The sequence below is a fragment of the Perissodus microlepis genome, chromosome 14 (assembly GCF_051167445.1).
Source record: "Perissodus microlepis isolate ML-2025 ecotype Zambia chromosome 14, ASM5116744v1, whole genome shotgun sequence".
NCBI classification, from domain to species: domain Eukaryota; kingdom Metazoa; phylum Chordata; class Actinopteri; order Cichliformes; family Cichlidae; genus Perissodus; species Perissodus microlepis.
In genome coordinates, this window is record NC_140474.1 from 38,770,959 (window position 1) to 38,843,047 (window position 72,089).

At 40.7% G+C, this 72,089-nt stretch overlaps 1 protein-coding gene across 2 annotated transcripts; it reads right to left on the reverse strand.

Annotated features, from left to right (window-relative positions):
* Positions 1 to 6,985: 6,985 nt before the first annotated feature.
* LOC146374426 (chloride channel protein 2-like) lies at positions 6,986 to 53,596 on the reverse strand. Of its 2 annotated transcripts, XM_084950746.1 has the most exons (24): positions 53,524 to 53,596; positions 53,367 to 53,421; positions 48,295 to 48,424; positions 44,276 to 44,407; positions 41,036 to 41,164; positions 39,920 to 40,053; positions 37,263 to 37,337; positions 35,649 to 35,727; positions 35,055 to 35,180; positions 33,251 to 33,335; positions 28,741 to 28,842; positions 24,768 to 24,852; positions 23,404 to 23,559; positions 21,417 to 21,486; positions 19,430 to 19,540; positions 17,175 to 17,388; positions 16,509 to 16,642; positions 14,350 to 14,546; positions 13,551 to 13,611; positions 13,139 to 13,203; positions 12,719 to 12,757; positions 11,980 to 12,084; positions 10,545 to 10,631; positions 6,986 to 8,121 (listed from the first exon to the last, which is right to left on the reverse strand). In XM_084950746.1, the coding sequence occupies exons 2-24, from the start codon at positions 53,415 to 53,417 to the stop codon at positions 7,951 to 7,953; spliced, it is 2,538 nt and encodes an 845-aa protein (XP_084806872.1). In that variant the 5' UTR covers positions 53,418 to 53,421; positions 53,524 to 53,596; the 3' UTR covers positions 6,986 to 7,950. The 2 variants fall into 2 exon arrangements, with proteins under 2 accessions (XP_084806872.1, XP_084806871.1); XM_084950745.1 differs by having other exon boundaries at positions 6,987 to 8,121; positions 53,367 to 53,561.
* Positions 53,597 to 72,089: the final 18,493 nt, after the last annotated feature.

The following is a 72,089-nucleotide window of genomic DNA, read 5'->3' on the forward strand; positions in this document are numbered from 1 at the left end:
GGTATCTAACCAGATTCTTCCTCTGGATGGCATTACCTTGGCCTCCAGTAACACTGTGAGGAACCTTGGAGTCATTTTTGACCAGGACATGTCCTTCAACACACATATTAAACAAATATGTAAGACTGCTTTCTTCCATTTGTGCAACATCTCTAAAGTTAGAAATATCCTGTCTCAGAGTGACGCTGAAAAACTAGTTCATGCATTTATTACTTCCAGGCTGGACGACTGTAATTCATTATTATCAGGAAGTCCTAAAAACTCCCTGAAAAGCCTTCAGCTAATCCAAAATGCTGCAGCAAGAGTCCTGACAGGGACTATGTGTTAACAGACCTCTCTGCATTGAATCATATCTGTTATTAACCTCTGTCTCTCTTCCACAGCATGTCTTTATCCTGTCTTCCTTCTCTCACCCCAACCGGTCGCAGCAGATGGCCCCGCCCCTCCCTGAGACTGGTTCTGCCGGAGGTTTCTTCCTGTTAAAAGGGAGTTTTTCCTTCCCACTGTCGCCAAAGTGCTTGATCATAGGAGGTCATATGATTGTTGGGTTTTTCTCTGAATGTATTATTGTAGTGGTTACTTTACAATATAACGTGCCTTGAGGACGCTGTTGTTGTGATTTGGCGCTGTATAAATTAAGTAAATTAAGTTTGTTTTTTTGTTTTCTTTCCATCCTAATGTTTCCCCAATGCCAGCATTTCAATGTGTGGTCTTGTTCAGATGGGGTTTCCGCGTCACTGGCTTCCTCATTGTGACAGGGTTTGGGATACTGCCAGAACTTTCAAAGGCTTTTTTTCTTCTCAGAGTCTTGGGGTGCCTATACATATACACAGTATAGAGCCCTTAGCATCAGCCATATGACGTATCACGGTAGTTGTCCGAGTAGGCCAAGAATAGAAAGTCTCACTTTACGCAGACGAACTATTGCTTTTATAACTGACCCCACCCTAAACACTACTAAGCACTCTGCAAAGATTTGGTTCAATGCCTGCCTACAAAATAAATCCTCAGAAAAGTGAATTCATCCCAATCAATGCAGCTGCAAAAAATATCCCATCTAATCTAATACCACTCAAAATCAATAATAAGAAGTTTAAATATCAGGAATCTGGATCTCCAGCTATTATAAAGATCTTTATAAAGTAAAGTACCTGCCAATGTTGGAGAGTCTGAATAAGGACACCCATTGCTGGAACTTATTATCCCTTTGTCTCTGTGGGACGATTAACATAATTAAAGTGAACCTGTTGTTAAGGCTCCTTTATCTATTCCAAATCCTCCTTATATATCTGACCAAACATTTCTTCAGCTCTTTAGATAAGTTAATATCATCCTTCATCTGGTACAAGAAGAAACCACATATAAGAAAGAACATCCTGCAAAGGCCACGCCCACAGGGTGGACTGGCTCTGCCTGACTTTATGTTTCGTTACTGGTCAGCCTGTCACGGTTCTGGGTAGTTTTTTGACCCAGCTTTTTCTGTTTCTGTGTTTTTCTAAACTATGATTTGTTTGGGATTTTGAGTTGTGCTGGTTTGATTTTGTATTAAGGGTTATTCTTGGTTTTGTTTTCCTTACATTATTTGATGTTCTGGCCTTTAGCTTAAGTCACTGCCCTCTCTGTTTTATGTGTTATATTCTTTCTGTCTACCTCTCAGTGTCAAGTTTGCATTTTTGTTTTTTCTGGTTTCCTGTTTTACTTTGAAAGTTCATGTCAGTAGCTCACACTTAGGACCATATAATAATAAATATGTGATGAAAGTTGGGCAGCACGCTAACGTCCTTACTCCACTCTGTATGCTCCTATGGGTCTGACCCTTTCACTCCTTTGATTTTTTTCTCGTCCTTTTTTTGCCTTTTCGTCACGTCTGTCTTCGTACGGACCTGCCGTGTTCTCCGTCGTTTTGTACATAACTGTTTTTGGGGCAAATAAAATGCAAGTAGGGATTAAAACTGCAGAATTAATGATTACCGGTGCTGGAAATGCTAGCGCTTGATGCAGTGTTTTGATTTTGTTGCCACGGGTACCCACAAAGCAATGCGCGAAAGTCACGTGGTCTGTCGATCTCAAATGCGTCTTTCATTTCCCCGAATTTGAAGGATGGGTTGAGTGTGTCCTTCGTGGCCCACCATTAACATATTTTCAGGCGAGAAAGTAGCTGTGTAAACTTCAAATATCTGCTTGGATTATCAAGACATCGCATATTTGCAAGTGTGCCGACGTTTTCGGAGACGTCTGTTACCCACCCATTGATAGCTAGCCGGGGGGTTCAATGGTCACTCGAGCCGGCGAGAGCAGCGGACTCCCGGCTTCATCGTTTTCAGACCCCCGCTCTTTTGCTACTCAGGTTAAACATGATATATAAGTCACTCGGATAACTTAAAAATGTAATTGTTTGGATTTTTTCTGTGTTTTATTTGTTCCGGAGTAAATTGGTTTGGCTGAGATCAAAGTTATTAGATCAATAGATTAAATAAAACTTTATCAATCCATCGGGTAGGCTCCTCCGGGGTTTTCACACAGCTGAATAAACGTCAAACAGAAAACTGATTAAACAAAGTGTGAGACGGTCGAGAATTTATGGCAGTGTCCTGTTATATTTTAGATAGCAAGGAGCAGCGAGTTTATTAAACTCCACCGAGACAGCGGTGATGCAAATCTGAAGGCTAGACCACCCAATTTCACAGCCCCGCACTTCCGGCCTCCTCGGTCTTCGAAGGACCTGGCCCACGTAGACCGCGAAGGCCAGGTCCTCCGAAGGATGCAGCCGATGTTTTGGGACACAGCTAGTGTGTTGAGTTTTACTTCTCCCCTGTCTCGTTAGCCTAATTTCTCCCAGCTGTGTCGCCCTCCTGTTGCCCATTCCCTGATTACGCTACTGTGTATTTAAGCCCTGTGTTTTCCTGTGCTCTCTGTTCCATTGTACTTGCGACATGCTGTGTGTTTGTTATGTCCAGGTTTCCTGCACCTTGGTTCTAAGTCTTGTCTTGGCTTGTCTGAGGTTTTTTTTTTAAAGTTTTGCCAGCAATTAAACTGTGTTTTGAGGTCCAGTTCTGTTTAAAAAGTTCTGCATTTTGAGTCCTTTTTCCTGCCTGCCTGCCACACAGCCAACCATGACACAGCCAATATCAGGCTCCACTGGATGTGGGACACTGATCATTTAGTGGTTCCAAGCTGGCTCCTCCTCAACAAGACAGGTGTCTCTGCCAGCACTGCTGTGCGCCGAGATCCCTCAGTCAGGTCAGTCTCTCACTAAACTTCTACTCCAGCTGTGATAAACTCAATTTGTATTTGGAATCAGTTTAGGAAAACTTTAAGGCTACATAGTCTTTCTCTTTTTGCACCACTTACTAGAAACCATATGTTCCCTCCCTCCTTGTCAGGTGGAGGCTTTCATTTCTGGTGTGTTTTTTAAAAAAGAAAAAGGAAAAAAACAGGTATTCTGCTCTTTTAAAAGGGGCACACCAAAGTGCTTCACAGTAAGGAATAATGGTAAATGATTACACTGAATAATAAGTAATTACAACAAATCGCAACAATAGTCTCCCCAAGCTGCTTTATATCGTAAGGTAGACTCTACAGTAATACATACAGAGAATAACCCAACAATCATTTTTGTTTGTTAAAACTCTCTTTTAACAGGAAGAAAGATCCAGCAGAACCAGGCTCTAGAGGGGCGGCCCCTTCATGTTCACAACGGATTACAGAAGTTGTGCATGTTAAACTGCAAAAGATGAGATGCTCCCTCAAAGGACCAACGTCTGGCTTCTACACCATTTCTGACATTTATTGAGAAATGGAAAGATGAACAATAGCTGCCTCTGCACAACTGGCTGCATGTGCATGTCTATAAATGTCAATTTTTTTTGTCAACCTGCCTTGTTCAAACCCCCGCCCCCTCTTCTGTTTTAATCTGGCAGATGGGAGGGTGGGGTATCAGTTTATAAGTAGTATGCTCTTTTGCTTGTATGTTTGATTTGTTGTTGTGATTGTATAAAAATCAATAAAAAGACCTTGACTGCCACTGGCAGCATGCATGCCCGAGCCATCTCTCTGCCTCTGCCGTGTTTTACAGATGATGTTGTATGCTTTGGATCATGAGCCGTTCCACACGTTCTCCATACGTTTTTCCAAAACTGTGTTGGCCTTTTTAGATGTTTTCCAAGTCTAGTCTAACCTTTCTATTCTTGAGGTTCATGAGTGGCTTGCATCTTGCAGTGAAACCTTTGTATTTACTTTCATACGTCGACCTCCTGGAGTGTTGCTCGATGTTTGGCTGTTGTGAAAGGTTTTTTTTTTGTTTTTTTTTTTATATCCATGGACATTCTTAACAGTACCTTCAGGGAAAGCTCTCCCCTTTGACCACATGTTGTCTGTTCTTGGCTAACTGTTTTTCATGCATGCACCACCAAGGAATAGCCCGCACCTGCTAATAAAATAGGCCTTAAGTCAATTGTCCTATTATTATTATTATTGTCCATTTAAAAAGAGTGGCACATGTTAAGGAGCTGGAACTCCTAAACCCTTTAGCCAATTAAATTTGGATACCCTCAAAAGCTGAAAGTCGACTTGTGTCAGTGTCCAAATATATATGGACCTAACTGTACCTTGGCTTCATTTGAAGCTGGTGATTTCTAAGGACTCAGGCCTGCTGGACATCATTGAAAACCTTGAAACTGTGGTCAGCCTGAATTCTCAGTCTGGCCTCCCTTACCGTTAGTCCAAAGATTTATCACATAAGGCACAAATTTCCTTTGAGAAATAAAGTTCTCTTCCTATTAGTACATATCCTTCCCCTCTACCGTTACCTATCTTCCTCCTTGATCTGCACATCCATGTACTCTCCCTCTTCCTCCGATGCCTTCCATTATTGTTGACAACACTTTCCTAATATTAGATTAAATGTGAGCATGTCTACAAAAAAGTCACTACCTTTCTGTACAGCTGGTGTTTGAGTTTAGCCAGTTCACAGATGTAGTTAACCGAAAGACAAGTTAGTGTGTGTGTGTGTGTGTGCGCGCTCCTGGGGTTGTATGATTGACTGGACAGCAGGCTCTTAATTGAATAAGCAGGTGAGCGCAGTAGTCCAGTCCTGTTTCTTTCAGTTAAGAAGGTAAAGCTATACCTCCTGGCTAACATCTTTGAACGTGTCATTCACCTTTTCCTTACTTGTAGATTGGACTACTGCAATTCATTGTATTTTGGTCTCGACCAGGCCTTCATCCATCGTCTTCAGATGGTCCAAAATGCAGCTGCTCGCCTGCTAACTGGTACCAAACGGAGAGAGCATATAACCCCAGTTTTAGCTTCTCTACACTGGCTTCCTGTCTCCTACAGGATCCAATTTAAACTTTTACTTTCTGTTTTTAAGGCGCATAATGCCCGAGCCCCTTCTTACCTGTCTGAGCTCCTTTTTGTTTATGCTCCAGGAAAAACTACGAGGTCTAGCTCAAAATTAATGCTGTCCATCCCACGGACTAGTCTCACATCTCGTGGCGATAGAGCCGTCTCTGTGGCAGGTCCCAGACTCTGGAATGGTCTCCCCCTAAATATTAGATCGTCTTAGTTATTGTTTTAATTCTTTTATTGTCCTATCATTGTTTGATATTGTTATTATTGTTCTACACCTTTTCCTTTTAATGGCATTTTTATATTGTTAAACACTTTGTGCAGCATCGTCTGTGTGGAAATGTGCTATATAAATAAATTTGACCTTGACCTTTGACCTTAAACTCCAGCTGACAGCCACCTCGCCCCTCTCCTCGACTCCGCTACCAACAACAAAGTGCCAGCTGGTTCTCTGTAGTTGAGCTTTTGTGTGGAAAACCTGAGCTGCAGTGTTTTTGGAAGGTGTGAGCTGTCAGTAATTGAGACATCTTGTGTGAAGAGCACCTTTTGAAAATAGTTGTATAACCATTGCTTGTAATTTAGTTTTCATTGTATATACTGAGCACTGCAGCAGATTCAGTAGGAGTGAGAAGACCTTTTTTGTTGAACCCTTTCCCCCACGTTTTTATAGGAGAGTAGGTTAGAAATGGTCTTGTTTGCTTTTGTTTTAATAGGGAAGCTTTTTGTTGTCTGTTGTGTTGTTGGTGGGTTTTGTTTTGTTTTTTTTCACAGCTCACGTCTGAAGTAAATAATTTGCTGCTAGCTCCTTCAATTACCTTATTGCTGGCATTTCTTAGGAGTGGTTGGAGTGGGAAGTTGCAGCTTCATGTTCAGTCCCTGTTACCCCTGTGCCGGGTCGTAACAGAAAGAGCAAGAATGTAGTCCAGCGTCTGCACATGTATCTTTGGTGTATAAAAAGTGTGAGCTGACAGCCTGATTATAGTTGTGCACGTCTGGGAACAACTATAATCAGGTGTTGTGTTACTCCTGTGCGTTACAGGTCAAAGTTACACTAACTGAGGAGTACTTTTGCTGTCATGTTGACAATGACAAGGCTGCCTCCCAGTGGCCCCTAGAAGTACTGCGTTACAAGGAGAGAATGCTGCAGGAAACTTGGAGCAGCCACAGATGTGCACCAGTGCACATGCTGCAGAGTAAGAACTAGTTCCTGATGCAGTTTTTGGTTTTTCTGTGATATTTACTCATAAAAAATGGCTGTGATCATAAGAGACAATTTAAGGACTGCTTAGTGTTATACAAAGTGGTTTTCGCCACAGTGTTGTGGTGTAAGCATTCAGTTAGCAAGTGAAAGGTTGCTGCTTGAGTGTAGCCAAACAGACTGTGACAGAAATAGCATGTAGTGTCTAAAAATCCAAGTCAAGCCTGCTGAACTCTCTGTAGTCACCGCCTGCAGCAAGGCAGCTGTTACTTATTACAATCATAATCCTTTAATATTGCAAAAAGTAATGAACAAGACATTACTGACAAAGTAGTCCTGCTTTGAATTACTTTCAACTTTTGATTTACTAATGTACAATTTTTTTCTTTCAAAATTTTGCAAAAGTGTGAATGACTGCTGAAAACATGTATCAGCAAATGTTTTAGACGTAACACATTTAAACTCATCTGGAAAGACAAATTTCACTCCAGCTGTTACTACAGGGTAGAAAGAGGGCAGACGGCAAAGACGAGCAGCTGCAGAAATCCTGATGAAAATGTAGAGACAGAAAGAACTCTTAAACAAAACAGAGGTTTGTTAAAATGTCATGCATTTATTCACTGTTGATTGACAACACAATGTCTGATTTTGGTGTAAAGGTGAGATAGGTCAGGATAGTGTTCGACTCGGTCTGGTTGGGTGAGGGTTAAACTCCACACAAAAAGAAGCAATTTTTACCCTCAGTAAATATGAAGCAACTATTTTGAGTCATGAAACTGAAAAATATCACATCAAATTTTTTCTAGTTCAAATCCTTCATCTTTAATGAAATTGTAACAGTTTAGCCTTAATCTGAACATACTACATAGTACGTGGAAAATTCACATGTGGTTAAAGTTTTAGTACGAGTGGAATGTGGTCAAACTGACTCCCCGCGCCCCTGCTCTCTACTGGGAAAACCTCACTTATCACACTCACACTCTCTGCTTATTCCTGGTGATAACGAAGAGGAGGCACTTGTGAAATGAGCATTTGGACTACAATCAAGGTGTGTTTCTATGCCTGTGAGAGCTGTGGTGACAGGATGAGATTAGCTACAGGTGCCTCCATCACTGGCAGGGAGCACGTCTGCTTGCACGGGTTCAGCTCTCAGCCTGACTATTAAGACATAACCAATAATATATGACAATTAACACCTGACTATTAGGTATGTCAGTGAAGAAGAAAGGAATGAGAGTGGAAACAGGAAAACACAAAAGCTGAGGCATCTGCCCCCCTAATGTACAGACCTATACACATTGCACTGTCTGTATTTGATTTTTGCACGTGTAGCTTTGGGAGATTAAAGACTTGAGCACTTTGACACTTCCTCCTTCTCCTCCCGAGACTTGCCGTTGGTCACGTCAGCAGACGTGCTTTGGTGCATCGGTGACGTGCTCTTCTGGTGGCCTCACAGCTTGGAGATAGGTGGTCTCATTCTGGCTGCTGCTCAAGCTGCTGTTCCTGAAGGTGGCCATAGGGGGGGCTACCTTCACACCTTTCAGAGTCGTTGAGCCATCTATGGCTTTACGGAGCTAGATGAAGAAAGAAGGCAGGAATTGTTCAATTCCAGATGAGTAACATCCCAATAAAGTTGTTTGAGCCATGCAAACACAAACATAACTCAAGGCTTTAAGCTCATAACAAATTTCCCACGTGTGGGACTAATAAAGGTTATCTTATCTTATTATTTTGGATTGCAGTTTAATTTATATGGTGCCAGATCACCACCATAGTCATATAGCATTAAAGGGAGAAAGAGGTAGTGACAGTAGGGAGAAAGAAACAACGTAGTAGTAGTGCCAGTTGCACGACCTGCTTTTTAAGGCTCCGAGTTTCTCATGCCTGAAGACTTTATATGTACAGCACATAAAAATTCATATCTAATAAAAGCAATGATGTATACATTTTATGTGCAAATTAATCTATTATCCCCGCATTAAAGGAACATATGTAATGTGTTGTTCTGTCAGTACATAATAAGAATGCTTTTTTTCAGCTGTATAATTTCTTTATTAAAAAGGGTGTACCTCAATTTTTTGGTCTTTCAGAGCTTTTCCTTTAATTGGCTTCTTTTAAATATGGGATGTTTTGGCTGTTGTGAGTAAAAGTGCTGCAGATCCTGTCGATGTGCTCTGAGAGTTTAGCTGTCCGTCGACCAGAGATGTGACAGTGTCTGTGTGAGAGACGGGCAGACTGGGAGAGGATGCGTTTATCTGCCCTGACTGGGTTTGTGTTTTTTCTTGCTGTTGGACAGAGGTGGGACATAATTCTCTCACCCCAACCGGTCGCAGCAGATGGCCCCGCCCCTCCCTGAGCCTGGTTCTGCCGGAGGTTTCTTCCTGTTAAAAGGGAGTTTTTCCTTCCCACTGTCGCCAAAGTTCTTCCTCATAGGGGGTCATATGATTGTTTTTCTCTGTATCTACTGTACAATATAAAGCGCATTGAGGTGACTTTTGTTGTGATTTGGTGCTATATAAATAAAATTGAATTGAACAAAGTACAAATACTTTGTTACTATACTTTAGCACAATTTTTAGGTATCTGTACTTTACCAGAGGACTTAATTTTCTGACTTCTTTTTACTTTTACTCCCTACATATTTAAACACATATCTGTTCTTCTTACATTTTCAAAACGGGCTCATTGCTTTTGCTGTAACAGATATGAGTTATTATTTCACGTCACTGCAAGCCTCCAAACACCAAACTGGTGTGAGTCTATACAGAAACACATGAAAGGATGTCTGTTTGTTTATTAATCACAAGGAAATGTCATAGAGAAGTCAGGGCTTAAAAGTGGGACGGTGGTGAGTTTTTGGTTTGTTTTTTCCTTTCAACATCGGAACGACTGCAGGTCCATAATTTGCGGTTGTGATACTTTGGCATCTAGCTAGCCCTACAGAAGAGGAGTGAGCATAAGCTTTTTTTTTTAAATTGTGAAGTTATTGTGACTTTTCAACATCAGCAAACACACAAACTGTGTGCCGTTTGTCTCACAGTGTGTTGCAGCTAAAGTGCAGCTGCTGGATTTCACAGGGAGAGAAAAGAAAGAGCGCTAGCTTCACTCAGAGATGGAGAACGATGAGAACGACAGGCAGACTAACTGTTGTCACTCACAGGTCAGTGCAGGATAAACAGGTTAGTTTGCTGCACTGTGATGGGTTTAAAGTAAAGAACAGTGACTGCTGCACAGCGGCTGTGTTTCGTGGTCACAGTTAGCTCACAGTGTAGCACAGATTCATTCACTGAATTCCACCTTCACACCAACTTCATCCAGTCTAACGTAAAGGCGGCATAAACAGTGTAGAGTCAGTGCAGAGGATGGAAATCATCCAGGACAACTCAGGAAACATCTGCTCACATCTGGTTGAATCCAGGTGTGTCAGCAGCTCAGCTGATCACAGCCTGCACACTAAGAAAATCTACTGGAAATTAATGTGAGTTTGATTCTTTTCCCCACACTGAACCATTACAACCAGTTTAGTTTAGTTTCCCCCACTTTAACCTCTGACGGTGCACATCCCCCTGTTTACAGTCCCCAACTATAATGTAGGCATAAGAAAATAGAGCTGCTTTCTATTTACTTCTTTTTCTTCTGATTCATGAGATGAGAATATTTAGAGTTTAATAAAGTTTGTATTAACATCTACTGATATTATTTTAATATTATGCTAATATAGCACAAGGTTCAGTTAGCTTTGCACAGAAACAGAAACATCCTCCAAAGAGCTACTTTTTATTTTCTTTGAGTGCTTTTCAGAGCCTGTACGTTTTTACTTTTACTTGAGTAAAGAAGTTGATTCTGTACTTCAACTTTTACAGTAATATTTTTTAATAGTAGTATTTGTACTTCTGCTTGAGTACAGAATGTCTGTGAATATCTGCGCTGGTGGAGCGCAGCTGATTAAGTGATCAAACCCATACACCCCAAAAGTCCTGTAAAGAGAGACTATTACTTCTTTGATGGAAACCACCCCGATGAGGCGTCCGATCCTGGTGACGTAGGCGTGGTCGAGGCCCAGCAGAGAGAAGATGGTGTAGGTCTGTAGGACAACAGCAGAGGTCTGTAGGTAAAAACTTTCTTCTTACCTAAAGTCCAGTTTGGAAAATGCACCACTGATCTTAATTATCCAAACTTCACCAATATCTAATCACATTTGATTCATTCAACCTGTCACATTTTCAGCTAAATGGGATTTTTTTTTTTCACTGTGGGAAATTTGCAAGGGGGAACCGACATGCTTAACAAAGCCGTGTACACCTGTGGACAGAAGACTCTCTATTAACTCGACTTGATGGCTTTAAGAAATGTTTGAAGCTAATCAAAACACATTTGTTTAATCTGCACATGCGACCTGCACGCAGGATTTTATTGGGTGTTACGGAAATAATATAGGCTACTATTTTGTTAAGTCTAGTGAGGCAGTAATATGGGCTGCGGTTAGCATACATACAACTGTGGTCAGTAGTTTACAACACTCATCATGAGCATGAATATCATGGTGGCTTTTAATGATTTCTTTGAACTGTTGAATGATTGCGCAGCATCTTTAAAAAGCAGGAACTGGGTGCACAAGTTCAGATCTGTTTAGGATTTTCTCCACACATGTTCAAAAGTATACACTGGCTCAACACACTGGCTTAAATCTTTAAATAAGTGCTGCTGAAAGTTGGATGATGTCTTTCAACTTTAAAAGGCAGAATCTGTTGACTTCTCAGTCGTGGTCACGTTTGTCTATAACCGAGGGCTGTTAGCAGACAGTTAAAGTGGCAGCTCGATGAGGACCATTAGCACACGTCTGTGAAGGCACTAATATTGGTGAATGACACATGCTGGTTTTGGAGTTAGTAGTAGTTTTCGTAAGGACCTTGCTTTTTCAGCAAAACAATAGTTATTCTTTTTCCTTTTCTTTGCAGTTGATCTGTATCTGAGATGGATTTGTTTTTCCTTTGTTTTTTCACTTTGCTCTTATAAAATCAAATCTTTGTTTTTCTCTAATTGATCATTGTTAGGACAACGTTGAGCCATCACCCAGTCGGCAAAAAATATTTGCCACAATTGCTTTGTTATGGAATACATTTATTTTGAAAGTAACAGAAATGGTGCAGTTTGAAATTTCAGTGTGTATATGTAGACATGATGTAATATTATATATGTATTATAATATTATATATATGATGTAATATATACATTTTGTCCTGTCAAACTGTTTGTGGATCTTGTCATTTTAGGTCACCTTGCATTGATTTATCATTTTAAATCATACGTACGTTCTTTAAAGGATCAAATGCAAGTCAACCGTTGTCCCCTAACCCTAAAATACTGGCAAATACTGCTGTCACTGTGACAGACACATGCAGACTGACTGTCGCAGTATTCAGAATTCAAACCTTATGCAGTGATGTACACTCCAGCAGCTGGATCAGGGCAGGGTTAATCTTGCAGTTGTTGAAGTTGACCCTCTCATCAAGTTGCCTTGCCTCCCAGTCTGTAATCTGCAAGTCAACAAGAGTGAAACTCCTTTTCAGCATCCCGTGTCGGATCGATCACTTCATAGCAGTTAGTGATCTACATTATTTTCCCTTAAGATGACTTTAGTTTGTAATAAATGATTCGCTTACAGTAATACAGCCTGTCATTCTTGGCCTAAAGTGTATGTTTTGAATAATTAGGCCTCATCTTATCTTAAACACCAACAGAGCAATTTGCTGTCACACTGCTGGCTAAGACTCGCCTCTGTCAGTGCGCCCCAGGGTGGCTGTGGCTACAATGTAGCTGCCATCACCAGTGTGTGAATGTGTGTGTGAATGGGTGGATGACTGGATGTGTAAAGTGCTTTGGGGTCCTTAGGGAGTAGAAAAGCGCTATATAAATACAGGCTATTTACCATTTACCATTTAAGACAACCTGAAAACAGTTCCATCACCTTCTTTTCAAACTCTTGTTTTTGAAGATGTTTCGCCTCTTATCCAAGAGAATTCCTCATTTCTAAATCTGAACAGGGGGCTGGGTGGAAACCTTTGTAGTCCCCCCATTTTCTCATGTCCCAGAGCAACGGACACTCTACTGCGACCGCTTGTGATCTGCTCATTGGTTGTTCTGTCTGTGTGGATTGTCTGAACATCTTACCTCACTAGTGGGATCTTGAACATCTCGATCATCTTGTACCTGAGAAGCAACAGAAAGCAACGATAGTCAGCGTGTACACTGAACCCAATAACACAAGTCAGTGTGAATGCCACAAACACAGGTAAAGGCAAACAACAGCCCTCAGCAGGTTGTTACCTCCATAAACATTTAGCACTATATCTGTGCACAGAAGATGGAGAAAATGACATGAGTCACTGAATGAGTGACTACAGGGACATCAACATTGCAACTTAAAGCTGATGCTGTTTGATGATGACGTCCAGTGTCAAACTACCAACGCTGTGCTTTGCAGCAATCTGCCAAAAATACTTCAGAGGTCTGAGTGAGACGGAGGCTATGTTAGGACACCTTTCTGCAGGGTGGAAGTGTGGGTGTGTGGGTGGGATGTCACTCTCTTACCTCTTCTGCATCTGAACTAGCACAGAAAATGCTTCTCAGTGTGACTCCTGATTCATCTTGTGAGCCTGCATCAGAGACAGAGACACTAGAGTTGCAACGCAGACACACAGACCGCAACATAGTCAGGAGGTCCAGCTTAGTGAGCTCAGGTAGTGAAATTAGCTGGTTTGTCTTGTATTTTTAATCAGTGGCCACAAAGCAAACATTTAAAGTGTGAGCTAGAAAAACCGTTGTGCTGTTTATACCTATTTAATTCAAACAGTTTCAGGAGCTGCTCGTCACATAAGGAACAGAGAGAGCAAAACCCAAACTTCTATTGAATTTCTATTTCCTTTTGTTTCGAGCCACATCAGTCTGGTCTTCTGAAACTCTGCTGTGTGCCAGTATTTGCACAGGTAAGTGTAGTTCTTACTGTTGGAAAGCTCAGTGGGTCGCTCCACCACAGGCGGCGGGTTCAGCTCCTCATTAGTGATCTACACACACACACACAGACTGATTAAACAAAATCACAATCATGTGCACTACTGTGGGCTGATGCAACAGAAACAAGAGCACACGAATGAAGAGAGCAAACCTGCAGGGGTTCAGAGCTACACTAAGAATCCTCATATTAGTCTGGCCTCAAATGCATGACCTCAGTCAATCCCCCTGCTGACTTTCCTTTCCCTGACAACATTTTCTCTACGTATACTGAGGATTTTTGAAATGGCCAGAAAAAAAAATCATGTTTTGCCAAGAAAATATGCTTATCAACATATCAGACAATATCAAATCAAAAGCAGACAGTATCACAGCAGACTGCTCGACTTCCACATCCATGCCTGAGGACGCTCTGCTTAGCCACTCACTCATGTTAAGCAATGCAGTGCAGCAGCTGCAACTAAACATCTTTCATCTATAGACATCTATCTTCAACCTGTCTGCCAATTTCAGTTTATTTCCTCTGTAAACACAGAAATGACCTCGTGCATTCATTCAATTCAACACTTTGATACACAACAATTGCTATGAGCAAGCAATGGACCAGATGGGGTGTGGGGTGAGAGGAAGAGTGAGAACTGAGGAAAAAAACAATGAAGCATGAGCAGGTGAATGGGTGAACATAACAAACATGCAGATAAGTCTAAAGTTTCAGGTGAAAGAAAATGTTGAATCTGTCACTCATATTAGAGCTCCTTTCACAAAGCATGTGTCCTCCTGTGACCTCTCACCTGGATGTGGCCTTCCTCCGGGCCTGTCTGCAGGCTGCTGTTGTTATTGCTGGGTGGGTTCGACTCAGTGGAGAGGATCTTCTTCTCCTCAGCGCCTCGTTCTTTGATGCACTGCAGACGTCTGGCACAGCTGAGCTGCTGCGAGAGCAGCGACTGGAGCTGGGCACGCTCAATGGAACCCAGCAGGATCATTGACTCTGGGAGAGGAGGATAAAAAGGGGCGAAGGAGCAGTTTTTTATGTGACATAAGGGAAGAGTGTGTAAACTTGTTTTAGAAATAAGGAGTGAGCTAACTGTGGCGATCCCAACCATGTCCTTGAGGCATGTCCTCTTTCTTAAGGTCACATATATATATTTTTTAGGCCTGCTTCTTTTTCTTTCATCCTCCACTTGTAAGTTTCCTCTTATTTTCTTCTTTACAAAAAATAAATAAAGGTCACACTGCACACCATGCAGGATACTCCAGGTTTTTGGCTCTGGTAGATTAGAAAAATACTATTTTATGTTTGTTAAACTTTGGCATTTTTTTCACAGCAAGTAATATGAGAAAAAATTATATGTTTTTTGCAACAGGTTGCATAAAGCCAGTTAGAGACAGTGTACATTTTTTTTAACAAGGACGGGCGTCAGTGGGAGTGGGAGCTGTGTAAGAGTTAGTTTTCAACTAAAACGTTTAACTATGATCAAAACTGAGCAGAAGCTCCAGTTCTCTGTAGCCTCCATTAGACTCTCTTATTCATGTTATGAAAACTGCTGAATAATGGTAAATAATAATGAATCAAGGTTATTCTTCCTAATTGTAATTTGTTGTGTTGGTCAGTAGCATAAAAGGACTAGAGCTGTGGTCTGGAATTAGAACTATGTGCCGCAGAGTTATGAATGAATGAACCCTGTAAAGCCTGACACATTAAGTCACAAACTCAAGGTTCAGTAAAATTTGGTAAACCTAGCATTTGAGGTTTTTACTTTTTTTTGGTCCACTCAGTTGTCGCTGTGGGCCGCACATTACCGTCTGTCCAAAGAGACGATTTATACTGTTATTTTAATTCACACGCTTTGAATCAAATATTAAAATGATGGAGTTTTAGGTTCATATCAAAGGAAACTGCTGAGTATATTGCAGGTTTTATCATAAAATGCAACATAAATATGAAGTATTAATGATGTTGTTTTGGGGCTATGGCTAATAGCCTGTTAAGCCCAAAGGGCTTTCTGAGGTTCTTTTCTCTGCAATTACAAACTCTGTGTCAAGAATCTTGGTATCAAAATAAAGCTAACACTTGTGAGATTTCGTCAGAGGTATAAATATTATAGGAGATGTTACTGTGTAAAAGTTACTGAGTTACTACAGAAATATTCAGGCGTTGTGTATTTGTCCATTTTTGGCACACTTTGGTCACCAGTTGAATTTTTTAGGTATTATACAGCAGAAATTATTTAATTTCACTTACATGCCTAAAATTGCTTGTTTTTTGAATATTATTGAAGAATTACCAACACAGTCACATAGAGCGGGCCCATTCTCCGTGCACCATAGACAGTTTAAATGGTCTTTGGCTCTTAAAACTATGAGGGCCTCTAGCTTCGGCTTCTATTGGCTGATTTGCATGATCGACACCTCTTTTTAATCGTTTGAGCCAATAGAATCACAGTAATGGTGCCACGTTCACGTCACTTCCACTAATCAGAAGTTGCAAGGCCAGACCCCACATGGCCCTAAATTTACAACACGTGGCGTCCAGTCACGTGTCTTTAACTGGGTCAAAAATGGCAATTGTGAAGGAACTGGCTCTGATGCATCGTGTTAGCAGTCCTGTTATGAGGAGCTACAGCGGCTATCGGCTACCGATGAAAAACAACAGAGGTCGATGTCGATTATTTGGATAAAAGACTTGACGTCACAGAGGGTTAAACTGCTGTTCATCCTCTTTGCCCCCGGTACCAGGGGCATGGGGGTCAAGAGGATGGCAAGCAACTTTACACAGTGGTAGCTTTAGGTACTCCTACAAAGCCACAGATAGAGAATGATAATATTAAAAAACACGATTCTAATAGATAAAGTCATGTTAAAAACAGACGTATCTATTGTTCATGTATGTGTTTATTCATGGGGGTAGTGAGTTATTATATGAACATCACAGTGTGTAGCAGTGACTTACCAGCTGATTTGAGCAGGGGTAGAGCCTTTAGTCGACTTTTCATTAGGATGTTTAGCAAGTCTCTGTAGCTGCAGCTGAGTGTGATGTACTGCACGTCGCGCACCATAATGTCCTCCACACGAATGTTATACACCCTGAAATGAGAACGGAGAGGATTATTAATCTGCTGTAGATAGGAAGGACTCGCGAGAGTAGGAAAAAACATGAGCATGCTTTTAGGGAAAATAAATGGCAGCAACAAAGTTCTGTAGGAAGATTTTTTTTTTACAGATTCTTGTTTAATTCCATGCAACTCCATTTTAATGGGAGGAGAATCGGGCCCAGTGAGGAGCAGCCAACCGCTGTGACTGACCGGCTTCGACTTGAACATCGAAGAAGACAACTTTATGAAGTTTGTATCATTTCAGTCACCAAATACCTGATCAGATGTTAACTTAGTATTGTTTATGCACATTGATTTCAAGCATTTCCAAATGTTCTTAATTACCTACGTAATACGTTAGTTTTTTGTTTGTTTGTTTTTTTGAGGGGCAGTTATTATTAGCTTTTAATAATTAAACAGTTAAAATTATTCTTGTTTGATGTTTTCCACTTCTAGTTTTTCAAAAGGCCAAAACCTATTTATCATGACAGTTGTGTGCTTGTGTTTCTCCAGTGTATACATACTCGTGCTGACCCCAGCCCAGCTCTGGGAGATAGGGAAGCTTCTTTATCTTGATGATGGAGTCATAGATGGAGGGCTGCAGGGACTGGGCCACAAGGTTGGCCAGGACCACTGCTATCAGGGCCGGCAGAAGGTGGGAGATCTGTCCAGTCAACTCAAGCACCATGACCACGGTGGAAAATGAGTGGCTGACTGCTCCGGACAAAGCTGCAGCACCTTTTGTTGGGAAGAGGAACAGCGAGAGAAATTACTGCTTAAATGTTTGTGTGCTACAGTTGTGCCAAAAACCCAGTTGCAGCATGGCAGACCAACAACTAGCCTAGCCAGTTGAGGCACTAGTTCAAATGGTGACCATACAGCGTGACTTTCGTGGCCTTCTGCAGGACTAGTCCAAGTGCCAGATGGATGTGGTGGAGAGCCTAGCTGTAGGGTTGGCTCCTTGCTGGCACCACCACTACTTCCAATGTGGAGGTGACCCTATACCACATGGGAGAGGGTGCACTTACGGAAGATTGGACACTGTGGCTGCTGCCTCTGCTGATGAGGAAGCTCAGCTGGCGGCTCTCAGCTCACCTGTGATGGCAAGGGGTTGTTTTGCAGATGGCCAATGGGAAAATGTTGACCAGCTGGAGCTCACACTGAAGGACCACTGCCAACGATTCACAGGAGACTTGACGGGGCATGAGGACCAGCCGTACTCTTATGCCAGACGCCTTGTTTGGCGCAGTTGCCAGGTGACTACCGCCCTATAGCTGTGGCCCGGCCCTGGCTCTGGTGGAGACGGGGGTGCTCGAACACTTTGTGGAGGGGCTCCCCGCTCGAACGTTGGAGTGGGTCTGAAGCCAATATTTCCATTGGGACAGCCACAGAGCAGATCAGTTTTTGGCGGAGCATATGCAATGGAAAACCATGGTCCTGGAGCGCCTGAGGCAGGTGGGGCTCTTAGCCAACCCAAAGAAGTGTACAGTTGGACAGAGGTACAGTATCTATCTGCAGGCAACCTTCAGATAGAGAAAACGACAGCCATCGTATCCTGCCCATGTTGCAAGACCAGAGAGGAGGTGAGGTGGTGCTTGGGAGATGGAAGCATGTAAATATAAAAATAACCACTGCAGCCAAAAAGAGTGCCTGACGAGCCCAGTAAGCTATTAAGACTCGACTGTACACTGTGTTCGTGTTTTCCTCCGAAACAAAAAAGTTCTGCTGGAGCAGCCTTTCAACGCTTCTTTCTCTCGCTAGCAAGGTTGACCCAGACAGTAAAGCTAGTTCACGAGCCCGACACGGAACCCAAAGCATTAGCCAGAGGTCTCCTTACTGCGGTTCGGAGCCGCGGACCTGGCCGAGGTAACAAGAGAGTGCAAACATGTTGAGGGCTGTGTTAGTTCAGTGAGAGATTTATTTGGAAAGAAAACAATTTTCACTTGCAGTCGAAAATTAATGTGTACGCTTATGCCTGCATTTTTATTTTGTTAAATACAAACAAAATTGTAGCAAAAGTGCTTCCACGTGTCTGACCAGAAAGAGCTGTTTATTTGAAACTACTGTACTATACTGCTGAGTGACTGTCTTCTACTCGTCAAATACATTTCATTGCAATGCTGACCCTGTGCTAACTTGCATATGACAAATGAAACTGAAAGGATTCAGATAGTTAAGAGTGAGAAAAAAATTGCGTTCATGTTTGCAATTTTGTCTTGTTACACAATATTTGTAATTAAATAAAACAAACAAAACACTACATTTTAGGAAATATTAGTGGGTGTTTTTGTTTTTTTGTACTACTTGGACACTTAAGTGGCCCTCCAATGAGATGACGGTGCCAGAAGTGGCCCGCGGCTCATTTGAGTTTGAGACCCCTGCCTGTTTAAGGCCTTCCAAGTTGGGGCAACTTTGTCCTAGCAGGTGAGGGGGCTTGACTGTCTGGTCATTTATATAAGCCAGAAGCTGTCTGAGCGGGAAGGTAGATACAGCTCTGTGGACGAGCAGTATCTGGCAATACAGTGGTTGGTTGACCTTCTTCATTACTACCTCCTGGGCGACCCTTTTATCCTCTGTTCAGATCATGCGCCACTACAGTGTCTCCACTGGAAAGCAAAAGTGCTGAAACATTCACGAAACTCCCGAGGTGTGTGCATAGGGTTCTTTGTGAGCTACAAGGGTCTCCAAAACGTTAAGAATGTCATTTTATTTACTTTGTACCAAAGAAAGTATTTGTCATTTTAAGTAGAATGTAGTCAGGAGAGAGTCGCTAACTTACCCACCACAGCGTAGCCTCCTGGCACTATGGGATAGATAGCATGACCTGCATGAATGCCTTCCGGGAACCAGAATGCCATGCATTCTCCAACCAGACGCCCCAAGCCAGCCCCTGAAATGTGGAAGGAGATAGAGATTCACAATCAGTATGTGGCTGTTTATCAAAATCAGCAGTTCTTAGACTTGCAAGAATTTTCAAACATGTGCACAGAACACTGAAATCGCTATGGCTTGAGCACCATCAGCCTGACAAAAATAAATTGCTAAGTCAAAATATAAAACTTATCTAAAACTAAAAAAAGTATTGAGTTTTGAAATCATCATTGAATCAGTCACTACAGTAATCTAAAATAGGGTTGTCAAACTTTGGCTCAGGGGCCAAAATGAACCTTGCAAAGACTCCAATGTGGTCCACTGGAGAACTCTGAAGGAGTTCACAGATTTTAGTCTTGGAAAAGGCTGACTGGGGAACCAAGAACTCAGTCTCTACAGGACTGGAAACAGTGAGTTAAGTGTCACCAGGCTGGGGAACAGAAAACCCAGTGATATATTCTGCTGACTCAAAGACCTAAAAGTCACCTTGAACATTGTCCAATTCTGAGACAATAATTTCACTTACTTTGCTGTCAGCTTCACAAACACCAAATCATTGAAATAATCTCAGGTCAAAAACATTCTTGCACCCATTTCTGTTATTCAGGCGGGGACAGCTGACGCCCAGCTGTTGCCAGTGCTTGTCCTGTCTTCCAATGTGAGGGCAGCGGTAACCCAGCCTACTCCTACACCCGCACCTACTCGGGTGGGATTGCCATTCAGTCTGCTCCAGTACCCATGCTGGTCCCCAGGGTGAGGCCAGCCAAGACACGGTTGCCTATAGCTTGCCCATCAGCTTGAAATGACGAAATGCAATATCCCAAAATCCATTTCGCCCAAAACTCAAACGATGCAGTGGCGGAGGAACACAGAGTGGCAGAGTTTGAAATATTACTCTTTCTGGGTCACAAAATAAACTTTGAAGATATTTTCATGTGAGAATGTTTCTGTGTAAACTTCAAATATCTGCTCGATTTATCAAGACATCACATATTTGCATAAGTGCTCTAACGTTCTCGGAGATGCCTGTTGAAGGAGTATTGAAGGTCTCTGTTTTGAGGTTGCTTACCACTCTACAGTTTCAGTGCTCCTCGATGGGTAGTTGGCAAATGTTTGTAGGCAAGTCAATTTCTTCTTGACTATCATTACTGCAAACTACTGTCAACCCCAGCAATCTGCTAGTAACCAAATCATTCACAATGTTTTCTGTAGTAGTGGCGTAAAAACCTCTCTGTTACCATTTTTGCATAATGACAGCAAGCAAGCAACTTCACACAACCACTAGCTAAACCCTTCAAGAATACTTCTTTTGTCCACTGGTGATTACTCAGAGCTAGGCATGCATGACATTACTTGAACTTCCAGTAACACAGTGAGGAATCTGACTCAATGCACATGTTAAACAAAATATAGGTCTGCCTTTATGCACTTTTTAAACATACTACACAAATATTTTGTCTGAGTGATGTTGAAAAACAAATTCATGGAGGTGTTACTTCTAGGCTGGAATGCTGTCAGTCGTTATTATCGGGATGTCCTAAAAACTCCCTGATAAGCATTCAGTTAGTCATCTCTACTTTTAAGATTAGGCTTCAAACTTTCCGTTTTGCCAAAGCATATCGTTAGGGCTGGTGACCCTGAATCCTTCCGTAGTTATGCTGCCTTAGGTCTAGCCTGCTGGGGGAGTCTTTCCTTTTTCCCATTTCTTTTCATTCTGTGTGTATATATACAACTACAATTTTTATTTATTAATCCCTGGCTGTCTTCAACTGTGCCTTTTATCCTGTTTCTCTTCCCTCACAGTCATGGCAAATGACTGTTCACCCCTGAGCCTTGTGTTAACCCCTTCAAATGTGTTTCATCTGTTCTTCTTCACAGAAAAACACACATCTTACCAATGACAAGTACTGGCATGAAGGCTCCATAGGGCACTGGCATGGTGATGGCCAAGGCACACATCCAGAACTAAAAGAAGAAGAAGAAGAAGAAGACATCAACAGAAAGAATAGGGTGACATTTCAGGAGCTGCATGGTATTATCTGGTGTGTTTCTAGATTCCAGCTCACCACAAGGCAGGCCGCAGTCTAAAACCAGATGCTATTTTATACAGACCTTGACCTATTTGGTTTCAATGCGCGATTTCTGTTTTACTCTGCTCAAAGTTTTTTAGATTTACTGTAGGGTTATTTTAATTTGCACAGCTCTTTTCTATAGGCTTATTGTAGGCAGTGTGTGCACACAGGAGATGCACAAATTGGTCACATGCATTGTAGCTTGCATAGTAAATTGACTGAGGAAGTTTTCTCTGACCAGACATCCTTAAATTTCAGTTGAATAGCCTTAGTCTAAATCACGGGTCGGCAACCGTTCTGATAATGAGTAGCATTATCAGAACGTTTCCTCAGAAGTCAATGTGCCATATCAACCATTGCATTAGCAATCATGCTCAACAGTTCCACACTATATAGAATCATTTTGTAGAACTATATTTGTTCGCAGATGTTGGCAAAGTGCAGATCAGCTGTTTTAAACAAAAAGCAAATAAAAAAAACACTTTTTATCCAAAACAAGAACTCTATAACAGCAGAGGAACTGTACAACAGAAAATACAAATGCTATTTATGGTCTACTCACAACAGTGATAAGGAAAAATACTAAGGCATGTTTGTTAATACATGTTATTGTGGTCTATGGTCCCACTCAGAGACACAGGTCTCCAAGTGTCCGGCAGTCAGACGGCTACGGGAGGTGCTGAGAACATTATTTGTGTGATAGAAAGTCTGCTCACACAGATATGTGGAGCCAAACACTGTCAATAAGGCCTGTGCAATGCTCTGAAGACAGTTACACTTGTCAGGTAGTGATGTCCAGCAGGTGAACATGCATGAGACACATCCAGCTGCCCATTAAAGCTTTCTGGTTTAATCAGAAAAGAAAACATTGGTCCAAACACCTGAAAGCCCAAAAAATGCATTGTGAATTCGTGGTGCTGATGCTGCGCTGAGCAGACAGCTCTCGAACGTTTGAAGTGTTGGAATGTGGAAGTGGCACAACTAATGTAAGCTAATTAGTGATGTGCACCAGTGGCCCGTCCATAGATTATTATTTTTTTAATGCACCTTCTCAGATTAATTCACTGTGTGCCGTGCCATCATTTAACCCTTTGCGTGCCAGCTGTGGCACACATGCCCAGGGTTGCCGACCCCTTTAGAGTCAAAATGATAGCCTAGCTGGATCATCTTCTTATGTTAAGATGTTTGGAACCATTAACCATAAAATAATCATTCAAAGTTTCTTATTCAAAGACAAGAATGCAGCTTATACATTTAACATTGACATCAGCTCACTAGCAAGATCGGTGTGACAGAGCCAATATCAGTGTGCACCTGACACTCCTACACCATGATAGAAAATCATGTCCTACCGTCAGTGTTCTTTAAATGCATGTGTGCTGCACACGCAACTTTCAGACCAACCTAGTATCAAAGCAAAGCGTGTAATACATACAGTGGTCCACTGTTTCCATTTCACACTTTGCCTCTCCAAAGCATGAAATGGACATGCATGCACTAGTTGCAGTCGCAGTAAGCTGCAGCACCAGCAGAGGGAGATATTTTCTTTCCAGCAAATAAAATTATCATGGGAAAGCTTTTAAAAAGACATTAATAACACATTCACATGTAAATAAATGTGGACCTCTGGATTAAAAAGGGGGGATAGCACCCCGTGTATGTATAATAAATCCTGTCAGGAATTGTGTATGAATTTAACATACTTTACATAGAATGACAAATTCATTTTATACATTATGAAAACTTGCAGACAGACACATTTACTAGCATAAACCAAACCTACAGCTTTGTACATATATTTTCACCTTACTCTCATTATGGTGAAAAGGGCCAGTGTGCCGAAGACGGTGACTTGTGGGTGCATCCAGACTCGTGCGTTTCCAATGTAGTCAAACTCTTCAGCGATGCCGTCTTTAGTCCATGTGCGGTTGTCCAGTAATGTCACCAAAGCCTCATTCTGTGTCAGCTGGAAAAATTGGAAAATTAAACAAATAAAAAAAAATACAATTACTACGACTGTGACTGAGTCGGAGCTCTTTCACAGATAATAGAAACAGAAACACATGACAGATAGTTGGTGTCCATGTAGAGGAATGCCCAGACCTCTACATCGGAGAGACCAAACAGCCACTTCACAAGCGCATGGCACAACATAGAAGAGCCACCTCCACGGGACAAGACTCAGCAGTCCATCTGCATCTAAAGGTCAAAGGTCACTCTTTCGAGGATGCCAACGTTCACATTTTGGACAGAGAGGACAGATGGTTTGAAAGAGGAGTGAAAGAAGCATCTATGTCCACTGTGAGCGACCATCTTTGAACAGAGGCGGGGGTTTACGACACCAACTGTCTGCCATCTATAATCCAGTTTTGAGTTCCCAGACGCCTTAACGCCCACTCACATCCTGGGCCATCTGACCTCAGGACATCACATGATAGGGTGGGGCGAGGTTTCACAATGAGCTCACCCGAAACTCTGGCTGATTGTGACCTACACCCGTTTTCACACCTTGGCTCATGTGATTAGAGGATCATCAGGGGGTCCTTTTGTCCCTCTGTGGGGGGAAACTCCCACTAGGTTTAAATCTGGGACTCCCCACCATTTGACCTTAGAACTGAAGAAGCTTCTCGGATGAGAGGTGAAACGTCTTCAAGCAACTTAAAGAAGTCCAGACGCTTTTCTTTGCAAGCTCCTTAGACTACGATGACCTGGATGACTGAGAACCTTCACAGACCTATTTCATTCAAAATTCAGTGTTTGGCTTGAAACCCTAGAAGATAATTTCTAATGGTTTCAATACTATCCTTTTATTTAACATTAGCATTTCCACGATGTGTAATCCACAGAAAAATGGCAATTTTTCATTTTTTGAGTTAGTTGATGATGTATTTTATTATACAATGAATGACTTCAATTTAACAAGAACGGGCTGAATTTTAAGGCTTACTGATATATCAATAATTTGGTATATCAATAATTAAATGATTTAAGATGGATAAAGACTGTTTTCAAACCATACAACATTACATTTCAAAATTAGCTTAATTAGAATAAAGAGAAAAAACCCTGCATATTTTTTTTTTTTTAAATTCTTTGATGTCTACTGTAATAACTGTAAAGTGATGAGTATATGTAATAAAAATAATATATGGTTCATGGGCTTTGTGAACCTACCTCTCCAGCCATAAATTGTCCAAAACCAGAAGGAAACAATAGTGACGAAATGAGGAAAGAGACCATCACTGGATACACAAGACATCTAAGAACATAGATATATAACAGAAAGAACAAGTAAGCAAGGGTAAAACAATAAAATGCTTTAAAACAATAACATAAAACAATAAACAGGGAATAATGCATGTCTAACACTTACTGAGAAAACCATAGTTATTTACGCATCGGGGAAAAAGCAACGTAAAGCCAATCACTATATTATATTTATTTTTATAGGTACATTTTTTCCTTTATTTACGGAAGTTTATTTAACTTAAAATAATACACTTACAGGCCACCTTGTTAGGCATACCTATGAAAATTATTTTTAAGGCAAATCTCAAATTATCCATTCACATGTCAGCAGCTCAATGTATTTATGCATGTGGAGTTTAGAGCTTTACCATATCATTCTGTCAATCTATGATTTGTCATTTATTCCTTTTAAATGAATATAAGAAACTGGAATTTTGTGCACAGGTTTGAATGTGTTTGGGGTTTTCTCTAATACACATAGGATCGAAAGTATGCAGAGACACAAATATACATATGCCCCTATTAATATTTGGTCGAATGTGTTTTAACAGTTGAACTTCGACTAGACTCTTGGTAGCTTAACTGAAATCTATAGCTTGACCACATGGACAAGCCAAAAGCCCTATGGAGAAAAGTATTAATTTCTGATGACCAAACGTCGAGCTGGCTGGCTATAATGACAAGCGGTATGTTTGAAGGAGTTAATGTGAACTGCACCAACTGTCAAACATGCCCTGGGTCTGTTTTGTACGGAGCCCCTCTGATGACATGGTCCAAAAAGTAAATAAATTGTGGCCACAAAATACTACTTTGTGCCCTCAAAATAGTATAACGTGCCCACGAAATACTTATTTGTGGCCACGCAATACTATTTCGAGGGCACGAAGTAGTATTATAGGTATTTAGTAGTAGTATTATAGGTATAACATGCGCACGAAATTACGCATTTGTGGCAACGAAATAGATAACGTGCACACATCATATTGATACAATTCCTGGACAGCTGCGTAGAGACATAAGCATAAGAGTAGGCTAAACCTATACACCGTGGACAGAGACTGTATGATTGAGTTTTATTTTAGGCTGGGGATGAGCTACAAATGCATTTTGAAAAGCCTGCAATGCAAGGAACCATTATTACGGAGAGACATTTAAACTGGATATTGAGAGCCCAGTTGCTTTACAGACGTAAGTACGACCTGGACGCCGGGATAGATTTTATAGTCAACCAGCTGCAAGGGCCTGGGAAGGATCACGGTTATCAGTCAAGTGTTTCGTGGGCACAAATAAGTATTTCGTGGGCATGTTATACCCATTTCGTGCCCACGAAGTAGTATTTTGTGGCCACAATATATTTATTTTTTGGACCATGTCATCAGAGGGGCTCTGTAGTTTTGCTGCCAGTGGTACTGGTACATTATACAAAGTCAGTGGAATAATGAAGGAGGAGGACTACCTCCATATTCTTGAACTTCTTGAAATCAATAGCCAGATGTATGAAACCTGGATATAGCCCGGTGAACACACATCAACACTAGTTTTGGAATGGGTAAAGTGGGCTAACATTAGGAGGCTTCAGGAAATGCTTTCCTAAAGTCTCAACCTATGCTTCAAAGTTGGGTCCATTTTATTATGTCTGACTGTGCTGTGCAGGCTTCTAGAGTTACGTGGTTAAATTAAGAGTAAATTATAAGTGAAACTATAAAGTGCATTTTCTGATAAAATGGAAGTGTGGATGCTGATAGCTGAATGTTTTAAGCTGAAAGAAAATAATTGCTGAATGTTAAGTTAAAAATGTTAAATGAGCTGGAAAATACAGAATTTTTCACCTGAAAACAAAAGTGCAGAACTGTTGAAAGCTGACATTTACACAGAAGAAGTTGAAAAGTACAGGGTGGGCCATTTATATGGATACACCGTAATAACATGGGAATGGTTGGTGATATTAAAGTCCTGTTTGTGGCACATTAGTATATGTGAGGGGGCGAACTCCTCAAGATGGGTGGTGACCACGGTGGCCATTTAGAAGTCGGCCATCTTGGATACAACTTTTGTTTTTTCAATAGGAAGAGGGCCATGTGACACATCAAACTTATTGGTAATGTCACAAGAACAACAATGGTGTGCTTGGTTTCAACGTAACTTTATTCTTTCATGAGTTATTTACAAGTTTCTCTTTGTTCACAGCCATTGACATGTCGAAGAGGTTAACACGTGAGGAGCGGATCGAAACTGTGTTGATATCTGGTGAACGCAGTAACCGGGTCACTGCAGCAGATTTCAATGCAAGACACCCTACGAGACCACCCATCTCCCATGCTACAGTTAGCAAACTGCTTGCTAAGTTTCGTGAAACTGGTTCAGTGTTGGATTTGCCAAAATGTGGACGCAAGAAAACTCACTAATGAAGAAACATCAGTGGCTGTCCTAGCTTCATTCAGCAAGAGCCCACAGCGTAGCACTCGCCGCATGTCACTGGAGAGTGGCATTAGTGGAACATCCCTTCGGCGGATATCAGCTACTCACAAATGGCACCCTTACAAACTCCAGCTTCTGCAGCATCTCAGCGAGGATGACCCAGATCGGTGCACAGAATTTGCAGAATGGGCAAAACAAACATTGGAACAGGACCCTCAGTTCACGCAGATGATTTTGTTCAGTGATGAGGCAAACTTTTATGTGAATGGTGAAGTTAACAAACAAAACCACCACTATTGCTCTGACACTAACCCACATTGGATGGATCCCTCCAAGACTGTTGGAACAACAAAAGTGATGGTTTGGTGTGGTATATGGGGCACAACGATAGTGGGTCCTTTCTTCATCAGTGGAAACCTCAAGGCCACTGGATATTTGAAATTGCTACATGATGATGTGTTTCCCTCTTTATGCACTGAAGCTGGCACGTTCCCTGAGTTTTTCCAGCAAGATGATGCACCACCACATTATGGGTGCCAGGTCCGAGCATTCCTAGATGAACAGTTTCCTGGAAAGTGGATTGGTCGTCGTGGGCCAGTTGAATGGCCCCCAAGGTCTCCCAATCTGACCCCCTTAGACTTTTATCTTTGGGGTCATCTGAAGGCAATTGTCTATGGTGTGAAGATACGAGATGTGCAGCACCTGAAACTACGGATACTGGATGCCTGTGCTGGCATTTCTCCTGCGGTGTTGCTATCAGTGTGTGAAGAGTGGGAGAAGAGGGTTGCATTGACAATCCAACACAATGGGCTGCACATTGAACACATTTTATAAGTGGTCAGAAACTTGTAAATAACTCATGAAAGAATAAAGTTACGTTGAAACCAAGCACACTATTGTTGTTCTTGTGACATTACCAATAAGTTTGATGTGTCACATGGCCCTCTTCCTATTGAAAAAACAAAAGTTGTATCCAAGATGGCCGACTTCTAAATGGCCACCATGGTCACCACCCATCTTGAGGAGTTTGCCCCTTCACATATACTAATGTGCCACAAACAGGACTTTAATATCACCAACCATCCCCATGTTATTACGGTGTATCCATATAAATGGCCCACCCTGTAGTTGAATATGTTGAAAATATACATTTGAAAAAGTTGAGTAGTGACAAAAGAACATTTAGAGTCAAAAAACATCTAAATGAATACTTTTTTTTAATTCCTTGAAAAATTTTGACTGGAATGGTCTGAGTGTTTCAGAAACTGCTGGCGTAATAGAACTAAACCACAAACATCTGTGGGGTTCACAGAGAATGGCATGAAAAAGAGAAAGGTCTACAGAAAAACATGTCTGAATGCACAACATGTTGACTGCAGACTGAAGCAGATGGGCTGCATCAGTTTTCCTGACAGGTTAACATGCTTGTCATAAATTTGCTTTGCATTCACTGCCTCATATTAAAAAAATCCCAACTTACTTTTTCATGAGGAATGTGTTGAAGAGCTTCTGTTTCTTGATGAACAAGGCAATCCGTCGGTTTAGGTAGACAAACAAAGCCCCACCAAAACCACTGATAATACTGCAGAAAAAGAGAAAGAAGTTAATGCCTTGAAGACATTAAGAAATATGATTTTTATATTGAGGGACTGAATCTTGTTCTGCGGTTTTGCAGAACCTCTGCCCATCTTCACATCAGAGAAACTGCCTGGATGAGATCTTTTAATTCTTAATCTAAACTAATCACTTGTTTTTCCAACCACGAGAATTGAGAATTATAGCTGCTATCAACTTCAACATAAGCTATTGCTTAGCTACTCCATAACCAATGGCTAAACAACACACCAATAAACACATCAAATGCCATTCTGAGTTGTTTGTTCTATTAATTTAACCATTACACTGTCCAGACCATGAATCAGTACATGGGATACAAAACACACAAATGCACAGACTGCACAAACATACCAAACTACAAACCAACAGAATGCTGCACCAATCATCACACCAAATTGCGACATCAACCCACAGAATCAAACTGCAGTCAAAAGAAGGTTTCACCCCATGCTCACCCCATCCTTTCCCTCATCAAACACCAGGTGAGGTGAACAGGTGAGTGCACCCACATGTACTGCGTAATACCCCCCCATGAGTCATGCCTCACAACAGTTTACCCATACAGTGACACCCAAAAACCAACCACCCAAAAAAGAAATATGTTTCATGAAATATTAAAATATATACATATAACATTTGATAACTTTCAATGTTATATTGTGAATAAAATATTGATTTGAGATTTGCTAATAACTGTATTTCATTTTCATGTGTATTATACACAATTCACAATTTGAAAAGTGTCTATTAGAAAATGTAAGTTTTTAAAATTCAGTTTATATATTTTTGGAAAAACTAATACATTGTGTGATTTTTTTTTCTTCATATGGGTTCAAATTGAGGTCATAAATATTTTGTACCTGTAAATCAGACTGTGCACTTATGAACTGAAATGTAAAACAAAATATCTAAAAGTTTTATCTTTGTGCATAACACTTCAAGTTTTATGCACAAGTTCCTGACTTGACTGTGTTTGGCCTTACTGAGCTTCAGACAGCAACAGTGCTTCTGGGGCACAGGTAAGCACTACTTTATGGTTTGGGAATCAACTGATTTTTTTGTAACCGGTTAAAAATGTTATAAATAAATATTAACCACATTGAAATCCATGTTAAAATGTAAAAGTAAGTAAGTAAGTAAGTAAGTAAGTTTATTTATTAAGCGCTTTTCATAGACAGGTAGTCACAAAGCGCTGCACACAGAGATTAAAATAAACAGTACGATAAATAGCAAAATGCACAATATACACAATATAGAGTTTAAATGTAAATTAAAAATATAAAAATGTAAAAAGCATTGGTCAACAGAAAGCTTGTTTAAACAGTAAAGTTTTTAACTGTTTTTTAAAGGATTCCACAGAGTCAACCAAACGTAGTTGTAGAGGTAGACTGTTCCACAGCCTTGGTGCCACAGACTGAAAGGCTCTGTCCCCTTTCGTCTTCAGACGTGTTCTGGGAGCAACCAACAAACTCTGAGTCTGTGAGCGGAGACAGCGAGCAGTAGTGTATTTTGTGAGAAGCTTGGATAAATAATCTGGGGCTTGGCCATTTAGTGCTCTGTACGTTAAAACAATAATTTTAAAACGAATTCTAAAATCTATTGGGAGCCAATGTAAAGAACATAAAATAGGAGTGATGTGAGCTCGCTTGCTAGAGCGAGTTAGTAGTCTGGCTGCTGCGTTTTGTATAGCTTGGAGGCGAGAAAGAGATGATTTATCCAAGCTGGTAAACAGGGAATTACAATAATCTAAACGCGATGACACAAATGCATGGACAATTTTTTCCAGTTCAGCTAAGGAGACCATATGTCGCAATTTAGAAATATTCCTTAAATGAAAGAACAGTAATGGTTAAAGTATTTAGAAAGAATCTGTAATTATTGCCAAAGGAGTACAATGTGTTTAATACATTTAAAAGTGCATTTGCTTTATGTGTGGTTCATTTTTAATTTAGTAAGGTTGTTATCGTGTTTTATTGTGAAGAACTGTGTAATAGGAAGCGAGTATGTTTGTGATGGAAGCAGGACTGAGAGAAGTTGTGACAGAAAGTACAAGAAGTTTGCAAGTGTATTTATAACCTTGACTATCTGATTGACAGTCTTTGTCGATGTGCACATTTGTAAACTGGCTGTAAGAAGCTGGGGATGTTTCTGCTCCTAATCCACCACGCAGCTGCACACTTTCTTCCTTCCTTTTTTTTTTTCCTGCCCCGTTTGTTTCTTTAGCTGTCAGAATATTTGTGTGAAGGCCAAGAAAGATACCAAACGGATTTACTTTACCAAGTGGATCATCACAGCCTTGCTGTATTGGTCCATTTGATCGACATTTGTTATTATTACTTTATTTTATTTTATTGTATTTTATTTTATTAAGTTATTACAGACGGGACAGACACGACCGGGGAATAGGACAGGGAGAGAGAAAGAGAGGGAGGCTAAGGAAAAAACAGAGGGGAAGAGGGACAGTGAGAGAGGACACTTTAAAAAAATCACCCGGATCACCGGTTGAGAGAAAAAAAATGAAAAAAGAGAAACAAGCAAAAAGAGAGCAACATATTAAACACAGCACTACTGCAACCCACTTAGCACTTAACCTAGTTAAGCGTAAATAACAGTAAATACTGAATTTTCAATGTTTTTTGTGCAGCAGTCAAGACGGACAGCTCACAATGTGCTGTGAGGTAGCAGCCAAGAAAGATGTAGTTTGTGTCTGTGAACACCTGAGTGCACACCTGTGTGCATCAGCACGGTTGTATTCAAAAAGTTTCTCCATGTAACGATCTGCTAGTGGGTGTGGGGAGCCATAGCCCCGTCCCCCAGGGCATGAAACAGGCATGTAGGAGATCCAGGACCCAGACATCCAGAGGCCCCAGAGTGTGAGAGCCCAAGGAGGACCACTGGAGGGACATCTGTGCCACCCTCCTGGGAGGAGCTGAGGAGAGCCCCAGACGAGGGGTCACTCAGCAGCCACGGAGCAGAGGCCAGAGGGGAGCCTGACCGAGCCACGAGCGCCAGGCCGGGAGTGTGCCCCCATACCTTGGAGAGTCTGAGGTGTTGCCAGAGGGGCGGAGTCTAAGACCCGACCTGACATATAGACACAGACGAACAGGCACACACAGACACAAACTTGCATTCCCACCCTCATGCACACTCACCCAACATAAAGACAAATGGACACTGTCACACAATCACACTCCCCAAACATACTGTATACAAGGTACCCTCGCCCCTAGAAGGGGAATCCGCACCTAGACCCAGGAGATGTTACCCTTTTGTCACGGTCCAGAGTTTCTGGTGTGAGAGAAGAATGAATGACTGGTGAGACACAAAGAGAGACTGAAGAGGAGTGATAGTGATCCCCTGCTTTTCACTGTGGATTCCCTGGAGCCCTAATCCCTGCACGCTTGTATATAGCACTTAGTCACTGTCACACACTTCACCTGGTGTTTGTGAATAAAACCCTCTGTTCTTCCTTTGAGCAAGTAGTCCTGCGTTTGAGTCCCCCCAATGACCGTAACACCTTTTCCCTGCGGTGGAGACATTGGACATGGCAAGTAGCCCCTCCCTGTATGCTGTATCACTGTATGCTGATCACTCTGCATTCAACACATAACTGTTTCCCTAAAGAAAACATGCCTCTGAAAACATGTGACTACAGAGCCTATGCATGCAGAAATATTAGACGTCTAAAATTAGTCTTAGTTTTGAGTTGAAAAGATGTCCACAGGAACCACATTTGGACTATAAATAGCCCGTATACTGAGGTCTTACTGATGTCAAACTAAACGTATAAATATAAAGTATAATAGACGTGAAAAAGGTCAAAGCCTGGCATTACAAAACAAAGCCTTCAGTCCAAATTTACTTATAAAAGATGTCACTTCAACATCACTTTATGCTCTCCCCTCACCCCCAAAGAGTCAGCAGGAAATGGCTGCCCTCTCTGAGACTGGTTCTTCAGCAGGTTTCTTCCTGTTAAAAGGACGTTTTTTCTTCCCACTCTTGCCAAGCACTTGCTCGCAGCAGGTCATCTGATTGCTGGGGTTTTCTCTCTGTTAATGTAGGGTCTCTACCTCATAATATAAAGCACTTTGAGGTGACTGTTGTTGTGAATACATAAATAAAACTGAATCAAACCTACTTAAGTAATGCTCCTTAATAATATCAGAATATATGCGGCAATCATAATATGTTGGAATATCTGTCAGAACAAATGGCTTTTAAATGACTGCTAAAAAACTCAGTCAACAAAAAGTATTTCGTGTGCACATATTTTTCCTGATGCTTAGCTGATGAGTTGGAACTAGTGGGTATTTTTCAATTTTACTATTTTTACAGCAAATTTTAGCATTTCAAATTTAGAGATGGAAACTTACCCAAGCAAAGCGAAGGCAGGAATCTCCTTGAGGTCAAAGGGAAAGTCTACCTGGAAATGGGTTCTAAAAAGGGCTGTGACGGTCTCTGGTGCAAGAGAAAGCAAAAGCAAGAGGACAAGCTAGTGTATCACTGAATAGTCATCAAAACTTCGAGGTGCAAGTATCCAAACTTTAGCAATAACATTAAGAATTACAGATGTTGAATAACTGATGGAAAATGGAGAGTAAAGCTAGTTTCAGGCTGAGCATAGTGAGCAGCTCTCCATGCTTGATGAAGAAGATTTTTAAAATGGATTTCCTTTCTGATGCAACAGGAATGTGGTGTATGTCTTGTCCCAAAAACAGATTAGTTAATCTATCATTTGTTAGGTGAATGCATAAAAAATGATCCTGCTGAAGTTTATTGAGAAAGTACTAGGGATGGGTATCGTTTAGGTTTTATCCAATACCAGTACCAAACCGGTACTTTTGAAACGGTTCCGGTGCTTAAACGGTGCTCAAACCGGTGCTTAAAGAATGGAGAACACAAAATTGGTCCAAAAACCTCTCATGTTCAGCTGTTTTTTTGTAAAAAGATAACAATGTTAGCCTTTTCTGCAGCTATGGGGCATATATGGTGTCACTCTTGGCTGGAAGCAGTGCTTAAACAATGGAAAAAACACAAACTTTGTCCAAAAACCTCTCATGTTCAGCTGTTTTCCACTTTTTCTTTGGTCATTTTAGCCTTTTTGGCCAGGGTGAAGGGAGCATCTGCCATCAAACAAGAAGACAGCCGCATGTAACTATGACAGTGTTTGCTAGTTCACCTTACATGCATTAATGTAATAACGTGGTTAGCCTACTCAACGTAAATTACACACGAACAACATTAAGCTACTCACGCAGAGAAGAACGGCTGCTGCTGCCATCAAATACGGCGCATTTCTCGGCTTTTAAAAAAAACGCTATGCGTCGCCAGGTGTTTCATCAGATTCGAGGTGTTTGCTCCTTTGCACAGTATCACCTTAAAGCACTTGTTGCAGGCTGCTGAGTTTGCATCTTTTGCTGTGAAATACAGCCAGACTTTTGACCGCTTCGCCTTGGGCATTTTTAATCTGTAGCTCTGCTCTAAAAGAACGTACGTACCTGGACCCGCCTACTATCCTCGGAAACGTAAAATGATTGGCTAGAATCTAAAGTGTATCACAGCTCAGGGGAAAAAAGCACCGAAATAAAGCACCGAAATGTGCGGTGCTTTTCGGTCTGGTTACTACCGCTTATGTCAGAACCGGTGCCATCATGGCACCGGATACCGGTACCCATCCCTAGAAAGTACTGAGCAAACCTCAACACCTAGCCATGTTTGATCATACTACACAAATAATGGGGGAAGAACACTAGGAACTGAAACTTGCAGCTCCACTGTGATTCATTTTGCTGCGTTTACTTTAACTTGTCTCTTAAATATACCATCAATATACAAATCACAGCTACATGTATTAGTAACGTGGAGACACATTTCATTTGTTTATGCGTTCTGTGTTCAGGGTCTGGTGATTTACTTTTTAAATTGACATTTTTTAAAGAGACTACATCTGCCAAATTAGGAATTCATAAGTCCCAACAAGCTTTGAGTCCACATTTTCCTGAATTCATAACTGCAAACAGCCTACAATTTCATTCAACATAAATTAGCGCTGTTGTATCTTTGAAAGCAGTAAGGTTTCATTTAATGATCAATGCTTTTTTTTTTTTTTAAGTATTAAAAGGTGTGACGTGAATTCCTTAAAACACCTGGTAAAAACATCTGGCCACACAGTCATACCTTCTTCCTCGTACCACACAGCCAATACCCTGAAAAAGAAGGCAGCGATGGTGACGGAAAAAAACCCTCTCCAATAGCTCCTCACAGCAAAGAATGTGAATGTTACTTCAATACTGAAGAGCACACCTGAAACACACAAACAACGCAAGGCATGAGCATTGGAACTGACTTTTAAAATATTCAGAAACTTACACTGACTTTTCAAAAACCCGTCTTGCACTTGTGTAATGCTGAAGAACAATATTTTCTTTTGTCTGTTGAATTTGCTAGCCAGCATCTTCACTCAGATCTCAGTGTCATTTACTTCCAGCTCATCTTGGATAGATTTGCTCATGGCGAGCTGTATATATACATGACTTAACAAGAGAGGCTCAAAAAAATCTTGAAGTTGAAGAAATTGGCACTGATACATAGGCGTGAAAAAAGAAACCCTCAATTACAAGAAACATTACTGAAACTGCTCCACAGATTTCAGCAACATGAAGCTTATCATATTACATGTTATATATTACACTGCTCAACTTAAAGCCTTAACAGTGTTTACAGATTTAGCTTACTTCGGAGTGTTACCACGTCACATTTGATGAACCTCACCTCCTACGGGCGCAGCAAGAACGCAGCCTACTCCCACAGCACAGGCTGCTGCTAGCATCTCTCTGTACCTGGACTCATTCTGAAATCACACGGAAGTGATTACATTTCAGCTTTAGAATAAATAGATGTGGAATACAGAAATAAATAACCTACTCACCATTTAGGCAATATTGAATAGATTAGACTACATTAAATTAGCTACAATTACAATGTAACCGTAAGAAGGTGGAAGACCATTTAAGTGTTTATTATGAATAGCGGTAATTCTCTGCTCAAAGATATACTGTATGAAATTGTATCTTCTTTCGCTTTGAAGGTAAAAAGGTTCGAAAAATAAAATTGTAAAATATGATAATAATAATAATAATAATAATTCTTTATTTAAAAGGGACAATGGAGTGTAACATAGTCCAAGTATAAAACATGAAACTGATGTACTGCACACAAGTTTATAGCCATAGTATGTTATACTTTCTTACCCCCACACAATGAAGCTTTTTTGGCACATCTGTTTGTCATGATCCTGGCTTTTCTCCCAGCTATTTTGAAATTGCTCTTGTTTTTAGTCTGGATATACTTTTGCTAGGTTATGTTTTCATTTTGATATTGTTAGTTATCAACTTTTTCTTGTCCTCCTATTTCTCTCAGGTCTAGCCTGTGTTTCTGTTTTCTCCTGTGTTTAGTCAGTTTTGTCATTGTGGTTTTACCAAATTTGTCAGAATCTCGTGGTGTTCCAAAAAAGGCATTGGAGCTGATCAACACTGGTAGATTAATTTATTCTTCAAAGAGCATGCAAAGTATAGCTAAAATCTTCACCAAACCATAGACTGCTTCTGAATCAGTTTTCAGCTTATACACAGACTATGTTTCCTCAATCATCATCAGAAATTCATCACGACTTTGGAAGCTACACTGCTGCTTGTATTCTTTCATATTGTGCGCACAGTATGCAATAGATATGAAATGCTTTTGTATTTAGCCACTGTGTACACTGACTGATGAATCAAGTCAAGTCAAAGTATATTTACATACCATGTTTTTAAACAACAAAAGGTTACACAAAGTATTCATTAAATAGAAACAGTCACTAAAGCCAGTGTACGGAGGCCAGCATAGCTGCAATATGATCACACTGCTTATTTCCCGTGAAAAAGCGAGCTTCTGCATTTTGATCGACTTGGAGGTGACGAGGTAAAGATTGAGCAGAGCCAGCATGTAAAGAATTACAATCATCGAGATGAGAGCAAATGAAAGTCTGAATTACTGTCTCTAAGCCGTGTGGTTGGAGGCAGGCCTTCAGTTGAAAGAAACTCGTCTTAACAACAGAGCTGATCTGTTTATTACATTTTAAAGCACAGTCAAAAGTCACACCAAGCACTGTCATACCCGTCAAATGGGTTGGGATGGCCAAATAAAATAATTTCTCTCCATAAGTTTCTCTCCAACCATAATTGTACATCTCTGAGACAGTTCACTAGTGCCTGAATAGAAATATGACTGTTGGTATTTTATAGGCAAAAATATGTGTAGGACATTTGCAAAGCGTTAAAAAAAATAAAATCAACAGTGGATGAATTCAATAAAACATGAGAAAGAAAAAGATGTAAGACTCACCTCATAGATTCCTCGAAACACAGGCAACTTGCAGAGGAGAGCTCCACACAAACTGGCGATGTGTACAAAGGGAGCCTGACAGAAGGAAAAAATAAAGGCATAAAACAGGTTCTCTAGCTGCTGTTTGATGGTCTGTCAACAGTTACACATACACATGTTGCGGTTTTTATGCCAGTTGCAGAATATGAGAAGTGATCTCAGGTGAAAATCTAATTTAAATAAAATAAATTTCATATAAGCACAAAGGTGTTCCAACACTTTGCTTTGATTTACTCTGTGTGGGTTTCTGAGGACCAGATGTGGTCCGAGTGTAAGCCCGTCTTCTGAGGGATCTTTACTCTTTATTTGGATATCTTAAAAGCTGTCATTCCATATTACAAGGGCTGTCTCTTCGTGGTGGTGTCTTAATGCTGTGACTCACTGAAACCGTGCAAGTCAGCAACAGTAGAATGTGGATCAAAACTTCAAATTTTTTTTTTCTTTGCGCCTGTCCCGTTTGGTTCTTTTGCCATCAGAATTATTGTCTAAAGGCGAAGAAAGATGCCCAACGGATTTACTTTACCAAATGGACCATCCCAGCCTTGCCGTAATGGTCTATTTGATTCATCTTTTATGGTTTATTTTATCATTTTTTTTTTCCACTTGCTAGATATGGGACAGACTTGAATGAGGAAAAGAAAAGGGAGAAAGGAAGAGGGGGAAAAACAGCGGAAAAGAGGGACGGGGATAAAGGGCAAAAAACAAAAACCAACTAAATAAGCAGACAAAAAAAAAATGCATCTATCGATCACCTGGATCACCTGTTGAGAAAGAAAAAATAAAACAAGCAGAAGAAAACGAGAGCAATATAATAAACAACATCACGATGATATATGGGAATATAACAGTAAATACTAAATATTAAACATTATTGTGCAGCACGTAAGATCGACAGCGCACAGTGTGCTTTGAGGTAGGAGCCAAAAAGGGTGTAGTTTGTGTGTGTGAGCACCCGTGTGTACACCTGTGAGCATGGACGCGCTTGTTTTTAAAAGGTTCCTTCATGTAATGATCTGCTAGAGGGTGTGGGGGGGGCCACAGCCCCGTCCTCCAGGGCATGAAGCAGGTATGGAGGAGATCAAAACTCCAGACATCCAGAGGCCCTCAGAACACAAGAGACCAAGGAAGACCAACAGAGGGGCAGCCGCGCCACTGTCCCAGAAAGAGCTGAGGAGAGTCCCAGATGAGGGGTCACTCAGCAGCCGCGGAGCAGAAGCCAGGGGGGGTTGCAGTGACGCGCCCGTGAGCTCCGCCGGCAGCCAGCTGCGCCAGAGTGACCGAGCCCCAGGCCGAGAGGCCGAGGGCACCCCACCCCCGAAGTGGCCCGAGCGAGCCCCAGGCTCCAGGCCCCGATAGGCAGCCACCAAGGAGTGAGCCGGTGTGTACCTGGACGCCCACCCCCGGACACAAAGAACCACCAACGCACCGATGTCTGAGGGCGTCTGCCACTGACAGGGGGAGTGGTGGGGGGAGATAGGCCTCCATACCTTGGAGGGCCTGAGATGTCCCCAGAGAGGTGACGTCTGATACCCAACCTGACATATAGACACAGACATACAGGCACACACAGATACAAACATCCATGCCCACCCTCATGCTCTCATATGCACTTACTCAACACTCACCCAACGTGGAGACAAACATAAAGAGACGCTGTACACATGATCACACTCCCCAAGCGTACTCTAAGCCCCGGGTCTAGGTACCCTTGCCCCTGGAGGGGGGAACTGCACCCAGACCCAGGTGGTGTTACCCTTTTCCCTGCGGTGGGGCGAAGCAGACCGCCCCGACTCGCAGCAGCAGGGAGGCCCCACACTCCAGACCCCAGTCGGACCGCCAACTCCTCCTTCTAGCCCCCCACTCCAGCAGGCTGCAGAGAACGGGGGTGTGAGAAGACTCCAAACCTCCCTCTGCCCGCTCATATGTAGCGTTGATGCATGTGTGTTCTAAGGTGCATTTAAAACCCAGGAGGGCATGGAGCTACCTGCCAGAGAGCAGCAGGTAAGCGCACAGCCCCTCCTGATAGCCCTCAGTGTCTACGTGTATTTAAAATTGAGAGGTGGGCAACGACGCCAGGGGTGAGGTTGTACACCCTGATGGTCTTTTGGAGTCCGTGTAGCGTGCCCACCCCCAAGATCCTATATGTATGTGTAATGAGAGTGTGAGTAATGTGAATGTCTAAGTTGTGAGATAAAATTGAGGCACAGGCAGGCAGAAGGGGACAGAGGGGGGGGGTGCCTCCTCTGCACCCTGGTGACACACCTTTACCCCAAGGCCCTGCATGTGTGGGTGGTTGTGGTGGAGCGGGAAGAGGGAGGCAGCTGGAGATGGGGAGGGAAGGAAGGGAGGGGCAAGTGACCCCTCCCTGGGGCCAGCTTCAATTTTGTTGAAAATCATAAATAAATGGGATTTTGCCCCTCGAAAACTCACTGATAAAGACATGTAGCTCTTAGAATATTAGATCCTTCAAACTACCGAGTAATTATTCCCAATTTGATGGTTTGGATGGTGACTGCAGACAGACACAGAAAATGGACGCCTACTCACAGCAACACACAACAGTACATGAAGACATTTAAAGAGTGTGCAGCTGATTTGTGTGCATGCATCTATTTTACCTCTTTGCCAAGGGGCATACCACTACCCAAGGCAAAAGCGAGACTGATGACTTTAGCCACGAAGGTCCTGAAGGTGAGATATTCTTTCAGTAATACTCCTCGTAGAATGGTCTTCATTTCCGAAATCCCTGAACCTGTAGGGGACAACAACGGGCTCTTACAGCTGGCTGAATGTCAAAACTTTCTGTTAGACCCCAAAAGATTATTGTTTACATTACAATGAACAACAATGGACAAGAATTACAGATGTTATTTTAATGGAAAAAGTACTAGACATCACACATGATGCCAGGTGTCTCTTGAAAATGAATCTCAATGAGATTTTTACTTGAATAAAAAATGTATGTGTGCAGTTTGTCACACAATGAGTTGCTAGCTAGTCTTTTAGCTAGATTTAGGTTACATCAAGTATAGCAGAGACGAATTTGAATTTAAGACGATGATGCTTAAAGTCACTGAAATCCAGCTTTATACCAAACCATATGTCTTGTATAAAAATAGTGGAAGCAGTACAGTGTCAGTGTAGGGGAAGGACATGAGCCAAGATCCTGTTGAATTCAATTGTGTACATCCACAAAAAGCAGCAGTTCAGCTGTACACTAATAAAATCTGAAGCTTACATTAGAAATTATTGACAATTGTGATTCCTATGCCGAGACACTACATAGATCCCAGTGTGCCTCCACCTGTTGAATCCCACTTTAACCACTGAATTTTCTTATTTTGTTGTGCAGGTGTGGAGGCAAAGTTACCCGCCACCATGTGGCCAACTGAAAATGTTTTTTTTTATTTCTTACATATCAAACTAACCACAGTCAATGGAAGTAGAATTTAGCTTTGAACAGTATTTGTATTCTTATATAGTAGTATTGTTTCATCAGTATATTAATATAGCACAAGGTTCAGTTACCTTGTACAAAAATGGTTAGTAGAATTATCCTTCAAAGAGATACTTTTACTTACTACTTTGAGTACATTTGAGATCAAGTACTCTTTCACTTTTACTTGAGAAATGAACTTTTTTCAGTACTTGAGTATTTTTTTTTTTACATTTTGGTGTCTGTGCTTCTGCATAAGTAAAGAAAGTGTGTACTTTTGCCACATCTGTTTACATACCAGCAGCCTGTGGGGAGACGATCTGGGTGAAGCCGGCAGAAAACACGATGAGAGCAACAGAATAGCCGACCCAGCCCAGGTACTGCAGGAACCCATTACTGTCCAGTCTACCATAGATCCACTTCTGTCCTGTGGACACACAAACCAGGCCCAATCCTCACAGATTTACAGTGCAGTTACAGACCTATACAACAAAACTGGAACTGACAGGTCGAGGTTAGTTTCCCTTTCTGAAAGTATAAAACACGCAGCTGGAGAAATGTGTGTGAATTTCTCAACCTGTGAGATTTGACATTTCTGATGAATTTCAAAGGTTCAGGTGTCTAATTTCAACTTTCTGGTTTGCACAGTTTGCTTACTTATTTTTCCCTTATCCACCTCTCTCCTCCCTGGTCCCCTTTGCTCTCATCTTCATTACTTACTTACTTCTTTACACCAAACTTTTTTTTCCTTTTTACACTTTTAAATACCTCTTTCATTCCTGTCCACTGTACCTTCTAGTTTTTATCCCTTGGAGAACCTTTAACACACAACAAAGAGTTACTGAGCTTGATCTGCTTTTTTGAATAAAACATACTGGTAACTTTCTTAAACTGAGTTCTAATAACAACGTGAGAAAAATTGAGTTCAGTTTACTTAATAGAGATTAGCATACTAGATTTTACAGCCGAACTATAGTCTGTATTTCAGTCAATTTTGTTGGCTATGAATCTAATGTGGACAGGAAACAGTGTTTTTTTTCTTTAGCTGTGCTAGTGGGCCTGCCCTGCAGCCTCGCTTTTGCCTCCTTTGTTTACATATTTATGTAGAACTGCATCTACATGTAAGTCAGACATAGATTTTGTATGGTTGGGTAGTCTAGGTATAATAATAATGGACTGCATTTATGTAGCGCTTTTCAAGAAACCTCAAAGCACTTTACAACTCCACTATTCATTCACTCTCACATTCACACACTGGCAGCTACAGTTGTAGCCACAGCTGCCCTGGGGCAGACTGACAGAGGCGAGGCTGCCATATCGCGCCATCGGCCCCTCTGGCCAACACCAGTAGGCGGTAGGTGAAGTGTCTTGCCCAAGGACACAACGACCAAGACTGTCCGAGCCGGGCGGGGCTCGAACCGGCAACCTTCCGATTACAAGACGAACTGCCAACTCTTTGAGCCACAATCGTCCCACGTATAATAACATACATCTGCCCAACAAAATTGGGGCTCAGACAAAGGAAGAGAAAGCCCCCCCCTTGGACTGCTGAGTTTCTGCATTTTGATCAACTATGCCCCCCAATGTGTGCTCTGATGTACAGAGAGAAAAAAGGAAATGCAGAAATGTATATGTCAAAAAAATTGAGAGAAGATTTGGCTGATGTGATGGGGAAAACGAAGGTCGTTACATTATGTGTGCAGGAAACCAGATTGAAGGCCAGGCCAGGTACACTGGCGGTGGAGTCAAGCTGCTCTGCCATGGCATTGGATGGTAAGGAATTGTAATACTAGAGGAATGTGATACTGAACCCCAAATTGCTCCTTTGATGCATTTGTCTGAGTGTGAGTGTTACACATAGATAGAAAGAACTTACGTGTAGGAAAAGAAGCGTGTGTGAAACATGTTGTTTAAGGTGCTATGAGTGCTAAAGCTATATAAGAACAAAGCTTTCTACCATTTATTTGTGGTTTCTAGTTTCTCTCAAATGCTTACCCAGTCTGGCTTTGCCCTATCACAGAGCTTTTTTCCCAATGCATCTACTTGGACACAAAGTTTCCTGCCAGGCATTTGTTTTTTTTTATGTCAACTTGGTTTAAGATTGGTCTCCATCACTAAGAAGTAAATCTAAAACCTTTCCAATATGTGCCACATCTAATGGTTTGCTCCAGTGTCTAATTCCATTGTATATTTTTCTTAATTTATTTTGTGTTTTCACTGTCCGATTTTAAAATTCTGAATAGATTTGTATACATTTGCATACATGTGATACATGTCTATTTGATGTGAACTAGAATGTGAAAGACTTCAAATAAATTCAGCCCTTTTCCATTCCTTTTACCTCACCCTTCACCACTACCTCCATCCTATCAACTCATCTTTTCCTCTCGCCATCAGTTTCCTGTAGTTGTTAGATATTACCAGTGTTGGTCAAGTTACTTGAAAAAAGTAATCAGTAACTAATTACTGATTACTTCCCCCAAAAACTAATCCCGTTACTTTACTGATTACTTATTTTTAAAAGTAATTAATTACTTAGTTACTTAGTTACTTTTTAAAAACACGATTTACAACCTGAATAGGTGATAAAGCGATAGATCTTTCAGCCCAATTCTACTTTTTCTACATAATCCATCATACAAAATGTAATCAAATGGAAAAGTCCCTTTTTAAAACTTGTTTTATTAGTTTTAAACTTTTGACTTTATGCATCAAGCAAAAATGTAATTATATGCAACATTCTCTGACTGGAAGAATTTTGTTTAACATTTAAACCTATTTTCTGCACATTCCAGCACATAAAATAAAATATTTTTTTTGTGTTGACACTCAGTCTTTCAAATAGATGCAAGTAAAACACAGCAGAAAATAAATAAAGTCAAAGACTAGCGGTCCTGTTGCTCTATTTTCACCTGTAAAGCAGGAGCAGGGCAGGCGGAGGTTTACCCTGGTGCAGGTGAGCCGCAGTGGTCAGTGGAAGAATCCGCGAGTTTCTCTGTGAGTTTCCCATTACGTCGTAGCTACTCGGTGTTTGCTCGGAAGTTTAGGGGGTTTTTTTCGCTGTAAAAAGAAGTTTTCTTCCCACGCACAATGCTAATGGATGCTAATGTTTTTGTCACTTTTTATGGAATCAAACTCAAAGTAAGGTCAGTACTTCCACGCTTTAAACGCTGCACGCTCATACTCTCTCCGCACTGATATATGATCCACTGTTGATCTGCACACAGCTGTTGTCACGAACGTCGCACTCGCTTACGTCATTGTCATGAGACATTCTTGCAAAAAATCACGGTTTTAGTAACGCAGTAACGCAGCGTTCCTACGGGAAAGTAACGGTAATCTAATTACCGTTTTTGCAATAGTAATCCCTTACTTTACTCGTTACTTGAAAAAAGTAATCGGATTACAGTAACGCGTTACTGCCCATCTCTGGATATTACTTACCTCCTTCCTTCCCAAAATGTGTTATTATGTTAGTGTGTAGTGATGCTGCATTCTTAAAAACAAACAAACAAAACCAACCCAGTCTCTCCCTCACCTTTTAGGAGCATGTTGATGCCCAGTTCCATTGCCCAGCTGGTTAGGCCCATGAGGATCCCCAACAGGAAGAAGAAGATCCAGTCCTCCCCGATCGATGAGATCAGGAACCTCAGCCAGCGAAATGGGCCGACTAATGGGATATCAAGAACACAGCATAATACATTAGGACTACAGCACCCAGAGATTAGTACAGGTCACTTTATTCTACATTTTCCAATAACAGCTGTGTTTCATCCCAATAGCTTTTGAAATATTGAACAGCAATAAACATGTTGTTAGCCCAAAAGACCACTGCTCCGTACTCTATAGCATTTTGCAAGTTAGTAAACCAGAGGTGCAAAAGTTTGTAATTTATCCCACATTTCTTATCTTTGGCCCAAATATAAACAGATCCATGCCCAATAACAAAGAAGTAGATCAGATAAATCTTTAATAATCTCTCAGGTGCGTTCCTCTGGGAAATTCAGTAATTATGAATTTGTTTTGGGGCATTTTTTGTAAAAAACAAGACATTTTCAGAAGTTTATATTCCTGGTGAAAACCATTTCTCGTTATTTCTTTCTTCCCACCCTTATCGTACTTGCAGGAAAAAGACGATTGTGTGCAGTCAGTTACTTTGCTTTCATCTCCCTGCTTCCTTTTTACACTTGAGCTTGTAGAACAAATGCCGATGTTTTAATACGCCAAATAATTGTGTTGTGGCTGACTTTTATGGCATTCAGCCTTTTCATTTAAGCATATCCAAGAATTCCCTGTCAAACATTTATTTCAAAACCTAACTTATTAGGTCCTTCATTTGCTTTTCGAAAACTGCCCTGCATCAGCTGCCGGTAATCAGAATCACAGTTACTCCCAACACTGCAAACATATTGTTCTTTCATCAAATCAAGAACTGAAGGTAATAATAAGTGTGTGTGTGTGTATGCTGGCTGAGAGCATTTAAATGGAGGAGCAGTCCATTAACTGTACAAGTTACTTATTTGTTAAATGTAGTCCACACCGAAGTAAAGGGCATCTAGTATCACAATCCAATTGCCCACTCTCTGGTACGTTGCCTTGATGATATTTGAAACTTTTAAAATAACTAAAACGGGGACACTGTGACAAAGTCAAAGATGCAGGAGACGTTAGAGGGGAAAGCTGCAGTTAAATATGTTCAGGTAAAGGGTCATTGTGAACCACACTGAACACACTGTTATCACTTTGATGTGTTTATGCCTCTGCGTGCTCTCTGAAACCTTTCCCCACTACGGAGCCCCGCAAGGGACATGGGAAAAAAGAATTACGATGAACTTTTGCGAGATCTCGCAAAAGTTGAATTCCCACAATGGTGGCAGCTACTTAGTTGCAATATTACTCTTTCTGGGTCACAAAATAAACTTTCAAGATATTTTGAGGCATGAATGTAGCTGTGTAAACATCAAATATCTGCTCGGTTTACAAGACATCATATATTTGCAAAAGTGCTACGACGTTTTCACAAAACTTTTGCGAGATCCCGAGTTTGTTTTGCGAGATCTCGCAAAAGTCCGTCTTAATTTTTTTTTCTCCCATGTCCCTTGCGGGGCTCCATACCCCACACACTGATTCTATATTATTTATCCACTATGTTACATGTTGCTTCTCAAAATTACAGAGAAATGTAGCTCTGGCCACCTTTTTGGGCACAGCTGCATATTCTGAGTTTGCATAAATGTCTGTGTGAGTGCTGGGAGACCGCAGGAGTTTGTGATATCAGCAGTGAGAGAAAGAGACAGGAGAATTGAAGACCAACTGGTTTCATAGACTGACACATGGCTACAAAGATGGAGACAATGGAAGTGAAGTGAAGGGAACACAAGTGATGAGGAGGTGTTGGGTGGGTTTCCACTGCCATATACAGGAGGGAGAATTTTGCAATAAGTGTGGAGGAGTGGAGAAAGGTGGATTAAGATGTTTGTATACAACATTATGATCTAGTGAGAGTTGGGTGCAAGTGAATAGTGAAGCTTTAAGCATTAGAAAAAGAGAAAGTAGATGACTTTGAATACCTGGGTTAACCATCCAAAGCAATGAACAATGTGGTGGCGATAAGTGAGAGAAAAAAAGTGGAAAGAGTGAAGATGAAGCACTAACAAAGAGACAGGAGTCCAAGCTGAAGATGCTTAGATTCTCTTTGGGAGTGAGCAGGATGGATAGAATTAGAATGAACTACAACAGGGAGGCTGCTCAGGTTGAGCAGTTTGGAGACAAGGTTAGAGACTCTAGGCTGAGATTGTTGGGCCACGCTTACAGGAAGGATAAAGGAAATATTGGACAAACATGGAGTTGCCATGCAGTAGGACGGGAGCAAGATCACAGAGGAGGTTCATAGATGCTCTGAAGGAGGACACGGATAGGGTTGGTGTGAATAGGGGCAGCACAGTGGCGTGGTTCTTAGTTGGAGCCACCTAGTCAGGGGCTCTTCGTATGGATTTTGCATGTTCTCCCCGTGTTTGCGTTGGTTCCCTTCGAGTACTCCGGCTTCCTCCCACAGTAATTGGTAATAAATGGTAATTCCTAATTGCCCCTAGGTGTGAATGGTTAGTCTGCCTGTCTATGTTTGGCCTACGACAGACTCAGGGTATAGCCTGTCCAGGGTATACACTGCCTCTCGTCCTATGACAGCTGGGATAGGCTCCAGCCCTCCTGCGACCTTGACAAGTATAAGTGGAAGAGAATGGATGGATGGACAAGTGGAAAATTGCACATGAAGATTGCCTGTAAGTCATAATTTTATCTTTTAAGAAATGATCACTGACAGAAATTTATCCTGAGTTCAAACTCATCTGTAGGTGACTCAGATGAATTGGGCGTGAAATCCAACTCAATCCATGCATACTGGATTTAGACAAACATCTGTATCACTAAAGCTTCACCATGATTAGAACTGTCAAAGCTGTCGACTCTCAGACTAAAACTGACAGTCTATGTGTGCCTTGGAGATTCCACTTGAACATCAGAGACTTTCCAACTTGTGTTTGTTTTATCCTTCAATGCATCCCATTTAGTCCTACATAATCTCGTTACTGTAGCTACCTGACAACACCAACAGTAAGGTAAGAAAGGCAGTGGATCATTTGTATGAAACGCTGCAAGGAATGCTTTTGCCATGATTGCCTGACACTGCAGATATTGTTTAGCTTCTTTATCTAACTGTTCAGTAGGATCAGTGCTTCCCAAGCAACACCTAAGGCGCAGGGTTTAGTTTAGAGACATCAAAGTGATTGTAGTATTACATTTTTAACGGAAAGCTAATGTTCAAACAATTTCTCTCAAGGCTTGGATTCTGAGCAATTCATGGAGTGTGTACTCTTTGTATTTTTTCTCTGAACTGGACTCACAAAAGAAATGATTGCCCTGAGCTGTGCCATCGCCAAAGACTGGTTAATAATCCTTTATGTTTTTCTACCACTTAAAATCCCATATGACCATGTAATGCATATTTGATAACAATGGAATTGTTCCATACTAGAGCTGTCAGTGGGGTTTTTGGTTCAGTCTGAGAGCCATCCAGTCAGTGTGCAAATGGCCAAACTACAGTAAAACATGACCATGTTCAGTGATGTTTTCAGTACTACAGGAGGCTCAGTTCAATGGTCAAAAAGTAAACCTGAACAGTTAAGTCTTGAGCCTCATTCAGTGGTAATGCCAATATTCAAATGGCAAGCTACACGGTGTGGATTTCTACCATATACAAATTGCTATGGTGACTCTGCTCTCTACCGCTACAGGAATTTAGATTGTGTGAACACTTTTGTGAAAGATAAAAAGGTCCAAATTTTAATAGGGTTTAGAAAATCTGTATCACTGCACTTCTTTTCTTTAAACTAATTTTGTTCATTGTGGTGTGAATAGGCATTTGTCCATCACATGGTTAGAAATGGTAAGAAGGTTTTCTATAAAATAACGAAACGAGCACTAATTTCAGAAACAGGAATAATAACACTTGCTGCTTGTCCTTCATATTCCATGCTGGCTGTGTGGTTTGACTCTTACACTTGGCACAGCGTCCATTGTCGTGTTCCAGTGTCCGGCTTCGCTGACTGACCTTCTCCCCACTTTCCTTCAGCCGAGTGGCCTCCTCTTTGGCATACACCCCGAGCTCCTGGGTGTAGCGCCCATACATCTGCGAAAAAACACCGGCATCCATTTAGCTTTCAAAAAACAAACACATTAAACATGTCCCAAAAATGGGCGGTGTGATGTAAATCAGAATTGTATCTTTCTTCTGACTTCTTGTCTGAATTCATTTCCATCTGCAAAAATCCATATTTGGCCCCCCGTGCATAGGGGCAGTGGCGGTTTTTGATATGGGCGACATAAGCCGTTGCCCGGGGCGGTATCGTGGTGGGGGCGGCATCATGGGCATCAGCAAAAAAAAGTTGCTCGCACCCATGTTGCCCTGACATCATGCCAAAGCATTTTGAGGACTGCATAGGCACCGAACCGTTTTCTTTTGCGGAGAGTAAAGGCACCCTCTGTTTGCGAGGTGCCCCTGCTGCTTGCCACACAGGAAGGAGAGAGCGGGGCGGCATTCTCTGGCTGGCTGGAGCGGCATCTAATAACCGGCTCACAGAACTAAACTAAAATAAACCAACAAACTAGGGCTGTCAACGTTAATGCTGTCATCATGATTAACGCGATTACAATTTTTAACACAATTAAACCATTTGGAGCGCAGAATGACTCAAAATCTCTGAAATGTCTCTGTCAACACATTTCAGGCAGTTTGTCCAAAGTTTGTCCCTTCTGTGCTGCAGATAGGTTGATTGCGTTAAAAATTGTAATCACATTAATCGCGATGACGGCGTTAACGTGTTAACATTGACAGCCCTACAACAAACACAAACACTGAAGACATTATGATACAGACTTATAATTTGCACTAATGTGTTTTCTAAATTCTATCACACACATATAACTGAAAAGTGAGCACGAGGGCCCTCGCTGCGCCTGCTGCTGCTGCTGAAGTCTCACACACAACCTGTCAACAGGGGAGGGGCGGGCTGCTTCCAAATAGACCACATTTCATTCATAATGCTGTAAATCCAAGCCCATTATGTATCAATTATTTTTCCTGGGTTGTGTGAAATCCCAGAAAAAAAGAAACCCTATACAAGGTGTAGGCCTATTAGTCTATTAGTGTATGTTGTGGGGTTGGGTGTTGATACTGGAGTGCAAAATCACTGATGAAAGATGGACAAGAAAAGGTCAAAGCAATCAGGTCCTCAGTTTAGAAAAAAGAGAAAAGAAGAGGAGAAACGGGCAAAAGATGCAGGTAAACAGATGAGTCTTTGAGAGGGCGTGTTCAACCAGGGCACCAAACAGGCTAGGACCGCGCCTGCGTAGGGGTAGGAGGTCTCCTTTACATGGATGTGTAGGTGGTCCCAAAACTTTCCACAGGAAAGCATATTGAATATTGAATCAAAGCTGGGTTGCAAAATGACATACACATATGCAGCATATAAGGGCATCCTGAAGCAGTTTACATAATGTGTCCTTATATGAGACATTCCAATTAATGCATAGAAGTTGTGCTGAGCTATCAGATGTAAGTCAATTGGTGTAATGTATTTACTGGTGTCAGTGAACAAGGAGCTATAGTTGATTGTGGTGGTTAAGGTGTAACACTTCACTAGCCTAAATAACAAGAACGATAACTGTGTAACTATTTGTAAATGTAATATAGTGAAAGTGGTACAGTAGCTGCAGGATCACTAAGGGCCTGAGTCAGAGCCTGCTCCAGACATTATTTGTGTAATATTCCCCCACATGCTTTCTCTGCTAAAAATAATCCAACCTCTAAGAACCCCAAAGAACCATAAATTTCATAACCATCCAGCAGGCTCATAATAAATATTTTCCTATGAAATATTTTGTGGTAGTTGAATTACAGAGCACGTTTTTCCTTGAACTCGTTACAGTCTGGCTCCTAGAAAGCAGAAAAACAAAAACATGAAGGATCGATCATGACCTTTGCACAGTACTTTATATTGCTGATCACTCATTGTCCTGACAATGCAGATCTGACTTATGTTCAAATTTGTCTATAATGCTCTAACCAGGGTTGCCTGAAATTTATAATGACAATTCAGGTAATTTAGTCAAAACTTAATAGATTTAAGTTTCACAAGTGTGTAAAACTCACTACAACCCTGTTTGTGAGTGGTTGTGCATGGGAACATTGAATATGAAACCAAGTATTGGCTGGTGTGCCAAAACGATATATAGAACTTTACTCTGTGGCTGTCATGGTTGCATTGTGTGTTAGTTTGGCTTGTTTCAACAACTGAATGCAGAGATTTAAAGTACTTAGATTCTATACTTCGGACAGAAACGAAGTACCGTACCTGTTAAGCAGGTTACACATTTTTGGAAAGTGGGTTCTGCTCCTTCACAGAGAGGTTTCCCTTGATAACATACAGGACACAGCACGCACGTTAAATAACACACACACACACTCATCCATGAGTGTGTTTTAACCACAAACACACTCAGGTCATTTAGTTCAAAGAAGCTTTGAGTCACATTTGTTTGTTGACTCAGGTCCCATTGTGTCTATTGTTACATTCGTGTCAGGAAAAAAGTTGACTCCTGCTTTTTCTCCTCACTACAAGCTGAGAAGTCTTGTGCAAGTCCTGTTTATATCAAGGTTAGCCGCTATTGCCACATAAGTTTTGTCACTAAGTTCAGCAAAATTCCAGGAGGCTCAGTCATGTATGAAAAATGAGTGCCAATTGCAACTTGATTCAATGGATTTGGAATTGTGTAGACATGACCGATTTAGAGTATAAACCATTTCTTAATGTCCTATCTTATACCTGGAAATGTCTGTGTAAGGCATCTTGTTTCAGACCAATGACTCGATGGGTCACATTCACTGAGCTAGAAAGATGGGAACTGTAGATTTTGTTCTGAGCTGATATTAATTCTGCAGTGCGATCTCTGCATTATAAAGTGGTGCTTTTAATTACAAAGAAAAAGTGAACTACTAACTGGGAATTGGATAATTGGAAACCCATCTGCAGAAGAAGCTTATAACAGATATCGACTTGCACTTGGGGACTTCAGTGTGTCACAGAGTGATAAAAGAGCAGGAGAGGTGAAGAATAGGCCAACATTTAAAAGACAAGACAGAGTTGACACAATTTGAAAGGGATTTGGCTTCTAGCTAAGAGTCTTTTCTTTTCTTTTTCTTTTTTTTACTATTATGTGGTTACATATTTACATTGTTCATTTGAAGTCTATAATTTTTCTATAAACATACTGCAGCAGTAATAAATACTCCAACAGTAGCACATTGATTCCTAAGTGGTTTTTGAAGAAAGAAATAATCTCGGAAAATAAATTCATGTTAACATTGTATCTATTTTGTTTATTTATAAGTGAGCAGCAGAGCACATGATGTACTGAACATAAAACGCATATTATTAGCTAAACAGGTCCAGATGTGTGCCCAGTGAGTACACAGCAGCACTAATGGACCAGCATCCAGTCCCTTTGAGTGCAGATAATATAAATTGTATGACAATCTTCAAATTACATAACAGTGTGTGTGAACAGTGTTAGTGTCATCAAAAACATTTTGCAAAGATTTAATTAGCTTTGGTGAAATTATGAGCAGGCATTGGTGCTGTAGCTGCAGTCTCAGCTATATAACTTGAAATTTCTTTAAAGAAAATATGTTCACAATGTTTTTTTCTTCTGTTTTTCAGCTCCCGAAAAGCGAGTCCACAGTAAAAACTCTGTGACATAACTGTGTCTGGGGCCCGGGCAGATATTTTTTGGGGCCCCTCTCTGCCACATTGTACAGGAGCAATCACGCCATCTTACATTCTCGCTCTCATTCTCTGTCTCACTCACATTCACACTGTAAGAGCATAAATAAGATATAGCAGTTGTCATCATTCAAGCTTTTTATCAGCACCTCAGTCAGAGGTTGCGTGAACGGACACCTTTAGTTACTCTTATGCTCTTAAACTCACACAGTCTTCTTCAAATAGGCTACCACAAGCCTAAAACAGGTTGAGTCTTGCTAACAAAACAAACTGATTTCTAGAATTCCTCATTCAACAGTCATTTCCAATTTACCAACTTGTCGACATATCGCATGCATGTATTAAAATATGAGTGCATATTTTCAACATGAACGGTGCAATGTTTTAGTCCTTTACAAAAACACAAAGATTGCTACTGCTTGCCAATCAGAACTTTGTAACGTTGGGCCTTGCAACACTGCTCAGATCCGTACACCTGGTGGTATCCTCATCCTGCTCTCTTGTCTCTTTACATTTTTGAGAACCACTTTTTTGCTTTGGTTTGCTAAACATCATTTTTAATGTCACCGCACCAACAACGTAGGCTGTAAGACACTTGTTGGAAATGAAATTGCTGCATAGTTGATGTCAACAGGTTCATGTGTATTTTGCAAGAATGGCAAGTACTGTATTTCCACAGCATACCCAGTTCTAGAAAACTTTTTAGAAACATTACCTATTTCAATCAAATTATTTAGATAATCTATTAAAGTAAAAATGAATAAAGGAATATTTGCAGGGCTAAAACTGATTTCATAAGAAAAATATATGCTGCTTAAACAAAGTTGGGCTTTTGGTTCAGAAGATAGAACCTAGCCCTAAAGATATTCATGTCCATTTTAAGGTATGGATATATGCATACTCTCTAATGTAGAAGGACTCTTGTTTCTTCTGGCTCCTGTGCCATTTTGGATGTTATGCCTTTGATCCATTTCACTCTCACTAGTTAATCAAAGACCAGTTAATCTGAAAAAATGGACAAAATGGCTCCACAGACGTTTTACTTGAAAGCCAGAGGTAGAACATCCTTTAAAACTTATATTTTCTCAAACATACAATCACCCAGAAAAGTTGTCAGAATCACACAGACAAAAAGTACATGCATATACTTATTTTTATAAGTTACGCACCACAATTCACTCATTACATCTCTAGTCCAGCTTTGATCACACTTTACTCACGTTTTACTCATAAGTGGATGCACTGTGGGAAAAGTGCACAAAGTTCATATGGTGACAAGTGAAAACTTACAAGACTTTGTTCATACTGCAGCACCCGATGATCTGACCGGTCTCCTGCCATGGTTCTGCTCGAGATTTACAGGTCGCAAGTTAGAGAAAAGCTCAACAATGCTATCGAATGAAACAATGCTGTGTTCTCAATAATTAAAGCATTAAGCTAACTTTACTTGTAAAGGAGATCACCAAGCAAACTTAAAGAGTGTGCGCTTGTTACAGTTTGATCCTTCTTTTTATAGCCTGAAGTTAGCCTCAAGATATAAAGACTGAGGCGGAGCTTTTTGGTTCGGTAGCTCAGGTGGGTGTGTCAGGCAAGCCATATGAATGGCTTACTTGTCATGGCTTTTTACTCACATTTCTTTTACATTTATCTTTAATTCTTCATTGTATTCACTTAAAAAAAAATGTTATTTTGATATCTAGATTAATGTTTTTGTTCTACATACAATCACAAATTCATTCAAGGTCAAACAATATGAAAACATTTCATATTTAACCCTTCTGAGCTCTTTAATGACTTTTTTCTTTTACAGTTGTACGTGACGTATCTTCTTTGTCTTCTAGAATTATCCAACCAATATTTCTGTTGTTCTAGCTTATGTAAGAAATGGGAACAATATATGGGGAACTACAAGATGTCTACCACCAATGTTTTTTTGTTGTTTTTTTTGCTTGTTTTTTAAAATGTTTCTCAATCAAAAGTCACAAAAATGAATATGAAGTGGTATGAGTCTACATACTGTGGCTCAGTTGAAAAAGAACAAATATAGTCTATACTCGAGTGCCACTGTCTCTACATAGATTGTTTTATTGTGAGCACATAATGAACAAATGACTGATAAATGATCAGCCTCAGGTCAATCAGGTCCCACACCTGCAGACCCACTAACAGCTGCTGCTCCATTCACACTGTTAACAAATACTACCCCCTCACCCACCCTGCTCACCTATCTGACCCATGGTCTGAGTAACCATCATCACTGAGGCCACTCACACACAGACTCAGACCAAGTCCTTTTGCACTGCTTCCAAGGACTTTCTAACCTGTTCTTCTAATGTGTGCCTTTGTCTTGTTTTGTTTATATTCCTCCTGTCTGTATATATCTATTTTGTTTATATTTATATATATATCTCCTGTTTGATATTTATTCCTGCTATCTTACTATTTATATTTTATAGCTGCACAGTTGGTGTGGAACACGCACAATAAGCAGCCATTCTATTTTATTCTATTCTGTTTTTCCTCTTTTATTATTTTGTTCATTCACTCAGTAAAAAAAGTCAGTTGAAATGTAACCAGGTTAAAAACATGTTTCTCTTGGTGGCTTTAGGACATTCTTAACTCTATCCTAAAATAAATAAAAATTAAATAAATACATAAAATAAAATACATAAACAGAAGCTGAAATAGTGTGGTGGCTCAAAAAGTAGACAATAAAATAAAACTAAAATAAACTAAAACAAAAATAAAATTACAGAAAAAATGGGGGGAAGTTGTGCTTCTTCCCTTATGGCAAACACAGTTCAGGTTTGAGGAGACAGATGATTGGAAATGTAAACAGTGGGGAAAATAAAGGATAAAGCAGCAAAAGTGAGAGCAAGTTAGATAAATATGGATGAGCACATGTAATTAGAAAAAGCTGAAAAACATGAGCAAACTAAAATAGAGAGAAAAATCTATGTGAGGCTGCAAGATGATTACTCAAGCCCCCCCAGGCCTAAGTCTACATCTTGCCCCATACTGTTGCAGAGAACAGCCATCAGCAACCCTCTTAAAAACAGAGGAACAAACACCTGTCATGGAGCCGACCATGACAGTGCATACGTCTTGAGTGAATACTGAGATCCGATTGCAGACACGGTAGGAGATGGAACTGAGATTAAACAAAAGGCGAGCCGTTTATTTGGCTTGACAAAATGTGAACACAAAAACAAACCAAGAGCGAACTGGGCAAAACCTAACCTGACACCTAAACTGGGAGATAACTAAATACTAGTGGTGCAACGATACACAAAATTCACGGTTCAGTTCGATACTTTGGTTGGTTGGTTTGATATTTTTTCGATACAAAAAAATGTTCATGCCTTTTTAATTTGTCATTTATTAAAATTATAAATATATATTTTAACTCAAAAGTACAGTTTTTAAATGTAATGTTGCTGAAACAACAAAAAAATAATTAAAATAATTAAATCTATCTGATGGAGAAATCACTCATCTTTGGAAAAGAGAGTTTATTACAGAGAAATGTCTCTTTCCAAAATAAAAGCTATACTATACGCTTCTTCTGGGCTATACTCTCAGCAGCATATTAAACATATCAGGTCCCCATAAGGAGAATCCTGTGCTAACGGCTGTCTAAATGACTCGGGTAAAGTTTGTAGCATGCGTGCTTGTTGTTTTTGTCTGCTTCCACTTGTCTTTGCACTAGGATGATGTCGGAGTAAATGTGCAGTCATATTCGTTGTGTTCCCACTAGTGCTGTCAGCGTTAATCTGAAATGACGTTAACGCCACAACACGGCAAATCTCAGTTAACAAGCTACCACAGATCGCTCCGTGTGTGGGGCTGGACGGCGTCAACACGTTAACGAGCTAACTGCGCTAACGCACTAGTTCCCACCAACTGAGCATTGCGTGGCACATCCGACATACTGTTTTACTTTTGTCCATGACGCGCTTACCTTCAGGGTCATACTTCACATGAAAACCAAGATAGTTCCAAACACCAGATTTGAATGGGGGTGGGGGAGGTTCAATTTGGGGTAGCGTTGAGGAAGTTGCCATGTTGCAACGAGCTTAGCTTCTGTCTTGCTAGCTTGTGCTGCGCTCAGTGGATCTGCACTCGACAGTGCAGCCTAGGCGGAGTAGTCGAGTGCATGTATTGGTATTGAACCGTTCGATACAGTGCTTTCAGTTCGGTACGCATATGTATCGAACAATACAAAATTTTTAATTTATTTTATCAACTTTTCTTCTGACGATGCTGTCTGTGCTGAGCGCTCAGTGGATCTGTATTGTTGCACCCCTACTAAATAAATATGAAAACTGCAACAAAAGACATGGACATGGAACTGAACAGGAACATGAACCTGAACCTGATTAGTAAGAACTCTGAGACCAGCTGACTGGAATGACATCATGACACCATAGGGAAAAGTAACACCAAGCACGATGAACATAGAAACATAACTTTCAAAGTAAAATAGGAACAATGCAATACAGGCATGACATGAGCTTGACAACACAGGACACGCAGACATGACACGTGACAGGTTAGAGGAGACTTAAACACGGTGGTGATGAAATAAAGGGATCTTATAAACAAAGAACTATAACTGAACAACGGAGCTTAAGATGACTAAACTTAAACATAAACAATGAATATCTAAATACAGGGAAACTCAAAACACTGGGTCACATGACCCAGGACCATGACAACACCTATTTCCCCATTGCATCTATTTCTTCCACAACAATCTCTACTCCTAGCAGTAAGTTGTCTGCAGTTGATATAGCCACCATCCCGCATCCCACAATACAGATCACTTTGCCAAGACAACTATTTCATTTCTACTGGTCGTAGAGGCAGGCCTGGCCAAACCAAGGATAGGGCTGGAAGCTGCTACAACTGCGGCAGACGTGGACACTGGGCAGGGGACTGCGCAGAAAGGAAAAAGGGCATGAGGGATGATGACCATCTGAAGTGTTGTATGTGCAAAATGTACGTGACAACAAAAACAGTGTATATAGACCCACACAACGTCCTGAAGGATTCATTACCGAGTATTTCTCTGTAAATATCTGATTAGGCATGTAGGCAGTGTAGGAAGGAGCGCTACCGCAGGCCATTCTTACCAGCAGCTGTCAGACTCTGTAACACAGTTTAACATGGTTATCTCACTCATCAGCTTGTTTGTTCACTGTACATTTCACCAGAATCATTCACTCCACCCCCCACACACACTCGTGTGCATAACTCTGTACTATTTTTATACATATTTCTGTACATTGTTATCTGCATATATGAATTTCAGTTGCTTATGTAAATAGGACCACCTTGTTTCTTCCTTCTATATTTTATATTCCCCTTGCTACAAGAGCTGTGTAACACCCACATTTCTCATTCTTGGGATAATAAAGGTTTATTTTATTCTATTCTATTCTATCAGTAATGGGCAAAGCAGGGCTTTGTGAAACACATAAACATTCAATGCTTTTGTGTAAAATTCTAATTCTGTTTTGGTCATCTTATTCACAATAAATCAATTTATATTCTTTGTGGTGGTGAATTATGTAACAGTTTTAACTGTTGAACGTGAGGAAAGAAAACTAGAAAGCAGACCGCGTCAGAGTTGAAAACTACACTATAAGTTTACAGCACAGTATTGGCCTGCCTCTCTGCTGAGATGAGCTCATTCTGTGTTTTATCCTCACTTTCTCTCATCTATATGACAGCAACCATTCAAATAAGATATTTGTGCATTGTTTATATAATAATTAAATAAAAATATAAATAATATACAATATTCATTTTTTACACTTGGAATTATGGTGATTAAGTTATTATTGTTAAAATGTGTGTAATGAATAGAAGCACAGGTATCAAACATTCATTCAGTAATTAAAGGGCCCAGCACAAATGACTCTGCTTGTATACAGTGGGGCAAAAAAGTATTTAGTCAGCCACCGATTGTGCAAGTTCCCCCACTTAAAATGATGACAGAAGTCAGTAATTTGCACCAGAGGTACACTTCAACTGTGAGAGACAGAATGTGAAAAAAAAATCCATGAATCCACATGGTAGGATTTGTAAAGAATTTATTCGTAAATCAGGGTGGAAAATAAGTATTTGGTCACCTCAAACAAGGAAAATCTCTGGCTCTCACAGACCTGTAACGTCTTCTGTAAGAAGCTTTTCTGTCCCCCACTCGTTACCTGTATGAATGGCACCTGTTTGAACTCATCATCTGTATAAAAGACACCTGTCCACAGCCTCAAACAGTCAGACTCCAAACTCCGCCATGGCCAAGACCAAAGAGCTTTCGAAGGACACCAGGAAAAGTATTGTAGACCTGCACCAGACTGGGAAGAGTGAATCTACAATAGGCAAGCAGCTTGGTGTGAAAAAATCAACTGTGGGAGCAATCATCAGAAAATGGAAGACATACAAGACCACTGATAATCTCCCTCGATCTGCGGCTCCACGCAAGATCTCATCCCGTGGGGTCAAAATGATCATGAGAACGGTGAGCAAAGATCCCAGAACCACACGGGGGGACCTGGTGAATGACCTGCAGAGAGCTGGGACCACAGTAACAAAGGCCACCATCAGTAACACACTACAACGGCAGGGAATCAAATCCCGCAGTGCCAGACGTGTTCCGCTGCTGAAGCCAGTGCATGTCCAGGCCCGTCTGAAGTTTGCCAGAGAGCACATGGATGATACAGCAGAGGATTGGGAGAATGTCATGTGGTCAGATGAAACCAAAGTAGAACTTTTTGGTATAAACTCAACTCGTCGTGTTCGGAGGAAGAAGAATACTGAGTTGCATCCCAAGAACACCATACCTACTGTGAAGCATGGGGGTGGAAACATCATGCTATGGGGCTGTTTTTCTGCCAAGGGGACAGGACGACTGATCCGTGTTAAGGACAGAATGAATGGGGCCATGTATCGTGAGATTTTGAGCCAAAACCTCCTTCCATCAGTGAGAACTTTGAAGATGAAACGAGGCTGGGTCTTCCAACATGACAATGATCCAAAACACACCGCCCGGGCAACAAAGGAGCGGCTCCGTAAGAAGCATTTGAAAGTCCTGGAGTGGCCTAGCCAGTCTCCAGACCTCAACCCCATAGAAAATCTGTGGCGGGAGTTGAAAGTCCGTGTTGCTCGGCGACAGCCCCAAAACATCACTGCTCTCGAGAAGATCTGCATGGAGGAATGGGCCAAAATACCAGCTACTGTGTGTGCAAACCTGGTAAAGACCTATAGTAAACGTTTGACCTCTGTTATTGCCAACAAAGGTTATGTTACAAAGTATTGAGTTGTATTTTTGTTATTGACCAAATACTTATTTTCCACCCTGATTTACGAATAAATTCTTTACAAATCCTACCATGTGGATTCATGGATTTTTTTTTCACATTCTGTCTCTCACAGTTGAAGTGTACCTCTGGTGCAAATTACTGACCTCTGTCATCATTTTAGGTGGGGGAACTTGCACAATCGGTGGCTGACTAAATACTTTTTTGCCCCACTGTACATATTATATAATTCCCTGCTCCCCCTGCAGGCGGTCTGTCCTCCAAGTTCAGGTCCTCTAACAGAGGCCTGGGAGCTTAAGTCCCGTGTAGTATCTTAGCTGTTCCTAGGATTGCTCTTGTGGACAGAGATCTCCAATGTTGGATCTGCTGGAGCCACTCGCCCAGATTGGGTGTCACTGCACCAAGTGCTCCGATTACCACGGGGACCACTGTTAACTTCACCCTCCACATGTTCTTGAGCTTTGCTCTGAGCCCTTGGTATTTCTCCAGCTTCTCGTGTTCCTTCTTCCTGATGCTGCTGTCATTTGGAACCGCTACATCTGTCACTACGCTGTCTTCTTCTGTTTGTCTACCACCACTATGTTCAGTTTGTTAGCCACCACCATTTAGTCCGTCTGTATCTGGAAGTCCCACAGGATGCAATGTTGCCTTCTGGTAGTTCGATCCCCTCAGTTCTGACTACCTTCTCTCTGTTTGTTATTATCCGACTACATTTCTATTCAATTCAATTCAATTTTATTTATATAGCGCCAAATCACAACAAAAGTCGCCTCAAGGCGCTTCATAGATACAGCTCCATGTCATTGCTGTATATCCTGGTGTTTTGGATCAGTGAATCGATGTCTCATTCACTTCTGGCATACAGCTTGATGCCATCCATGTACAGGAGGTGGCTGACAATTGCTCCATTCAGTAGTCAGTATCTGTAGCCAGTCTTGTCAACGATCTCACTGAGGGGGTTCAGGCCTATGCGGTGTGGGGCATTGAGTCATAGGCCTTCTTGTTGGTCAGCCTAGTCTTGCAGTCTCAGGGGACTGCTTTGTCTACCAGGAGCTGGTGTTTTGTGTCTCTGGTGATCTTGCCAATGCCTTTCTGTGCCCTGCTTATGTATTGAGTCATGTTCCTGTTCATCTTTGCTACTGGTTGTTTTGCCGTCAGTGTGGATGTTGGATATCGAAGATTCCATAGGTCACTCATCATATTCATGTAACCCCTTCTGCTGGGGTTACTACTTGTGTAGCGCACTCCAACAGCGCCCTATTTTTGTCTCTTGCCCACCGATGCCTTCTTGTTCCAGTAGCCCACTTCTCATCAGTCAGTCATTTTTTTTGTGGCTGACAATTTAAAAGAAAAAAATTGTAGATTAGATTAATTTTCTTTGTTATAATCAACAGAGATTACTGAATCACCCTCGGGATCTAGTGAAGGGGCTCTCTGAACAACTACATGCAACTTGCGACTTACCAGAATAGAATGGCATTAGATAAAGGGTGGCTGATGATGAATTTACTGAGCACTCAAGGCTAAGTGACCCACTCAAAACTTATATGGAACAGTTGGTGGAGTGGCTTTGTGTCTTCGGGACATGATAGAAAAATTAATACAATTATGCATCATGGTCCAAATTAAAGCTATACAACAATTTACAGCAAGCTGAAGAAATATAACCATCATCACTGAGGCCACTCACACACGGTCTCTACACTCAGACCAAGTCTTTTGCACTTATTCCAAGGACTTTCTAACCTGTTCTTCTAATGTGTGCCTTTGTCTTCTTTTGTTTATATTTCTCTTATTTTGTATATATTCCTATTCTTATGTTTATATTTTTATGTATATATCCTGTTTAATATTATTCCTGCTATCTTACCATTATATTTTATAGCCACACAGCTGGTGTGGAGCACCTGAAATTCCTTCTTACAATGACAATAATAACTATTCTATTCTATTGCTATTGTAGAACACAGTGCGAATTTTCTACAATTGGAATAATAATGTACTTAATGATATCACTGGCTCAGCCAGCTCAAATACAATACTCCACATTTTTTATGTTGATCACAATTTTACATTCACTAGACTAGACTGTGGTTGTTATCAGTGAAAAAGTACTAGTAAATAAATACAAGTTATATACATACAAGTTAAAATACTTTCTAATTACTTTCTATTTACTATAGCAAGATGTGTGCCTGTAAAAAGGGCCAATGGTGGGAAATAATCAAGTTGAGTATATGATTGAGAATAACACATCAGAAAAGAGGAAAATAGATCAGGTGGTAATCACAGTTGTTGCTGGCATAATGTACCTTCAGCCCAAAGATTGAAGCAGTGCAACTATGGAGGCGGATCTGGGAGAGAAGACCCGGACTAAGATAAGGGAGAGGAGACGTGCCCTGATGGCTTGCCTGTTTAACTCAGTACATTTTTCTAATTTATGGACTGACGTTTAGGCCAGCACGGTGGAATAATGGTTAACCTTAACCCTAACCTCACAACTTTGCCTCCCAGTAAAGAGGCTCCCATTGGCCACCCACCACTTTCTCTAGGTTACTCCCACAATCCAAAGACAGGAACTTAGTGGGGTTAGGTTGATTGGTGAGCCTAAATGCCTGTAGGCATGAATGTTAGTGTGAATGGTTCTCTGTCTCTCTGTGTCAGCCCTGTGAATTTTTTTTTACTTTATTGATAGGGACAGTGAAGAACTGACAGGAAAGCAGAGGGAGACAGAGGAGAAGACATGTGGCAAAGGGCCGTGGGTCGAACTCAAGCCTGGGGGTGCTGCGCCCACATGCTTGCTCAACACAGTGAGCTAAACCAGCGTCCAGCCCTGTGGCAGACGGGGTCCACGGCATACCTTGTGTCTTGTCCAGTGGTAGCTGGGAAAGACTCTAACCACCTGCAAGCACCTGTGAGTCACACATACAGGTTTGACATGTAATTCTGTGCTGAGACAATACTTTTAAAATCAGTCTTGCTTCCTTAAGGCAATATTATTAGCAGAGGTGGGAAGTAAGAAAGAACAAATACTTTGTTACTGTACTTAAGTACAATTTTGAGATATCTGTACTTTACTTTTTACTTTAGTACCTACATTTTTAAACAGACATCTGTACTTTCTACTCTGTACATTTTCAAAATAGGCTCATTACATTTGGTTTAAAGGCATTTGAGGAGACTTACTTATTTGTCACTCTGGGTATTCAAACATCAAACCGATTTGAATGTAAACAATAATGCATGAAAGACAATACTGTTAGCACATTAATCGCTTTGACTTTGATTGTTTGACCACATCTACTTACTTTGAAACTCAATATTTGTCCTGGGCACCTTTATTCTTCGGCCTGAACTTTCTGAGGTGGCTTTCGGCTCGACATTGTCAAACTCAACATTTTTCCACAGTTTTCGTGTGCTCAAACTGTGAAATATACACATTTAATTTTGATTCACAACTTTTGGCACTTAAATTCACCCCCATCACAGAACAGAAAGCAACAAAAGAAACAGCCAGGTGTTTCGTTTAACCAATATGTAATCTCTATAGCAGTAGTTCCCAAACTAGCGTACGCGTACCCTACATTTTGCATTTTTCTTATGTTAGTTATGTTATTTCTTAGTTTCTTTGCAACCTGTGATGCTTTTATCACCTACAGCAGAAAAACTCTCCTGGACATTCGACAAAACTCACAATCCGGACCTTCATAAACCAACTTTTTTGTGAATGGTTGTGACTCACCTTGGCTACCTGGGCAGAAGTAACGCTGGAGAAAAAGGGGAAAAAGAGCCGGGATTCTGGTCAGGCTGAGGAAAAGACAACATACACCCTGCTTCCCAGCATTCTTCTAGCGAACGTCCAGTCCTGGGAAAACAAACTGGATGAACTAAGGGCCAGGATAACTTTCCAAAGGGACATTAAGAACTGCAACGTCTTTGTTTTCAAAGAAACATGGCTAGACCCCTCCGTCCCTGACATGGCCATTGTCCTTGAGGAGCTCTCCACTCACCGCCGGGACAGAACAAGGGACTCGGGAAAATGTAGGGGAGGTGGCATGTGCGTAATGACCAACAAATGGTGGTGTACTGATGTACAGATATTTCCACGAGAGAAATCCCACGCCTGGACTGTCATTGACCGCCGCCATGATTCTAGCCTACGTCACAGCGTCATGTGCGCTTTTGATTAAACTCAGACATCCGAATAGGATGATGTAGTTAACACCAGACTGCAGATGAGCTGCATACAGGGCTGGACTGGGACAAAAAATCAGCCCGGGCGTTTTGACTGGAGACCGGCCCGCCATTATAGGAAAAATCATAAAGCCTTTGAATGAAAACAAACGCTGTTGTGACAGTGATGTACACTGTTTTGATGGTATATATGTATCAATCTATCAATCGTTTGTTGTAAGATTCAGATAATTATTTGTTAAAAGCTAGATATTTTAAATGAGAATAAGAAAGAAAAGTATTTCTTTGTGCCCCCCTCTCCCTGTTAATGCCCTACCTGCCCCCCTGGCAACACTTTGCTAGACCCGCCCCTGCACAGTTACCAGCTGTCAGCTACTTAAAAAAAGGATCCTGGTGTTATTTGTCTCTCAGAAACAGTTCATAACTTCCCTTCAACTCATTCATGTCACCCAAAAGATAAACCTGTTTCTCCATCACCTGTTCAGCTCTGATGATTCAGTAAGGACGTCTCCTGGTTTCATCTTCATGTTTCCCTCTCACCAGATAACCAAACGATATGATGACCAGCAGCTTTACAGCTGTGGCTCCAGCAAACATCAGCTGATACTAGAAATTAATATTTAATAAATTCTAACAACAGCTGATCAAGCTTAAACGTGCTGCTGTTGTTTAACGCGACATCGGCTGGTTTCCTCTTTCTGGCGCAAAGTGGGCGATAAACAAACAAGAGAGCCGATCAGCTGATCATTGATCAGTTTCAGGATTGAAGTAGAAACAGGAGAGGGAGGGGGGAGAATGAAAGAAGAAGAGGCAGCTGTGCAGCAAAGACACAGAATAACTCCAGCTTTGTGTCTTTTTCATTGTAGCTGAATTACGGGACAAACTGTTCCTTTTCACCTCAATAAGAAACGCGTAATATTTTCTCTGAATACCAGACAGGACGGTTGGCAACTCTAATAACTTATGAACAAAATAAAGTTTAACATCGTTAACATCATAGCACCCACCCAGCTGTATAGAAACTCTGTCATGCTAGCTAGTACGCAGTACGGAAAAAGTCAGAATAACGAAAATAAACTCCACCTAAACTTGGTTTATATCTGACCCAGATAGACTGCAGGTCATAACTTCTTACCTGAAGTTCAGTTCACACTCGGGTCTCTTTTCCTTCTGCGTCCCCTTTCCCTCCTCCACCTGCTGGCCTCCACCACTTGCTAATGTTACTGAATCTGTGGAAGCTCCGCGATAGCCACCACACGAAGTAACGAATAACGAGCCTATCTAAATCCCAGTAACGAGTAACGCGTTCCTGATTTTGGCATAATAACTAGTTACCGTGCTCGTTACCACAATAATAACGTAGTTACTGTAATGCGTTACTTAATAACGCGTTAGTCCCAACACTGGAAACGTTACACCTGCACTGAAAAAAATGCAATAGGGTGGTTGTTGAATTTGCATAGAATTACTTCATATATCCAGCATGACTAATTTAAATTTCACATCTAAACATATTTTTGTCTTTTAATTTTCACATATTCTTTAAGAATATTCATTCTTTTAGAACAAATCATGTTGAAAAGAAACAAGTTAGTCGTGTTTTATCCTCAAGCTCCGCCCCCTGGAAAGGAAAAATCGGCTGCACTGTCCGCCATTTTTGTCTCTCGCTTTAGCTAATGGTAACCGAAATTATGCGATAAGCAAATTAGTAATTAACATATATAATGTGAGTTAATATTGTTTGTATATTCTTTCAGTCTAAATTAACAGACTATTACAAACTTGCATCGGTGTCTGTAGTAAGTGGTGGTACCTGCAGTGTCTTAACCATTAAACAAGCTAATGTAGGGCCGGGATATGACTAGTTTGTTGAAACATGTCTGCTGCCAATGTGACTGCTCACACACGGTAACATTACCAGCACATAGCCACAGCCGCTATAAACATGCTGAAAGGTCAATCTAGCTTCTGTAGTCAGCAGCTGGAAGACTCAACACAGACCCAAGATTCAGTGTAACGGTTATCTAAATGTTGTGTGTCCTGTTTGTAAGCCCAGAAAAAGAAATTAAATAAAATGACGACCTTGAGCTTCAAGCTAATGTAAGCGTAATGATATAGCATAAAGCGACTAATGCAAGGATGAGGTTGTTAAATTAGTAAAAATACAGTAAATATATCCAACATGAATCATTTGTATTTTTGGTCTAAACATAATTAAGTCTCACGCCTTTCACTTGTTTTAGAAGGATGTTCAGTCTTTTAAAACCAGTCATGTCAAAATAACAGAAAATAGTTATGTTTTCTGTTGAAACTCCACCCCCCCAGGGTGTGTTCTGCGAGGGAAAATTCACTGTGGCGGTCCGCCATTTTTTGTCTTCGCTTAGTTTACGTTTGGTGCTGAGCTTTACTTTGTTGAGGTAAACTGAAAACTACATGTTTGAGAGGAAACGAAGAGAACATCCATTAAATGGGGAAGTTTTCTCATGAATTGCTGTTGAGCAACATAATGGAAAAAACAAGTCATTCCTTAAGTTAACTAACGATAATGCTAGCTTAAGCTGTGGGACAATATTATGTGCATTAGCTTTTTTTCAGTGTGTGCCCAGTCACATTCGCTTGTTTTTTCTCAGTGAATACAGACTAACAAACTTGTGTCCATTTAGTTAACTGGTTGTACCTAAAATGTTTTAGTTAAACAGTTAAATAAGCTAGTTTGCCATGGGGTGGGCTCTGTGTGTGTGTGTTCGGGGGGTGTCTTCACTAAAGTCAGTTTATTTAGGGCATGACACCTATGCAGTACTCATTAGGAGAGGAAGTGCATGACGTGGGGCTTTATTTCATGTTCTGGGGCATTGAATGTAATGTACTGATAACATGTTAAAGACACACAAAAACCCAACAAATTATTTTAACTGATTTATAGAGAGACTGAGAGGAGGGCTTAAAGAGATAAAAATAATGACAATATAAATATGTTAAATTTATTTTTTCTGTATCGATATATGGTGCTTATCCCTGCTGAAGGGCAGATTGGTGTTGCTTCAGAACAATTCTCTAGCGCTGTTACGTAGAGGTGTTACAGTTAAGGTTTTAATAACATTATTTTATTTACTAGTGAAGATTTGCATATGTTATCTCACATTCTGTAAGGTAAATTTTCTGGAAAGGTCAAATTAACTAATTTAACTAAGTATTAATGAAAGACCTTGATGTGTATATGACAATAATAGATGTCGTTTCTGGGTCATTTGGCAGAACTGCAAAATGGCCAGAAGGAGGCAACTGCTGTGGTTGCAAACAGGCTTTGGGTGGTATGGAAGTAAGGGCAACTATGGAACTGCTCAGCAACATGGGACCCATAGCTAATAAATAGTAATATGACAAAAAATAACAACTTTGTGTGGATGTAACCTTGTGAGATTTGAGATTTTGACAGAATTTTTATGTGACAACTTCTCTTTTTAGATAAATGCAGAGTTTAAGCGCATTACCACCATGCCACTGCAGTCCAGATTACTCTCGCAGATAGATGTGCTATCTGACAAACTAATGAAGGTCTTCAAAAGGCGAGGAGGACAAATAGGAAGAAGACTTCAGAACATTCTGGAGCCCACGACCCAGGTAAGAAAAAAATTAATTTGTGTATACACTTTAGGGAAAATAATAATTTTAACAAAATGCTGCTTGTCACTCTATGCCAGGAGTATGTTGAAAATCACCTGGGATTTTCACAATTTACCATGGGTGCATTTTTTTTCTTCTTTTACCTGCATTAGAACTATGTGTGGAGTTCATAGTTGAACACCTCTCTATGCTCTGACAGTATTCTGCTTCTTTGCATGGAGATTTCACTTCAGAAATGCATTACCTTTTTGAGCATTCTGAGGACTCAAATCACATGCTGTAATGTATCTATTTTTGTTCACCTAATGCGTTAATGTTAACATTTTTTGGAATAGTGACACAGATTAAAATAAGATTTGGTATAATGTTCTTTGACCAGTGTTCTGTTTAATTAAATTTTGGAATTCTGCATTTTCTAGGCCACAGATGAAGCCATTATCCAACGATCTAATAAGGAAACAACCATGGGAATTTACATCATAAAGTCAAGAGATGCCAATGGCAGCCCTGAGGACATCGGGATAGTCCTTGAAGGCCAGAGAGTCTGGCAGGATTTGGATAACTATACCCTAGCAGCTGCAATGCTGTTTGGACTAATGTACACTTTGAACCTCACCTACCCACTGGAAAAGTATACCTTCGAGGTATTATAGAAACTGGTTATGGAGCTCAAAAGGAACAGCCTTTCAAAGAAGGCCCAGGTTTTCAGGACCAGACTGTACGATTGAACAGTTTTCCAGTTATGATGTGGGAACAACATGTTTACCTCTTCGAATATGTACCATCCTTTCTTTTAAGCCAGCACTGGTAAAGTTGCAGTACATAGTGAAACTTATTTTTCTGGCACTTTTCAACTTGGGGCCTTTATTACTGCAGTTTTCACTTTTCAAGCCATGGCTCTTTTAAAAAAAATTCAAACTTTGAATGTCCATTTTTCTCAATGGAAATGGTGCCTTGCACCAATTTCACCAGTTTGCAATTTTTTTCCCAAGGTGCACCACTACAAACAGATTGCATCGTCTAGTATTAGTGATTGTGATGTTTAGTGATAGAAGCAAGCCAATACTAATCAGTTTAGGTCTCTTGGTTTTGTGCCTGTGGGTTATAATGTTATTTTAAGTCTCTTCTTTGTGTCATTTTAATAATTACACCCCTGTTGCCATATTACCTTACGGCTCTTACATTTAAAAAACTATTTTTTACATAAGCGCGATGTCATAAGGCCCCACAATGTTGAATTCAGCTTACAGAAGATAACTTTGAGGAATGTTGTGGAATGTTTTTCAAGAGATGCATTGTACAAATATGACTCATGTATATTTTGGAAGCCTGAATTGAAAGTCCATTGTTACAACTGTGTAGTATTTTCAAAAATACAGGTCATTGTTCAAAAATGTTTTGCTTATTTCTTTGATTGAAGAGAAAGTGTACAGTACATACAGTAAGATCAGCCTTAATTTAGTTTTATTTATTGAACACTCAATTATATATTAGATTATATATTATATATTAGAAATTTGTTATAAAATAAAATAAGCTTACCATAAAATAATCTTGTCAATATAACACATAGTAGTCCAATACAATTAACACAAAAAGTTCATGTCTGATAAACAAGTGGTTTCTATAAATATTTGACCGGAATGAAAAACATAACAACAACATAACAAAGTCATGTTCATGTTACCAGAAAAATGTGTGCAGGTATAACATAAAAAACTAAGGTTAACCAAACATAACTTAATTTCGTGCAACCGATTACAATAATTTTTTTACGTTTATCCCACTGATTATTTTTTTCAGTGTGGAGGCTGCTTTTATTGTGGCTGGTGACTTTAATAAAGCCAACATGAAGATAGTTCTGTTGAAGTTTTACCAGCGCGTAAACTTTCCAACACGTGGTGATAACATCTTAGACCATGTTTACACTCCATACGCACATGCCTATAAAGCCCACCCCTGACCAGCCTTCGGCAAATCAGACCACTTCTCGGTTCTGCTGTTGCCAGCCTATAGGCAGAAGCTGAAAAGCGACCAGCCCATGACGTGTTCAGTTCAACGCTGGTCCTATGGGCTCAAAATGTGGTCATAAATATTTTGTACTTGTAAAAAAGATTTGTATGTGTAAAAAAGATTTGTGTGTGCGTAAAAAAGATTTGTATGTGTAAAAAGAATTTGTGTGTGCGTAAAAAAGATTTGTATGTGTAAAAAAGATTTGTGTGTGCGTAAAAAAGATTTGTATGTGTAAAAAAGATTTGTATGTGTAAAAAAGATTTGTGTGTGCGTAAAAAAGATTTGTGTGTGCGTAAAAAAGATTTGTATGTGTAAAAAAGATTTATGTGTAAAAAAGATTTGTATGTGTAAAAAGAATTTGTGTGTGCGTAAAAAAGATTTGTATGTGTAAAAAAGATTTGTGTGTGCGTAAAAAAGATTTGTATGTGTAAAAAAGATTTGTGTGTGCGTAAAAAAGATTTGTGTGTGCGTAAAAAAGATTTGTATGTGTAAAAAGATTTGTATGTGTAAAAAAGATTTGTGTGTGCGTAAAAAAGATTTGTGTGTGCGTAAGAAAGATTTGTGTGTGCGTAAAAAAGATTTGTATGCGTAAAAAAGATTTGTGTGTGTAAAAAAGATTTGTGTGTGCGTAAAAAAGATTTGTGTGTGCGTAAAAAAGATTTGTATGTGTAAAAAGAATTTGTGTGTGCGTAAAAAAGATTTGTGTGTGGACTTAGCCCAAAAAAACCCCTGCAAGTTACAAGTACGAATTTTGACCCTATTTTTCTTTCTTTCATCTGATTGGTCAATGTCATGTCAATCACAAATGTAACAATCCAATCAGAGAACAGATGGGTTTGGCTGTGGGAGGGGCGCTTTTTTGAACTGCAGGTCCTTGAAGGGAATAAATGCCCTTTTACATGCCAACCCAGCGTTTTCCTTCATCACCACGAAGGAAAACAGTCTGTGGTCGTCCGAGTTTGGTGATTTTTGTGTCACAGGTCTACGTGTTTAATATAGGGACTTCCACAGCCTTTTCAACAGCGCTGCGGACCGCGGGGTGGGGGCGGGCAGTGTTTTGGAAATGACAGTCTTCATTACAAAGCTTTCTTCATTATGAATTAGCATACATGTTTTTATTGAACATTTGAAGAACCAGCAAAAAAAACAGAAACTCTTGTAGAGGCCATAAAGTCAGAGATAGAAAAGACAAGGAGCAGGTGCATCTAGTACAGGTAGAGCTGCTGCAAAAACCCACAGAGCCCAGCAGCCAGCGTAACAAATTCTGGATCCTTTGCTTTTAGTTAGCAGTTAGCATTAGCAGCACATCCTGCGTCTGATGTGAAAGGACTTTTATGCTGCGCACTGTGACTCACAGCAATGGTCCCGGGTCAGCCCTGACTTTGTGTTAAACTAATCCTAAAGTAATAATGTATTTCTAACCACTGATATAGCACAACTTTATCCTTTCAACAGCTGCTGAAAGTTAGGGGACCTAGCTGCTATCGGATATTTATATAGAGATCCTCCAGCTTCAAACTGTATTACCCTTCAAGGACCTGCAGTTCAAAAAAGCGCCCCTCCGACAGCCAAACCCATCTGTTCTCTGATTGGATTGTTACATTTGTGATTGACATGACATTGACCAATCAGATGAAAGGAAGAAAAATAGGGTCAAAATTCGTACTTGTAACTTGCAGGGGTTTTTTTGGGCTAAGTCCACACACAAATCTTTTTTACACACACACAAATCTTTTTTACGCACACACAAATCTTTTTTACACATACAAATCTTTTTTACACACACACAAATTCTTTTTACACATACAAATCTTTTTTACGCACACACAAATCTTTTTTACACATACAAATCTTTTTTACACATACAAATCTTTTTTACGCACACACAAATCTTTTTTACACATACAAATCTTTTTTACAAGTACAAAATATTTATGACCACATTTTGAGCCCATACTGGTCCGACCAATCAGACAGCGCCCTGCGTCATTGCTTCAGCATCACAGACTGGGAAGTCTTCCGGACTGCCGCGAACAACAACATCAACAATTATGCCAAGTAAATAACAGACTTTATTCATAAATGCATCAATGATGTCGTACCGCGAGCTATTGTACAAACTTACCCCAACCAAAAGCCGTGGGTTAACGGAGAGGTCTGCGCAGCGCTCAGCGCGCAGACTGCATCCTTTAAATCCGGAGACTAAGGTGAATACAAAACATCCCGGTATGCACTCAGGAAAGCAACAAAGACGGCAAAAGAACAGTACAAAGAAAAGGTGGAACTCTGCTACAGCAACACCAGGAACATGTGGAGTGGTCTGAAGACCATTAATTCAATTCAATTCAATTTTATTTATATAGCACCAAATCACAACAAAAGTCGCCTCAAGGCGCTTCATAGATAAAGAGAAAAACCCAACAATCATATGACCCCCTATGAGCAAGCACTTTGGCGACAGTGGGAAGGAAAAACTCCCTTTTAACAGGAAGAAACCTCCGGCAGAACCAGGCTCAGGGAGGGGCGGCCATCTGCTGCGACCGGTTGGGGTGAGAGAAGGAAGACAGGATAAAAGACATGCTGTGGAAGAGAGACAGAGGTTAATAACAGATATGATTCAATGCAGAGAGGTCTATTAATACATAGTGAGTGAGAAAGGTGACTGGAAAGGAAAAACTCAATGCATCTTGGGAATCCCCCGGCAGCCTACGTCTATTGCAGCATAACTAAGGGAGGATTCAGGGTCACCTGGTCCAGCCCTAACTATATGCTTTAGCAAAAAGGAAAGTTTTAAGCCTAATCTTAAAAGTAGAGATAGTTTCTGTCTCCCGAATCCAAACTGGAAGCTGGTTCCACA

What these genes read in the sequence shown, in the direction of transcription:
- LOC146374426 (XM_084950746.1), bottom strand. Translation starts at nt 53,417, where the DNA reads ATGGCAGGAGACCGGTCAGATCATCGGGTGCTGCAGTATGAACAAAGT. An exon ending in ACCCCTGCTCAAATCAGCTG is followed by an intron (nt 14,547 to 16,508) that starts GTAAGTCACTGC and finishes CTCCTCTCCCAG; the next exon opens with AGTCAATGATCCTGCTGGGT. An exon ending in GGGTGGTTTCCATCAAAGAA is followed by an intron (nt 8,122 to 10,544) that starts GTAATAGTCTCT and finishes TTCTTCATCTAG; the next exon opens with CTCCGTAAAGCCATAGATGG.